The following is a 72089-nucleotide window of genomic DNA, read 5'->3' on the forward strand; positions in this document are numbered from 1 at the left end:
GTAAAGATGAAACTTTTTCTTTAGGCAACTGGTCTTTTCTGTTGATATACACCCAAGTTTATAATCTGATTTTTCCATTTTTTTCTTACTTGTAAATATAAAGATTTCCAGGAATAAGTGCTGGTCCTAATGCTCCCTTTAGGGAACCTCCTGATTGATAGCTCAGGAGATCTGAGACATCTCTACTCTCTATTAAGGCAGTTCACAGCCCCCTCACCTCCCAACAAACTGTTTACCAATTTTAAAACATGTTTATTTCATTCAGCTTATATTCTTTGCTGGTCTATCTGCTTTCTCTCAGTTATCTCTAATTTCTTTATGCTCACAATTTTACTCCCCCTCAGATGCTTGAGTGTAGTTTTGGGTACCTAGAAACACAAAACAGAATATTTCCCTGGCTTTCACACATGACCATCCAGAAAAGAAACATTGAAAAAAATATTAAAATAATCCTGTCAACAAGAAATTGCACATATCATACATAAGACTAGCCCAGGATCACATCTGAATGGTCTGATACAGGATTTATTTTCCTCAAATAAGAATGTCTTTAATTCAGCATGAACTCAGATAGCCAAGAACTACCACTAAAAACAAAACACTTCATGAAATGATGACTTGTAATAAAGTAATCTTTAAAGTAGGCTAAGCCAACTCAATTAATACAAAAATGATCTACCAGAAAAATGTGACCATATCATTTCAGACAAAGTTGTCAATGGTAAGCATTCTGAAACTCATACATGTAAAAAGACCACAGCGTTTCCAATTAGGAATAAAGATGGAACACAATTTTCACAGGATAACTTAGCTAAAATCAACAAATATTTCCAGACTATTAGTATAGAGTTTCTTCTACTACCCATGATTCTGCTTCAAATCTTTGACATTCGGAATTGATTTGTGGCTAACCATTATTAACTGTAAACAAACTTGAAAAGTGGAAGAAAATGTTTATGCTGTGTCCATCCACTTTGATGTACATATGGAGTTTTTCCCCATGATTCTGTTTCAGATCTTTGACATTCTGAATTGATTCCTGTTTAGTTGAAGTCATTCTCCTGGTGGTGATGACCTGTGATTGATATGTGGTCATCTACAAACCTCTGACAGGTTTGCAATAATCTAGGTTGCAAAAAATTTCAATTCAATGTGTGTGTGTGTGTGTGTGTGTGTGTGTGTGTGTGTGTTAACAAAATCCTTTGCTTTAATTGAATTTTCATGGCTAGGAATAATTTATCTTTGCTCATTTTATCTCTGATGAGCTTTGAAATTCAGTATAGTTAAATAAAGTCTTCATGAGCACTCACAGTGTCTCTGGATCTTTAATTGCTATGAGTTATTCCTAGATTGCTGGAACTTATAGGAAAATAGTAGGTGGGCAAACATCTACAAATTGGCTTATAATTTTGTGCTCTATTTATTTATAGGTATTAATTTACATAAATACAGAAGTGAAGTCATTACTCATGAGCTTGTTTTCACTGTAGATCTTGGAAGATAAAAATATCATAAGGAAAATAAAAAAATATATAATGCTACACATGCAATCTTCTTGAGAGATGTTCTGGAGAAAGTGACTTTATGACTATTCAGGAGATAGTGTTGCAGACATATCCCCTAACATATCTCTGTCATCTAGAATCTTGAAGTCTCATTTTTGATGTTGAAGGAAGAAATTTATGAAAATAAATACAATGACTGTGGGAAGAAATTCAGAAAGCTCCTTTTCTAATGAGTTCCTCTATGTGAGACCATGGGGAGGAAATACTGTTGAGGAAGGCATCTCATTTCTCTTTTTATAAGTCTCCTTTTTTATTAGTGCATGGTGATTGCACAGAATAGTGGGTTTCATTTCTACCAGCATATACTACATGCTCTGATAATTTCCATTTTTGATGTAGAACTTGGGATCATCCCAAATTCATTATTGGTCCTCTTCTTTGTAGGTTCTTCCACCTGAGTTTACCATCCTCAGAAGAACACATGGAAAACAGGAACAATGTGACTGAATTTATTCTTCTGGGTCTCATCCAGAATCCTGACGGGCAAAAAGTTCTGTTTGTCACATTCCTGCTCATCTACATTGTGACCATAACTGGCAACCTGCTCATCATGGTGACCATCATAGCCAGCCAGTCCCTGGGCTCCCCCATGTACTTTTTTCTCACTTATTTATCTTTTATAGACACTGTCTATTCTACTGCCATTGCTCCCAAAATGATTACAGACTTGCTTTATGAGAAAAAGACCATTTCCTTCCAGGCCTGTATGGCTCAAGTTTTCATAGATCACTTATTTGCTGGGGCTGAAGTCATTCTCCTGGTGGTGATGGCCTATGATCGATATGTGGCCATCTGCAAACCTCTTCATTACTTGACCATCATGAATCGGCGAGTGTGTGTTCTCATGCTGTTGGTAGCCTGGATTGGAGGTTTTCTCCACTCCTTAGTTCAGTTTCTCTTTATTTATCAGCTGCCTTTCTGTGGCCCCAATGTCATTGACAATTTTGTGTGTGATATGTATCCCTTACTGAACCTGGCTTGCACCAATACCTACCTCATTGGTCTTTCCATGATAGCTAATGGTGGGGCAATTTGCACTGCAACCTTCTTAATTCTCCTAGTTTCTTATGGGGTCATATTACACTCCCTAAAGACCCATGGTTTGGAGGGGAAACGCAAAGCTTTCTACACCTGTGCGTCCCACATCACTGTGGTCATTTTGTTCTTTGTCCCCTGTATCTTCCTGTATGCAAGGCCCAATTCCACATTTCCCATCGATAAATCCATGACTGTGGTTTTAACTTTCATAACTCCCATGTTGAACCCCCTAATCTACACCCTGCGGAATGCAGAAATGAAAAACGCCATGAGAAAACTTTGGAATAAAAAAGTGACAGTAGCTGGGAAAGGCCTGTATCCCTCCTGCAGAACCTGACCTCCCTTCCTTCTCAGAAGCAAAGAATACTTTCACTTTCCATGATTCCATTTTTATGACCATTCTCTTTTGGTAATTTAACCTATTTACTCTGAATCAGTCATACAAATTAATCTTTAAGTGGAATATGTTATGCCCATCAAGATCATTTGGTGGACAATATTATCTTTCTATTTCAAGTTCTTTTAATTTTCTTTCCTCTTTTTGAACTTGAAAGTTTATTTTTAATTGACATGATAATTGTATATGTTTATGGTATATAATATGGTGTTTACATCTATGTATATATCATAAAATTTCATGCAAGTTAATTAACATTCATTACCTCACTAAGTCATTCTTTTTTGATGGGAAGGCTGAAAATCTGTTCTTGGGTGTGGGTTATGATGCCTCCTTGCACACAAAAAATGTGACCCAATAGAACTTGTTCTTGATTCAAGAGAAGGACATTTTAAATGTACTTCTGATTACTGAACTGTTAGTCTAAAGGCTGGGGATATAACTCAGTGGCACAGAGCTTCTCCAGAAAGCATGAGGTCCTGAGTTCAATCCCCAACACTGAAAGCAACAACAATGAAATTCTGTCAATCTAACCATAAACACAGTTCTTGGTCATGTGGATGGATTTCACATTTCATGCCAACTCTTCAAAGCATATGAGAAACTCAAGAGAAATTAACTTAATTAACTTTTTACTGTGCAGAGGTAAGATGCTCAGGCAGCAAATGGTTGAATTTGTACCTTCTGACCTACTTTTAGAGATTCTGTTCAACATCATTGTGTATTTACAGATCAACTGGGTTCTTTGAATAAGAGCCTATTTAAATTTCTTAAACCACAGTGGAACTGCCAGACCTGCCTACATTAAATCCAACTCTTTGGGTGCACTTATTTAAGCTTTAACACATAAATGTTAAATGTTTTGGGAACAGATAGTTACATTTTACACAATGAATTCCCTTCTGACTCTCTATAAATTTTATGTTCTTGTTGACTTGAATGGTAAAACAAAGATGTTTCCATGTCTTTTCTCTGTAGTGCATTTGGAGATCTCACACTGTGTTACAAAGACCATTTTTTAAAAATGCCCTAGCATTACATGTTAGAACTTGCTGAAAAGTCAACATATAACGTAGATGATGAAAGATTGGCATTTCTTTCTTCATCCTTTTCTCAACTTGTAATGGAGTTACTTAAGGTACTTAGCAATATTAACACCTCCAGTTATTCAACACATATTGAGTAAAAAGCCAGTGTGAAATTTCATTTCTTATTTAATGGATCAAATAAAAAAGTACTCTGGTTATTTTCATGAGAAAGGAATTCAATAGAGAATGAAAAACTTTGTAATTATTGGAATTGGAGAATCTGGCACCTGGATACAGGTGTGAACACAGTTGAGTTCTAGGATCAGAGCTGTGCATGGTACAGAGTTGACAAAGCTGGACTCAGAAGAACGCTCTCATCTCTAGTTCTTGAAGTTTTTCCTTGCCATGGATTGTATATAATGTTAACTTTGTCTAAAAATTTAAAATTTTGCTTTCCAAATTTAGTCCTTATAACATTTGAATTTTCCAATACAATGTGAGATGGAAATACACTTTGCTTTCTTATAAAAGACATCAATTCTCCCAGCATGTTTACTGAGTAGACAGTTTCCCACTACCCTGAAATGCTACCTTTCTGCATAAAAGTGTATAAATCAATTTCTTCTCATTCTTAGTTTTTCTGTTTTGTTCATTTAGTTTGTGTATTTTTGATACAATACTATAGTACCTACATTAGTGTAAAATTTCAGATACTATTGCTGTGTATAAATCACCCCAACATTTCGTGTCCTACACTCACCCTGTTACTCTATCAGATGGTTTCTATGGGTCAGGAATTTGTGAGCGGCTCAGCTGGGCACTTCTGTCTACAGATATTTCAGGAGTTTCAGTCAGAAATTGGTAGGTGCTGGTTATTTAAAAGGCTCTTACAGGTAATTCTTGAACAGTGCGGGGCTCAAATAACTGGTACTCTCCTTGGGTATCTCTCTCTTTTTTAAGTGATTTTCACATGCTCTCTCGAGCATGCTAACTTCAGAGTGATGGAACTTTCCTTCTGGTGGCTCAGAGATCTAAAGGTGAGTCAAGTAGAGGCTGTATTGTTTTTTAATTTTCATTTTGTATTGGTTCTTTCTAGTTATACATAACATTGGGGTTCATTTTGACATATTTATAAAAGTGTGGAATATAATTTGCTCTACTTAGTCTCCAGTACTTCCTCTTTCCCTCCCTTCCCCTGACCCTTCCCTCTGCTCCACTGATCTTTCTGTTGTACCTACCAATGAGTTCCCCACAACACCGATGTAGAATAGTGTGGCAGACATGGGATAACCCCAGTAGATACTTATGTTGAGAAGGAAGAGGAAGCAGCATGCACACAGGGGTGACTGTTCTACAGCAATTTTGAAACCACTTAGGTGTATGTTAACATTCCTTGATTATCACCAGTCCTCCTTCTGGGAGTGATTTTCTATGACTCTGGGTTTTCCCCTTGGGCTTATGAGCATGTCCTCTGAGCTCTCCATTGTTTCCCCATAAGGCATAACATGTGTCTGTAGGTTAGTAGTTTTCTCAGTCTGCTTCTTCTCATAGAAATTTGGAGGTTCAAAGTCTTTTTGCATTTCAATAGTTCATTTTGGTCTAAACTGGGATAAACCTTGTAATTTTTTTTTTTGTGAATTTCCTGCAAGTATTGGAGTATATTATATTAGACAAATATCATTGAACTATGCTTTTCTTTTTCATAGGATCCCAGTACAGAGGCTGTGGAACACCAACTCATAGACTCTTACAAGACTTCTTATTTAGACCAAGACTCTAATGCATGTCTCCAATAGCCTTAAAGTCTCATGCCTATTAAAAATGATAAAAAACAATTTTAAATAGTTCTGTGATTTCAACCAAGTGTTTTAGAGTCTCAGCTTTGTTTTCATATTTGATTACGTATTCCCCACACAGCTCTGGACTTGATCTCTCCAGGAATCGATGTTTCCTAATTTTAGCATATTTTCTTATCTGAAGAGGCTATAAGTGAGAAGTAGCTTTATATTTTGAGTAAAAAAAGAACTGCTTCCTTAATTTTTTGTTGTTTATTCTTTAGCATGTTTCAGTCTCAGTTTCTTCTTGAATTTCACTAGAACCTGGAAACATTCTCATATTTCTACCTAGGAATCTTCTTTGATTTTGCATCAGAGATATTTTTCTGTTTTTCATGTTTCTACAGTGTAGTCTATTATTGAAGTTCTCAATTGCATTTTTATTTCATTCATTGAGTTCTTCATTTTCAAGATTTCTGTTTAGTTCTTTCCAATTATGCCTGTTTTTAAAAATTTTCTCATGTGGATCATTAATTGCTTTCCTTGCTTCATTGAGTTGACCAACTCTCCTCTTATATCATTTAAATAATTTTTAATTCCTTTTCAGGAATTTTATAATTCCCTTTATTTGGTACCTGTTACTTGAGAATTATTTTCCTCTAGAGATGTCATGTTTCCTTGCTGTGTAATATTTCTTGTGTCTCTACATTGATATTTGTGCATCTAGTGTAATAAGAAGATTCCCAATTTTATGGAGTAGCATTCTTGTTTATGGGTCATGGGCACTGGTGGAATAGTGTCCTGCTTTGGCCTTGTGTGAGTGCAGTATTATTGTCTTTGATTTTTCAGTATTAATCAACATCTGTAGTCTCAGTAAGTGCTTAAGTGGCATAAACTTTAGGTGTTTGTAGAGGCAGTTATGCATCTTTGTTAGTGGGATTCACTGATGGGCTAGTTTGAGACCTTGTGGGACATGTGTGCATAGCATGGCCACTGGTGTTGGAGGGTGGTGTTCCTTAAGTCAGGGGTCACTGAGTGGACGGTCCTCAGGCACTAGGCAGGCATGCTGAATGCTGGGGTGTGGCAGCAGCATGGTCAGTCCTCACGTCTTGAGGTCATGTGTTATGCTGAGGTGATCACCAATCATGGGGTCCAAGACACCACAATTGAAGTTCTACTGTACCACGATCCTAAGGCCCAACATGGGGATTGTTCTTTCCTTCCTGGATCTTGGTTTATTTGCATGAAAAATGAAAATAATCAATTATGTATTCCCCAAAAACCCATTCAAATCTCAGTGTCCAATATTTAAATACTTATTTACTTATAGGTCATATTCTAGCCTCAACACTCTTTTATTATTCATTTATAGGTCATATTTTGACCTCTATGGACTTGAACTCTCATAAAACTCTTGTTACCATATGATATGAAACCTGGTGTTATTACTTTGCTGAAGGCTGAAGACGAAGAAAACTCTGGAAATTTCCAGAGATTTTGGATTTTAAATAGGTCTTAAATCAGGCAGGAAACATAGTGCAAATGAAAAAGCAGAAATTAAAGCACATGTCAGTGATTCACTAGTTGCAGGATCCTGAGTAAATAAATCATTCTAAGCCTCAGCTTTTCCATCGAATTGAAATAATGTACTCATATCACAGGGGTTTTTGTAGCTGATATAAAAGTGATTTAAAAAATAATGTAAGATCCGCATAAAATTTCTTTTAATAATGAATTTAGGACAGTTAATTAATGTGCTATTATTTTACCTAGAAAAATGAGTAAATAAATAATTCTACATTGGTAATTCTAAATTCTCCTGACAGTATACATGAGACAGTCTTAAAGAATCTGAGAAGTTGATGTATTTCAAATTCCCAGGGGTTTTTAAAATTAGTTTTTAATGATTCCATTAATTAGACTGGAAAACAGTCTTCTTAAAGTTGATGTGAAGGGCGATGTTAAAGAAGGATAATGCTATTCAGGTAAGTGGTTTCATGGGAGGTATTGTGGAGCCAAGTCAAAGTGAGGGCTTGAGGCCAGGCAGACTTGAACTCTACCTTCAGATCTGCTCCTCAATAACTACAAGCCCTGAGCACAGGCTTGCCCTCTCCAGGTCTATTTTCCTATCTGTGAAACAGAAGGAGTAAACATTCTGCCACAAATAGCTCTTTTAAGAGCATATTAAATAAAATGATTTATGTTAAGTGCTTTGCACAGTGCCTTGCACACATGAAGAAGTCAAGAATATTATTTTTTGATTACCAGAAACAGTGATAATGCTTAGCCTTCACACAGAATTTTATAGTTCTCCAAATTATTCACATAACTTATGAGGAAAGTAGGCAAATTTCCTTAGTCCTTAAAATTCTCAGAAAGTGCAATATTTCTGAGATTACAAAAATGGGGGTGAGGTAGGGAGAAGATGAGAAAGAACTATTGGAGCATTCAGAAGTGTACTAAATTTCTTTAAAATCATCCTTTCTAAAACAGGAATAATATATAGTATTATAGAAGAATATTAAATACAGGTAAATACAAAGAAAGATTAAAATGTCTCTTAGTTTTACAGTAAACCATAAGGTAGTCGGGCTGTTTTGATATATTTATTTCCTAGGTTTTGCAATGTGTAATTTTATATAATTGAGTCTTTTTTTTCCAAAATAGTACAAATTTTAATAATATGGGAATGATTGTATTTCTATTAAGGAAAAATGTTTGAAGAAATTCTTTTTAATTCCTGAAGTCAAAGGAGAATGACTTAAAAAAAACTCATTGAAACAATAAAGTGTTTGCACATATTGAACGATTAGAGTTTTTCCTTCTTGACATGATGTGTAGTTTGTTTCATAATAAGAGATGTTGCTTGGAAAGCTGCTCTTGATTGTTCACTGTGTATTGCTGTGTGAGGAGGTTAGTGAAAACATCACAGTTGATGAGGATGTTGCTTCTGGCATCACTTTAGAAAGCAGTCAAATCCATGGACTTCTTTTTCCCCCAGAGTTCAGACAGTTTTACTTGATTAATCACAGAAGATGATTGTAGCCTCACTGTTTCCAAATTTTTAATCTCTTTACCTAAGAAATAATTCTCTTACCTTTCAAGAGATGGGAAACAGATAGATCTTTCAAGATTAGGCAGCAAGAACACTATTCTCTAATTTCACTGTTTTATTTTTTTTGCATTAAAAAAAAAACAACAAAAAAGACCCTAGAGGTATTTCAAGTAGATGGAGAGCAGTGGTGAAGAAGTATAGATTGTTTTTATTTGTTTGCTTGTTTTTGATTTTGTTTTGCTGTGGAGGGAGTTTGCTGAGCAGTAAGTAGAAAAAATGGGCTTAACCTTTGAAAGTAAATATGCTTATGTCAGAAAATTATATTCGACACTCACATTAGAAATGTAATCATGTGACACAAATACTGCTTCTATTGCCTAATGTCAAAATTAACTAAGATGTCTGATTGTATTTGTGTGAACGAGTGTGTGTGTGTGTGTGTGTGTGTGTGTGTGTTAAATAGCTTCTAAATAGTCATTTTGAATAATAAGAAAAAAAATGATCCATGTCAGGTGGTGGAAAGCCATGCCAGAATAATGATAAACAAGTGTGTTATTCTTTGAGAAAAGTCACTGCTTTGGGGTAGCATAAGTAGATGTACCTCATAGAAAGAACACTGTAATTTACCATCTCATGGCCACAGGTCATCCATTTTCACAGTAAGTTGTCACATCCTATGCTTCTAAAATTTCCAACACAAATTAAAATAGCTGATGTTGGCAGCTGCATACATTATACCTACTTTGTGCCAATTAGTGAACCGGTCTCCATTTCATTACGGTCACTCCAATCAGCTTCACTTTACAGAAAATATTTAAGGATCTGAGTGGTTAAACACATTGCACAGAGTTACCTTGACTATTTATTTCAATGTCAGGTTGGACTGCAGCCCATTAAACAATCATGAATAACTTCCTTCTTGTCTCTAAGACTCATTTCACATCTTAAATCAGGATAAAATGGTATCTGACTCAATGTTGAGGTAAGGATTGAACGTGTCAGGCACTTGGTGAGCCCTCGTGATATGTTGGCTCTGTGAGTTGTGGCTTCTGCACATGGAATTTCTCAATAAATGGCCTTGTTTAATTTAGGGGATATGGTCAAAAACTGGAGTAAATTTTACTCTTTTCCCCTTTTGCACCCCATTTCAAGCAAATTCTACTAGATCTACCTTCATATTATGACCTTTTCCACCACTACCAACCTGGTTCAAATCCAGTCATCTTTCAGCTGGATCACAGTGACATCCTAACTAGCCTCCCTGCATTCTTCATTCAGTTTTCACAAGGTCCCATTGACATCTAAGTCAGATCATGTGGGGCAAAACCACCCACTGCTGTGCTTGTCACTGAAAGCCATGCTCCTTACAATAACCTACAAAGCCCTGGAAGAGCTGCCCTCAGTCCCCATCCCCATGGCCCCTGGGTCACGTATACTAAGCCTGACCCCTTCTTGGGGATTTGCCCTTGCTGATGCTTCTGTAGGGAGCCATCATCTAGATGCCTTCTTGGCTCTTTCCTTATGCCCTTCCAGTCTGGTTATGTATTCCTTTTCCATGAAGCCTCCTCTGGAAATGGCTCCTCTTCTCAGACTTCATGCTTCATTGATCTTGCTTTCTTTTTCTGATAGCAGGTGTTACACTCTGACATACTCTATCATTCCTTTTTTATATTTGCCATCCTTTGTCTGTCTCAACCCACCCAACAATAGAATATATTTATATTTTTCACTGCTATATTTCTATGAGACACATAGTAATAATTTAGAAAAATGGAAATGACCATAAGAAGGAATCATTAAACAGACCTGGAAACTGGAAACCGTATTGCACTGAGGCAGCCCTTCCCCTCCACATACACACGCCTCTCTGGGGTGAGGGGTGGAGTTGGGAGGTTCACAAAAATGTTCTTTAATAGCATATTCTGTGTCCATTTGACTCAAATTAAAATAAATCTCAAATATAGTAAAACAGAAAAATCCATAGTGAAATACACAGGATAAGAATATATGGATTCATAAACATTCTTCCAGCTTTCATAAGTAATTTTAATACCTAAAGACAAAAGAATTTTTAAAAAAGCAGCAAAATCATGACTCTGATAAAAATATAAAACGTGACAAAGATCATATTTTGCTCATTCATGATGAAATTATAGATTATTATCATTAGCATAAAGAAAAGTGCAATGTATCACATATTGTTTAATCAGGGATTTGTAATGAATTCACAAATAAATGAAAATGCTTTATGTGCAATACTCAGGAAAATCATGTGAACTTCCATCAGGCAGCATTTGTAATTATTTCAATAAGAATTACTTGCATCATTAGCAGTTCTCTACAATCTAAAGAATTTGTAAAATAACTCCAGGCAGTGAAAGACAGAAATTCCACAGAATCTTAGACTCTATAAGCCTAAAGACTACTTTGGAGTGCAGATAAATTATGGACATTTTGTATTTCACAAGAAAGATGGAATGTTGCACTTCATAGTCTTTCCTGACAAAAGGTAAATTTATTTTTCAGTTACGCCACAAAAGAAGTATAAATGACTCTTGAATGAAACACGTTTGCCTGAAAGCAAAATCATTTTCTCATTTAATTGTTTGCAAACAAAAAACACAAATTTTTTTGCATCCATTGTAGTCCTTAAAACAAAATAGGATACTCAAAGGAGAAAATTAAAGAGTTTAATCAAGATTACTTACCAAGTAAAATTCCTAGAGTTAAAAGAAACCAACAAGGGATAAGTAGTGGGTAGTAATAATAGGCAATGATGAACACAACCCAAGCCTAAGAGAGTGAGGTGAAGATGACTATGGAAATCCCAAACTGGAGTTCTCATGATCTCTGCCTGAAAGAGCTGCTGTCTTGGTTAAAGTGACCCATCATTCAAACCATAGAAGGGAGTCAGGTAAATAGATCCCCTGGTGTCCTTCCCTTTCCCCCTGGCTTTTTTTGTAAAAAAAAATTTGTTTTAATTAGTTTTACAACAGTAGAATGTACTTTGATACATCATATATAATGGAGTATGATTTCTCGTTTTTCTGGTTATACGTGATGTAGAATTTCACCTGTCATATAGTTATATATATACATGGGGTAATAATGTCTGATTCATTCTACTCCCCTTCCTACCCTCAGACCCCCTTCCCTCCCTTCACTCACTTCTACCTAATCTAGCTAGCCCTGCACATTGGCCAGAAGTAAGGTCGCTGCTGAAACTGGAGGTGGAACACAGCCACCCAAGGTGGAGAAGGACGAGAGGAGATCTGGAAACCTGAAAGGAGTATAGGATCATGAGCACTCCTGTTTGGAGTCAGCAGGAAAGAAAGAAATATGAAGAAATAAATAAAGAGTCCTTCAACTTATTTGTTCATTTGATCAATATTTACTGACTACCTCTATGAGTCAGACATTGAACCAAATTCTCACAATGAAGAAGTAAACAAGTTAGAGACAGCCTTGTATCTCTGTAACTTCTTTAGGAGTTTCTAAATAGAAGGGGACTGATTAATCGGTGTTTCAAGTGTGCAGAATTAGAACAATAGATTTTGTAAAAGTTTTCTAACATTTCCTACTGGCTGAGAAGAAATCAGGTTTATTATCAGGCAGAGTCTTTATGCCTAGATGTCTTCCAGCAAAGGTCTAGTGACCATCTGTCAAAAACTGTTGTTAAAGGGGGTTTCAGCTGAATTAAGCACCTGCAAAGGCTTATTATAAGATCTTTTTATAAAATAGAAAAGGTGGTTTGTTTCTTCTCTTCCAGCATACGTGGAAGAACATAGCTGATATTCTTAAAGAGTTTTGGGGCTTGACTGAAAACTCTAATGAATATTGAGCATAACATTTGCTAATAAGAATATTGCTTTTCCAGGTTAATGCACAAACTCTGAATTCATCATCCACACTGTAAAGAAAGAAACGGAATGAATGTTACTGAATTTATCCTGCTGGGACTGATACAAAATCCTCAGATGCAGAAGGCTCTGTTTCTGGTGTTACTAGTCACCTACATTGTCACGGTCACAGGAAACCTGCTCATTGTGGTTACTATCCTCTGCAGCCAGACTTTGCACTCTCCCATGTATTTCTTCTTGGCTTTCCTGTCTTTGATAGATGCATGCTATTCCTCTTCCATAATTCCTAAAATTCTAGCTGATTTGTTTTCTGAGACCAAAGCTATCTCATTCATTGGCTGCATGTTGCAGCTTTTTCTTGAACATTTCTTAGGAGGTTCAGAGATTGTCCTTCTTGTGGTCATGGCCTATGACCGCTATGTAGCCATCTGTAGACCTCTGCACTACGTGACCATGATGAGCCACCGCATGTGCTGCCTCCTGGTGGGGCTGTGCTGGGTGGTGGGTTTTCTCCACTCTTTTGTGCAGATTCTAGTTACTTTCTGGCTTCCATTCTGTGGTCCCAACACACTGGATCACTTCATGTGTGACATTTTCCCCCTGATACAGCTTGCCTGCACGGACACTTTCCTCCTTGGTCTCTTGGTTGCTGCCAATGGAGGTGTAACCTCCATGATCACCTTTGTGATGTTATTGGTGTCCTATGTGGTCATCCTGTGCTCCTTGAGGACTCACAGCTCTGTGGGGAGGAAGAAGGCCCTCTCTACCTGTGGCTCGCACATCACAGTTGTTGTCTTGTTCTTTGTGCCGTGTATTTTTATGTACATGCGACCAGTAACTACATTTCCCATGGATAAAGCCGTAACTGTATTTTACACCCTTGTCACTCCCATGTTAAATCCTGTTATCTACACAGTGAGGAACGCAGAGGTAAAAAATGCCATTAGAATGTTACTAAACAGGATTGCGATTTCAGACAATAAATGATCTAACATGAATATTTTATTTCTGATACAACCTTTGCAATTTTATATTTTATCACAGAGTCCACATTATCATCCATGGGGGATAGATTTCAGGACTCCCAGTGGGTGCCTGAAACCAGGGGTATTACTAAATACTATAAATATACTATGTTTTTTCCTATATGTATGTATTGATGATAAAGTTCAATTTATACGTTCTGTCCCATGTTAACAACTGATAACAAAATAATAAAACAATTATAACAATACAGCATAATGAAATTTTGCAGTTTGGGACAATTATTAAGTAATATAAGGGCTACCTGAACACTTTCACTGTGGTACCTACCTTAACAAACCTTCTGATAACCTAGACACTAACTAAATGACTAATGGGTGGGGAGTGCATATAATGTGGGTCTGCTGGACAAGTGGGTGATTCATGTCCCAGGCCAGACAGGATGGGATGATGTAAAATTTCTTCATACTACTAAGAATAGTTTGCAATTTAAAATTTATGATTTATTACTGACATTTGCCATTTAATATTTTCAGAAGATGATTTACCTTGGCATAAATAAGTGAAAATTACTGTACTTTAAAAAGTCTTTCTCACATCTATCAGCTTACTCTTAGAGTACTTTTCCAAGATAGGTGTTATTATGATTATTCCTGTTTTATATATTATTATGATTATTCCTGTTTTGTAGATGAAGAAAAACGCAGTTCAAGAAGTTTCAATAAAGAGGTCAATGTGAGACACAGAACTAGTGTTCAGACCTGCATTCTTCTAGATCCAAATGCAGAATTCTCTCAAACATTTCACAGGGTAATAGAAAAAGGGCAGCATTTACATGATAACTTCTCATGTTTTGTATGTAGTGAGTTGAAAATTTTTCTGTTGTAATTTCAGAGTTGTACCATATGTTGAATATATAAGCAGTTGGTTCTCAGAAAATTACTGCTTACCTGTATCTAAGACAATGTGGAACAAAGACCCTGGACACTGAGAACTTGGAACACACTTGATATATCTTATTTTAAAATTATGTTTGACTTCTTGTTCTGTTAAGTAAATATTGTCAGTGATTATAAAAATGAATTGTTTGTAAACCTATGTAAAAATTTCAAATGTCCTCACAAGGTCACAATGAACATATACAATCGAAACCTATTGTTCTACCGTACAGAGAAAAGTTAAATAACTAAATCATACAACACACACATTCACCTCAAATCCAAACATTCTTATATGTATCCTGTGGTATTTTGCACATATAGAATTCCTTGGGCTATATTTAACTATGATTTTTCATATAAAATATTTTAACTTATATATTTTTAACTTAGAAGTGTCAATTTATTAGATTAAAATTATGAGTGATAACAAAATCCAGATTTTTTTCAAAAGCACATAATAAAATAGATCCACAAAAATATTTTACTGTTAAAATATTGTTTTTATATTTACTTCATTGAATCTGGAATTCCCTTTGAAAACTACTTTAGGAGATGGCTTATATGTATATAAAAATAAAAGTCCATAGTTGACCAAAGGAAATATTTCTCAGCTTAACAACTCAACTTACAATCTTTGTTGTAAATAACTTTTGGGTCTTTTAGAAACTGCAGTCTGTGACTACAGAATAAATATGAATGACATGCTTATACATGTGTTTATAGCTGCCACTTTGGATAGAGTTAGTCTCCCACTTCATAGCTACCACATGTTTTGTTGAAGAAACATAACAATATTTAGCCAGCATATTATGATTGCAGAAACATTCAGGAGAAGAAGAACATAGGCTTCAGCATCAGGAAGGCTGGTTCTATCTCTTACTGAGTCATTATCTCATTCCATGACCTTAAATAGCTCATCCTATTTCTACAAGCAGGTTACTTAGGTAATTTAGAAGGTGTATAAGTTCTTGATTCTGTCCATGTTAATATGTTTATTACCTTAAATATTATTTTATTCTACTTCACTAGAAGAAGTCAAACTGGAAGGCTTTTGAGAGATTATATATGATAGATAAATGATTGGCCATGTTTCTAGACTTTTTCATTTTTGTGAGCAGTATAGGAGTGTCTTCCTGGGACAAAAGGGATTTTGGATTGGACTAAGGCAATATGAGCCCTGCATGTGAGTGTTTTGTTGCCCTGAGGAGTGTTCCTCTGCCTATTCAAGGTCATGAAAATGTCTGCTAGGCTTCTACTTAGGGAGGTACCTGGTTTTTGTTGTCATGAATCTGTCAAATGCCATGCTAACACTTCAGCTGGCTTCTTACTGACTGCCATCTGATCCATATTTAATTTCTCCCATTTTTCTTTCTGGTTTGCATTATGTTTGAAATATCTGTGTTGTTGTCTCTCCAGAGTTTTTTCTACTTACTCCTTGGATTGTTTTCTGGAATCAGCCTTTCCCTTACAACTCTAGTAATTCCTCTATTTAAAAGTTCCCTTCGTGTACAATGCTCACTGATCTGGACCTAACTCCATAGACTCTGTTCTATCTCCAGTTCATATTATTTTATGCTTTGGGGCACTCAACTAGACAGCAGTGGGGAATCCAAAATACTCTCTACACATCAGTCTTTTCAGTAGAGGGTGGACGAACAGTTAATGGGTCAATATGAAAGTATTTTAATTTTTATTAGGTTGAGCGTGGCAAAGTTAAGTATGTACTTATTCTCCAGTTAGACTTTGTGCTTTCATTGCAGAGTTGAAAGGCAATTTAAGAAATATTCACATGTGATGCTTTAGCAAAATGCATATTCATTATAGTTATTTACATAGCTTCAAACCCTCATTCAATTTTCTTTGTCACCTACTATCACAAATGTAATAGCATTTAGTGCTATTATTTAGTAATAGTGATATTACACTATAATATACAATATCTGGTCAAACGAGCTTTGATCTTATAGTTTCTAAAACTAAAACTGTTTTTCTACCCTGATACACACTGCTCACAGTGACAGCATTCTCTCAAGCCAATTCAGAGGTATGTACAATTTCCTTGTCTCATTGTAGAAAATACATTTGAATCTGGATGAGAGAAAAGAGTTCTATATAGGACTATTTCTGTAATTAATTGAATTAAATTTGTTCTTAAAAATAATTTTAAATATCGCATACAAAACATATTTAAAAGGTAGTGCACTATGATCAAGTGGGGTTCATCCCTGGGATGCAAGGTTGGTTCAACATACAGAAATCAATAAACATAATACATCACACCAATCGACTTAAAAACAAGCATCACATGATTATCTCAATAAATGCAGGAAAAGCATTTGACAAAATAATGGCAGATGATGTTTTGATTCCCTAACTTAGTTTTCCATGTTATTAGGCAGGAACTTTGATGCTTTTGTTCATTACAGATGAATTGTATTACATTACATTTAAATGGTTGAAAAAATGCATTTTACAGATCTGTAACAATGAAGCGTGGGTTGATAAAGAAAATATAATAAACTTTAAGACATCAGATAATTTCCTACTCAAACATTCATATTATACCCTACCAAATATTCAAACTCCATACTAATATACTAAGTTCCTGTATTATCAAGTATCCAAATTGTGTAATGGCACTCATTTTTACTTTGTTTTCTCTTGACAGAGTGATTTGTCTTTGTGTGGACTTAAGGAAAAAGTTAATGATTAAACATGAGTGCTGTGAAAGTTCTCTAATATTTAGTTAAGGTGAAATAATTGGTTTGTGGCAAGCTCTGCTAATTGACAATGAAACACCCCTGAGGTCTCATTAGCCACAGCTAAGATAGGTCACAGAATTTGTCTGCAAACAGGATATGTGGCAGCTCCTGCTAAGGCTCCAGAGAAAGGCACCATCCAGAGGTACACTTATAAATCAACAAGGGCTCATTGTGACTCAGCTATGTGGCGTTTTTACCCTCACTTTACCTCTTGGTGAACTAGCAGTTGCTTGTGGTCCTGGCCATGGAGCTATGTCAGACAAGCTGATAGGTGAGAAATCATATAATTACAGATTCTCAGGATTTGAAGTAACTTAAAAATCATATAACAACCTCTCATCTCCACCAAAGTGAGATTTTAATCTCTTCTTCAGCATGTCAGGCACCAGGAAAAATTGAATCAACTATAATCCCACCAATTTAGAAGTAAAAGTATTTTGAATCTTTTTTCCCTATGGAAGTTAAATTAATATGTAAGTTAATCAGAATTATATATTAAATTTGCATTCTTAACTTTACCCATGTATTATTACAACATAAGAATATATTATACAAAATTTTCAAGTCTCTGTTAAAAACTACCCATTATGGATGCACTACTGCATCATAAACTTCTCTAATGTTCGATTTTATGCAGTTTCTAATTTTCCATGGGTCTTAAAAAATGCAGATATATTTTTACATAACAATTCTCCTCTTCTGAAATTATTTTCCTTTAAGGTTTTTTTCTAGAAAGTGTAGTGCAAAGTCAAAGGAAAAAGACAAAATGGTTTCCATTTCTTCATAGTTATCTCTCAGTCACTTTTATTCAAAAGGCTTTTTTTCTTGTTCCAGTCTATTGGAACTATAAATTTAATGAATGGGACTACATTAAATTATATGTAGAACATAATTTCAAATAATAAGTGCTATTAATTAACTAATATCATAATTATTTTGAAAGTCAAATTACCCAAGATCACACAATTTTGGGGAGCAATTAATATTTTCCTACTTACCCTACAAGTATGCCAAGAAATTGGACTAAAGTTTATGTTTCAGAAATTTGAGTTTTTCATAAGTAGATGGTGTAGGGAAGCAGATTGGGAAGACAAGGGTACTTGAGTTCTTGGTTTATGGCCAGGGAAATATGTGTATCCCACACATGGAAATGTAAGAAGTGAGGGAATTCACTGTGCATTTATTCATTATCTCACAGGTGCCAGATGCTGAAGACACTGTGCCAGACGCTGTACTAAGTACACCAAGGAAAGAGACGAGAACAGCATATTACTATAAGGTGCCAGAGAAGGCGAGTCTCCTGTGATTTATGTATATTTCCTATCTGCCTGCTCACTTGTCCATGTCCTTTCACAGGTAAAGCTGTGGGTTCAGATGTAAATTTTGGAAGAGGGACTAGACTTCACCAGTGTGCAGCACTTTACAGCTTACAAAATACATTTCAGAGTTATAATTTGTGAATTCACAGATGCAGAGGGGGCTCAAAGGCAGAGGGCACTTGGATTACTTAGCAGGGATCACATGGAACTGGAAACAAGAGAATTGAGATCTTGTGTGTACAGCCTAGTGTTTTTTCAGTAAAATACACAATAACCATCAATCCATGGAGGCTATTGGTGACATGTAGGTATCTGAGGAGGGGAGAGGATCATGGAGGAGAGTGAAAAAGAATAACTGAGGCAGTTACTAGGGTGGGGGATTGTGGGCAAGAACATGCTCTGCAGTAGCAATGACTGCCCCATCTCCATACGATGACACTGAGCATGCAATACATTTATAACTAGTTGACTATTTTTATCTTTTTTGCAGGTAATTCAGGCCCCAGGAAGGCATTACTTCCTGCAAGGATAACCTCATGCCTCCCAATAACGTGACTGAATTTGTTCTCCTAGGGCTCACACAGAATCCACACCTGCAGAGACTGCTCTTCATCATCTTTTTGTTGATTTTTCTCTTTACTGTGCTGGCTAATCTGTTCATCGTCATCACCATCTCCCTCAGCCCCACGCTTTCCGCTCCTATGTACTTCTTTCTCACCTACCTGTCCTTCATAGATGCCTCTTACACCTCTGTCACCACCCCTAAAATGATCATCGACCTGCTCTACCAGAGGAGAACTATCACTGTGGGTGGCTGTCTGACTCAACTTTTTGTGGAGCACTTCCTGGGAGGCTCAGAGATCATCCTCCTCATTGTCATGGCCTATGACCGCTATGTGGCCATCTGCAAGCCCCTGCACTACATGACCATCATGAGGCAGGGACTCTGCCGCCTCCTGGTGGTGGTAGCCTGGATTGGAGGGATCCTGCATGCTACTGTGCAAATTCTCTTCATGATCAGCCTGCCCTTCTGTGGTCCCAATGTCATTGACCACTTCATGTGTGATCTCTTCCCATTATTGAAACTGGCCTGCAGAGACACCTACAGGCTTGGAATGGTGGTGGCAGCCAACAGTGGAGCCATGTGCTTGCTCATTTTCTCCATGCTTCTCGTCTCCTACATCGTCATCCTGAGTTCTCTGAAATCCCAGGGCTCTGAAGGACGGCGCAAAGCACTCTCTACCTGTGGCTCCCACTTCACAGTTGTAGTTCTCTTTTTTGTGCCTTGCATATTCACCTACATGCGTCCTGTGGCCACCTACCCAGTGGACAAGTTGGTGGCTGTGTTCTTTGCAATCCTCACTCCCATGTTGAATCCTATAATTTACACAGTGAGAAACACAGAGGTGAAAAGTGCCATGAGGAGCTTGTTGAAGAAAAGAGTTATGTAGTCCATTCATTGTGCCAAGTGATGATGACCCTAAATATGGAAGATCAAACCTGCTGACACACAGTGCAAGAGGAGTAGCACATTTTACAGATCATTAGGAAAAAAGTAAAAGCTCCCCCAAACTAACATTCATCTGGTACTTAATAGTGGCTAGACCTTTTGCTCGGTGCTTTTGGTAGTGTTTAATGTGTTTTACTAAGGCTGCAATGTTCACATGTAGATCTCTGGTTTGATGATTCTGGGGTGTGCATTACTCCACAGTTTCAGTGGGACTTTAGTAAATTATTCATAAATGGGCTATTTGGGTAAAATTGGCTTTTGGCAGAACCTTGGTCTCAGAACTTTAAAAAACTGTTTGCTTGACCTTTTGTGGTGAAGGAAATCCTTAGATGAACGTATGAAGGGTTGACAGTTGCAGAGTGAAAGAACCATTGTTGATTTTCTTTATTTTGCATTTTTTTTGGCAACCTGAATATACAAACAAAGAAACATCCACAAAGGAAGAAAGAAACAATTCCGAATGTAAGAAGAAATTATTTCTGACCTATCTCTATTCCTTTTCCTGTCATAAGACTAAGTTAGAATTTTTGAAATTATTCTTAATTTCTTCTTCTTTTTTTGGATATCTTCATGGCTCACAGTTTCTCTTGAATATAAAGTTTTTTTTTTCTTACCAAAACTTTAGGAACCATTTGCAGCAACAAGTGTAAACATTCTTTTATTTAATCTCACCCAAAGGCATGAGTTTGTAAAGCCTTGGATGATACACGTCATACATAAATTCATTTTAAATAAATACATCTATTTTTAGTATATAGGACACAGTCACTTCAGTTAGGTGATTTAATCCATGTACTACACTGGTAGTTTCATTATAACTGTTCCCAATTTCCAAAGAAGCAAACTGAAGTTCAGAAAGTTTAACTTAATGTACCTTCCGCAGTTCACACATCTAAGAGTTTTACCTGTGACATTGGAATTGACTCTTCCAACACTCAGTTCTACTTTCCTCAGTGAAACACAGTTGTTTGTGGTAGGTAATTGTCTATAGATAAGAAATTCATATGTAGTCTCAAGATTCACTTTGTCCTTGGAGAACAATAATGCCAAATTTGTTGTAGCCTTTCTGACTTGTAGCAATGTATTTCAGCAGAAACGCTCCTGTATGAACTCAGAAAATATCAGGGCATTCTATGTTATTATAATATCTTTGCAAATCAAAGCTACTCTGATTATAACTGTCCAACTCCAGCTTCTTCTTATACGTGTTCCCTTTCTCAAACTCACTGGTCATCTGGAACTGTTTCTCCCATAATCTGACCATGCAGTAAAGTCAGATATATAACACCTATTTTGGGGGGTGACTGTTCTGACTTCTGCATGGATGCCTCAAATTCCTAAGGAATAGAACATTTTCCCCATAAAGTCTAGGTCTGGAAGCTGATGTAGTCAGCCCTTGATCTAGTAAAAATGATCTAGTTTTCATTGCTGGTAAAAAATAAATATTTCTACAGACTCCAGACTAAATAAGTTGTGATTCACTTTGTCTTATAATAGAGGAGATAAAGATAACCCAGGAATAAGGATGGGAGTGGTACTGAGAAATATTTTTCTAAGGTAAAGGAAAGGGTTTGAAGGGGAAACTAAGGCCAGTGATTCTGTCTTTCAGGGGTGAGAAGATCAATGAGATTATAAATTGTTAACAGCAAATTTGGAAGGTGTAGGAACTAAAGCCTGACATCCTCAGTAGACAATCTTACTGATTTGTAAATATTTTAAGGATTGTTAAGATGATCCTTGGCACCCATTATCAAGAATCTCTCAAGAAGATGGTGCATCTGATTATTTCTAGTGCCTAAAAATAAAATATACTAAAAAAATACATATATATATTTTTTTCTTATAAAAACTCTTAAGAAAAACAACATTGGAATTTTATTTATATGGTTTAATCTGTACACTTAATTCAGTAAAAATATTAGCCATTATTAAATGAGGAGTGTAAGTGACCTATAGTTAAGGCCAACTGTGAGGCACATATATTGTTAGGTCCTTTATATATCTTAACTCTCTTAAGGCACATATGGTATCTCTGAATATCATTGTTTGTTTTTTGGGGGGTGGGTACCAGGAATTGAACTCAGGGACATTCAACCACTGAGCCACATTCCCAGTCCTATTTTGTATTTTATTTAGAGATAGGATCAAACTGAGTTGCTTTGTGCTTCATCACTACTGAGACTGGCTATGAACTCAAGATCCTCCTGTTTCAGCCTCCCAAGCTGCTGGGATTAAAGGCATGTGCCGATATGCCTGGCTCTGAAAACCATTTTCTACAAGAGTAAAATGAGACTCAGCGAGGTTCCAAACTTTTGAACTCTACCCTCTGCCATTCTTGTCACAACACTTCTTGCTTGTGGCATGTAAAACATCAAAACATGGACCTGGTCCATGGCTGTGTTGTTCTCAGATTTTTCTCCTTGTTTATTTTGGGGATGACCTTCTTCCCTTACTTTGGCCTCCACTTTCGAGGTTTCCCACACTCTTCATTCCTCTTGTGTCAGGGAAATGTCATCTGGCCATCTCGTTCCGACACATGTATGAGCATCATCAAAAGTGGGATGCACTGGACTCCAGGAATGAATAGTTAGTGGTTCAGTTTCAAGGAAGTTGACACATGGGTAAGGGAGATGCTTGGAGGAAGATAAGCCATGCAGTCAGGGAGGTAACTTATGGATGTAAGGTTGGGAACTTGAAGAGATAAATGGGTTTCTGCAGGGATTTCCCCATACTCTTCCATAGCATTAATGTGGTTACTTGAAAGTGGCTCTATGGACAGTTACAATCAGGAAATTTTGACTTATTTTATTGATTTTTATTTAGTGCTTGTAGTAAGTCAGATAATTTCATGGGGTAAATATACAACATGTACCAATACAAACAAGAGTTGTATTTATACTTAAATTTCAATTGGAAATAGGAGTAAAATAAACAAATAAATATATAACAAATAACATAATTTTGTTAAAACAGTCATAAGTATGCTGAATAAAATAGCTTTAAGATTGCAATGCAGAATCTAAGAACTGGGAATAGACTTATTTTCTTCTGAAGCATACCTAGAGAATTTTAGTTAGACTCCCACCCCAAATAAACAATCACATTATTTTCTATTTCTTAAAAAATAAGTTACCTAAGGCAAGTATTTATAATAGACATGATATTTCATGTCCTTACATATATAAAAATGGCATATTGGGGGATGAAAAAAATCTTACTGATTTTCTACTTAAAGCACAGATGTACGTAACTGCTGCATACATTTCCTACCACTCCAACACTTGACATGGTTCTGCTGGAGCAGAAGATTCAATACTTGACAAGGTTCTGTTGAAAGATTATCCTCCCTCTTGAGGACCATAGGTGTGGCATGTCTCCATGTGCAGTTGCTTTTAATACTAATAATCAATATATCCTTAGATTCAGATTATAGAGAATACTGGGGAGATTTCATGGTGATGAGACACAAAATAACATTCAATAAAATTTAATATTAATACGTAGATGAAATTATAAATAAGACATTATGATTTGCTCAAATTTGTAGGGAGCCCATGATTTCTTTTAGCATACAAACTCTCCAAAAGTTATTTATAGGTATATGAGAGTGTATTCCTCTGAGCTTTGATGTAGTGTTTGGTCTTCATTGCCTTCTTAGTGTATATGATTAAGTGTAAGGATATTTTTCCCATGTAATAAAAAATAAATAGGTTAATCATAAGTACAATTGTGTCTTCCTATGTCTAGTTCTTTAAAGATTAAAATAGAGTTTTAGTCCACCATTGAGCACATGAAATAGAATAAAATTTAACTATAAGCTGATTCCTCTGTGGGGGCGTCCGGAATTCCATCCAGTGCTTGACAAAGATCCTCTGGAGGATGATTGCAAAGGCTTATCCTAAAAGGAATTGCCGGATGTTTTGCTCCGAAGCATGGTGTTTTCTCTGATAATATGTTACTCATTTCAGTCTGAATGGATTGCTTAAGGGGATGAAGGGAATACAACAAAAATTCAAGAAAATATTACCTACAATCTGAAAAACAATGGGTCTTTACCACTAACAAAATTAAAAATAATTTTGCAACCGTACAATGAGTCCCTGAAAGCCTCTGGAGAAAATAGTTGTAGATCTGCCTTTCTCTCCAACAGGCTGGTTAAATTTTAACGATGGTTTTGTTCATGTGTGGTGGTGAGGTAAAAGAATAAGGTTTCATAACATTCCTTCCTTCCTACAAAGAATATGTCACCCCTATAATAAATGTTGGCACGCAATAACCATTGGGACCGCTGCCCTCCTGTAACCCTTAACTCAGCAATTTAGATATTAACCAGAGGGACCTAATAGAAATGGTCACATGAGATTACTTGTCTATCGCTTTAACCGTGAGAATAATAAGAATAGTCTTAGGTCACATAGAGTTTAGATATTAAGGAAATAAACATTGTATTAGCTCATCAACGTAGTTAGATATTCTTAAAACAATTGTGATTAGGTAAGGATGATCTGTAAGGTTGTTGTTTTCTGCCTATGCTTTGGAAACTTCTTTAATATTAACCACAAGACTGCCATTATACCCTGAAGAAAAATGTATATAAACCCAGCCTTCCCCAGAATAAAGTGGGATTGATTGCACCAGAACTAGAGTCTGTGTCTTTCATTCTCCATCCATCGCCGACGCTGTCTTCCCGCGCCCAGTTTACCGGTGTGGAACCCATGGACTCCTGCTAAGGCTGGACCCCAGCATTCCTCTATTCTCTGTTAGTAATAACAAAAAACTTTCCACTGTTAATAGCTAACATTAGAGTTCTTGGAAAGGGTAACTTCTATAGAAACTTAATGACATATTCTTTCAGGGAAATTAAAACTAAATTAAGCGTGGTGCCCTCTACCTTGCTGGGAACTGTTTTTTTTGTTGTTGTTGTTTTGTTGTTGTTGTTGTTGTTGTTGTTTGTTTTTTTGTTCTTTTTTTTATTTAAGCTATCATACAGCAAGAACATGTTTCTTGATTAAGATCATTAATTATACTCTTAAATTTTTTTACTTAATATTTCACTGTAATAACCATGAAATGATGTAATCAATACCAAAGAAAAAACATACAAAAAGATTCTGTGAACAATAAAGATTCAGATTCAGCCTCAGAACACTTGGTGTCTCTGTGTGCTCTTTCTCCACCACACCGCCTCCCATCCACCTAGGACCCCCACTGCTGCTAGGGCTGGACTCCAGCACATAACAAGCATAACAGGTAGATAGCATGTCTGAGATATTAAAATTCCAGAAGCAGGCTAATTAGGGGAACAGAAGTCTTTAAAACTTCCTCAGGAGGTTCATAATAAAAAGATAATGTTGAAGACACCTGCTCCAATTCATGTCTAAATGGTTAGTAAGGACATGGAGTAAATTTAGAGAGTTAGTAAAGGAATCCAAATGCAGAGCTTAGCCTTTCAGCTCTGAGGGTCATATTTGATAAAATGGAATCACTTTTTTTCCCCTAGAAGACTCCTCAGGATTTATAGACAAATATGTTAAAGAACTATTAGTAATATGAGCAATATGATATGAGTACTGTATATTACTATTTTTTTACTATTGAAGTTGAAAAGAATTCAGGCTATAAGTCCAAATATTCCCACATCAAAAATGTATCATTTGAGAATGCTGCAGTGGAGTGAGAATTTTTTTTGGCTGAGGTACTTACTTTTTTTTTTTTTTAATAATGGAAACTATCCTGCAGGTAGATGTGACTCTGTTTCAATAATAGTCTGAAAAGATGGAGTAGCAGACTGACTGATAGAAAAATTTGATTCTGAAACTTGCTAGGTAGCCAAAATGAGTTATTTCTTTTTTAAAATTTTATATTATTAATCAGACATGGTGGTACATGCCTGTAATTCCAGTGGCTCTGGAGGCTGAGGCAGGAGGATCACAAGTTCAAAGCTAGTCTCAGCAACTCAGAGAGGCCCTAAGCAATTCAGTGAGATCCTGTCTCAAAATAAAATTTTTTAAAAAAGGATTGGGGATGTGGCTTAGTGGTTAAGTGCCCCTGGGTTTAATCCTTGGTATTAAAAAAAACATTATGAACTGATGGTACAGTGTGGCCATTCTATATTGAAGAGAGTTTAGTAGTGGAGCAAACAACTGAAGGGTCAATACTATGGTCTGTTTTTTGCTTGTGGAGCATCAGCTTGGCCTGGCTCTAGTGAGGCTCTGCCTCTGGGGAAAGAGCAATCACTGAAAGTGTGGATGGGAATTTACTGGTGCAGTGATTAGTTCTGTCAGTGGAGAAATAGCCACCAAGGGATGCAACTGAAAAGATACAAATATGGACATTTTGGAATTCTGTGCCACCTGAAACTGGTGCCCTGTCCTCCTTTACCCCAGGTCTGTACCCAAAGGATAACATTTGTTGATGGTGTTTCTTCTAAAATGTGGACTGGAAATTGTTTATAAATTAAGCTGAATGTGCTGGCAAATGGTAGGCACAGTGCCACCAATCATTCTGTAAGTAGATTGTTGGCTGCCCTTTTTTTTTTGTGTGTGTGTGTGTGTGTGTGTTTGGCAACTTATCCTATTTAGAGGAAATAAATTCTGTGCCAACAAAAGTGGATGTTCTTATTTAAGTCTGTGGATACTTAGAGCACTTTTAAAAATTGTTCTTTTTATTAGAAAGTCTATTCCTATTGAAACAATACCCTGTGTGTTTGTTCTCTGTGCAGGTCCTGGCTTACTTCAGATCTCTAATTTGCTGTGATTTCTAATGCTGTAGAAGAAAGTTCATGTGAGTCCATCCTGGAAGGGCTGTCTTTGGTCAAACTGATGTGATCCTAGACAATTGACTCACACAATTTTTGCCTTCTACTTACTGGGATCATAATGTACCAAACAGAACCTTGAAGGTAGTCTTGAAATTTTACTTGAGTATTAGACATGATCCTGATAATTTGAGGAAAAAGTTTGAGGTTGTGGTGATAATTGAAACCACCTGGGGTTTTCAAGATGGCTGACTAGAGGGTGGTTGCATTTCATGTTTCTCCAGGACTCAGGATTCAAAAGAGGAGATATTGGGAGACTTGGGACCAACTCAAAGCAGCCAGGTGAGTTGGGGAGGCGTCCCGGATGGAGCGGTAGTCCCGGAATGCAGGGAACTTTGTGAAGTAGAGTTGACAATGAGACACCCCTACCCCCGCTGGAGCAGTGAACTTGGACAACTGGGAGCATCGTAGAGGAGGCCGCTCAGCACAGCGCTTGGACTCAGAGAAACCACTGGGGCTCCAGGCAGCTGCCCAGAGGAGGAGCTGCTCAGCGAGCTGTTTGGACTCAGAGCAACTGCTCCTGAACACCAGGGGGGCTGCCCAGAGGAGGAGGAGGAATGCAGCCGGTTGCTTGGACCCCGAGTGACTGCACCAGAGCTACACGTGGTAGCCAGAGGAGGAGCTGCACGGCGAGCTGTTTGGACTCAGAGCAACCACCCCTGAACACCGGGGCCTACCCGGAGGAGGAGGAGGAAGAGGAGGAGGAGGAGCTTGGTGGGTCGCTTGGACTTGGAGTAACTGCACCAGAGCTACAGGCCATTGCCAGAGAAGAAGCTGTGCAGCAAGCTGTTTGGACTAAGAGTGACTGCTCCTGAACACCCGGGGGGCTGCCTGGAGGAGGAAGAGGCACAGAGAGGGTCACTTGGACGTGGAGTGACTGCCTACGGCTATGGGTGGTTGGCAGGAGGAGGAGGCGCACACTGAATTGATTGGACTTCTAGTGACCGCACCGTAACACCGGGCAGCTGTCCGGAGGAAAAGGCGTGTGGCGGGTTGCTGGGACTTGGAGTGACTGTATGGGGCTCCAGGTGGCTGCTCAGAGGAGGGGCCACATAGCCAGGCGATTAGGTGCAGAGCAGGGTTCCAGGACCTAGGAGGCTTCTTGGTGGAAGAGCCACACAGAGACACGCTTAGGGGCAGAGCGAAGGTTCCAGGACTGCGGGCAGATTCTCTGAGGGGAGGCAGCCTAAGGAGACTCGTCTGCAAAGGGTGAGGCTCCCAGGCCCAGGAGGTAGGTCCAGGCCCCTGGGAACATTGCACAGGAAGGCAGCCCAGCCCAGGCGGTAGTTGTAGATTGAGGGGAACCTCTAGGAGGGGAACTGACTAGCGAGACCTCCCCACCAGGTGAGTCTTCCCTGCCAGGTGAGGTTCCCCCACAAGGACGGTAAAACCAGAGACACAGGTGCAAACAGGCCTTGCCTCAGCCCGCAGCCTAGTTCCCCGTTGCATGACCATTGGTCAACAAGTGGAGGCACCTCTGCCCACTATCAGGGAATATACCCCACCAGAGGGTCACCACCCCTGGAGAGGCAGCTTCTTTGTGGAGTACCACATTATCAACTTCCTCCAAGACTCTAGGCTACTGAGGGCTAAGAGGAGATATACTAGAAATCTTCAGGAACATTATAAGTCAATAGAGGAAATCTGCAATATCTTAGTGGTCCACTGATACCTGAATAATATGAGAAAACAAGGAAAGAAAATGCCCCAAATAAATCTAGATGTTACATCAATAAAATCCAAAGACAGCATGGCAGAAGAAATGATAGAAAGAGAGTTCAGAATGCACATAATTAAAATGATCAAGGAAGCAAACAATGAGATGAAAGAGCAAATGCAGGCATTGAATGATGAAATGAAAGAGCAAATGCAGGCATTGAATGATCACACCAATTGACAGTTAAAAGAGCAAATACAGGAAGCAAAAGATCATTTCAATAAAGAGTTAGAGATATTGGAAAAAAACAAACAGAAATCCTTGAAATGAAAGAAACAATAAACCAAGTTAAGAACTTCATAGAGAGTATAACCAATAGGATAGAACACTGGGAAGACAGAACCTCAGATATTGAGGACAAAATTTTTAACCTTGAAAACAAAGTTGAACAAACACAGAAGATGGTAAGAAATCATGAATAGAATCTGCAAGAACTACGGGATATCATGAAAAGGCCAAATTTGAGAATTATTGGGATTGAGGAAGGCTTAGAGAAACAAACCAAAGGAATGAACAATCTATTCAATGAAACAATATCAGAAAATTTCCCGAATCTGAAGAATGAAATGGAAAATCAAGTTCAAGAGGCTTATAGGACTCCAAATACACAAAATTACAACAGACCCACACCAAGGCACATTATAATGAAAATACCAAACATACAAAATAAAGACAGAATTTTAAAGACTGTGAGAGAAAAGAACCAAATTATATTCAGGGGGAAACCGATATGGATATCAGCAGATTTTTCAATCCAGACCCTAAAAACTAGAAACTAGGGCCTGGAACAACATTTTTAAGCCCTGAAAGAAAATGGATGCTAACCAAGAGTCTTATACCCAGCAAAACTTACCTTCAAATTTAACGATGAAATAAAATCCTTCCATGATAAACAAAAGCTAAAAGAATTTACAAAAAGAAAGCCAGCATTACAGAACATTCTCAGCAAAATATTCCACAAGGAAGAGATGAAAAACAAAGAAGCAAATCAGCAAAGAGAGGAATTATCCTAAAGGAAATGTCAAATAAAGGAGGAACCAAGTTGTGTCAAAATAAATAAATAAATAAATAGAATTTAAAAAATGAACCAAAAGACTGGGAATACAAATCATATCTCAATAATAACTCTGATTGTTAATGGCCTGAATTCATCAATCAAAAGACATAGACTGGCAGATTGGATTAAACAGAAAGATCCAACCATATGTTGCCTGCAAGAGACTCACTTCACAGAAAAAGATACCCATAGACTAAAGGTGAAAGGATGTGGAAAAACATACCATGCACATGGACTCAGCAAAAAAGCTGGAGTATCCATCCTCATTTCAGATAATGTGGACTTCAAGCCAAAGGGATAAAGAAGGACATTTCATACTGCTTAAGGGAAGCATAAATCAGCAAGATATAACAATCATAAACATCTATGCCCCAAACAGTGGCTCATTCACATATGTTAAACAAATCCTTCTCAATTTTAGAAACCAAATAGACCATAACACAATAATACTAGGTGATTTTAACATGCCTCTCTCACTACTGGACAGATCTTCCAAACAAAAATTGAACAAAGAAACCATAGATCTCAATAACACAATCAATAATTTAGATTTAACAGACATTTATAGAGTATACCATCCAACCAAGAGCGAATACACTTTCTTCTCAGCAGCACATGGATCCTTCTCTAAAATAGACCATATATTATGCCACAAAGCTAATGTCAGCAAATACAAGAAGATAGAGACACTACCTTGTATTCTATCAGATCATAATGGATTGAAGTTAGAAATAAATGAAAGAGTAAAAAACAGAAACTACTCCAACACCTGGAGATTAAACAATATGCTATTATATGATGAATGGATAACGGAAGATATTAGGAAGGAAATTAAAAAATTCTTAGAAATAAATGAGAACAAAGAAACATCATATCAAAATCTCTGGGACACTATGAAAGCAACACTTAGAGAAAAATTTATTTCATGGAGCACATTTAATAAAAGAAGTAAAACTCAACAAATCAACGACCTAACACTACAGCTCAAAGCCCTAGAAAAAGAAGAACAGACCAACACCAAAAGTAGTAGAAGACAGGAAATAGTTAAACTCAGAGCTGAAATCAACGAAATTGAAACAAAAGAAACAATACAAAAAATTGACAAAATAAATAGTTGGTTCTTCAAAAAAATAAACAAAATTGATAAACCTTTAGCCACACTAACAAAGAGAAGATGAGAGAAAACCCAAATCACTAAAATTCTGAATGAACAAGGAAATATCAGAACAGACATGACTGAAATACAAAACATAATTAGAAGCTATTTTGAAAATCTATACTCCAACAAAATAGAAAATTTCGAAGACATCAACAGGTTTTCACAGACATATGAATTGCCTAAACTGAAGGAGGAGGACATACACAATTTAAATAGACCAATTTCAAGTAATGAAATAGAAGAAGTCATCAAAAACATACCAACAAAGAAAAGTCCAGGACCAGCTGGGTTCTCAGCCGAGTTCTACAAAACCTTTAAAGAAGAGCTCATTCCAATACTTCTCAAAGTATTCCATAAAATAGAAGAGGAGGGAACCCTCCCAAACTCATTCTATGAAGCCAATATTACCCTGATACCTAAACCAGACAGAGACACATCGAGGAAAGAAAATTTCAGACCAATATTCTTAATGAACATCCATGCAAAAATTCCCAACAAAATGTTAGCAAATCGCATACAAAAACATATTAAAAAGATAGTGCACCATGATTAAGTGGGTTTCATCCCAGGGATGCAAGGTTGGTTCAACATCAGGAAATCAATAAATGTCATTCACCATATCAATAGACTTAAAGTCAAGAATCACATGATTATTTCCATAGATGCAGAAAAAGCATTTGATAAAATACAGCACCCCTTCATGCTCAAAACACTAGAAAAAATAGGGATAGTGGCAACATTCCTTAACATTGTAAAGGCCATCTATGCTAAGCCCATGGCTAATATCATTCTAAATGGTGAAAAACTGAAAGCATTCCCTCTAAAAACTGGAACAAGGCAGGGATGCCTTCTTTCACCACTTCTATTCAATATCGTCCTTGAAACTCTAGCCAGAGCAATTAGACAGACCAAAGAAATTAAAGGGATACGAATAGGAAAAGAAGAACTCAAACTATCCCTATTTTCTGATGATATGATTGTATACTTAGAGGAACCAGGAAATTCCACCAGAAAACTTTTAGATCTCATAAGTGAATTCAGTAAAGTAGCAGGATATAAAATCAATGCACATAAATCTAAGGCATTTTTATACATAAGCGATGAATCTTCAGAAAGAGAAATTAGGAAAACTACCCCATTCACAATAGCATCGAAAAAATAAAATACTTGGGAATCAATCTCACAAAAAAGGTGAAAGACCTCTACAATGAGAACTACAGAACACTAAAGAAAGAAATTAAAGAAAACCTTAGAAGATGGAAAGATCTCCCATAATCTTGGATAGGAAGAATTAATATTGTCAAAATGGCCATACTACCAAAAGTGCTATACAGATTCAATGCAATTCCAATTAAAATCCCAATGATGAACCTTACAGAAATAGAGCAAGCAATTATGAAATTCATCTGGAAGAATAAAAAACCCAGAATAGCTAAAGCAATCCTTGGCAGAAAGAGTGAAGCAGGGGGTATCGCAATACCAGATCTTCAACTCTACTACAAAGCAATAGTAACAAAAACGGCATGGTATTGGTACCAAAATAGAAAGGTGGATCAATGGTACAGAATAGAGGACACGGACACAAACCCAAATAAATACAATTTTCTCATACTAGACAAAGGGGCCAAAAATATGAAATGGAGAAAAGATAGCCTCTTCAGCAAATGGTGCTGGGAGAATTGGAAATCCATATGCAACAGAATGAAACTAAACCCCTATCTCTCACCATGCACGAAACTAAACTCAAAATGGATTAATTACCTCGGAATCAGACCAGAGACCCTGCAGATTATAGAAGAAAAAGTAGGTCCAGATCTTCAACTTGTTGGCTTAGGATCAGATTTCCTCAACAGGACTCCGATAGCCGAAGAAATAAAAGCAAGAATCAATAACTGGGATAGATTCAAACTAAAAAGGTTTCTCTCAGCAAAGGATACTATCAGCAATGCGAAGAAAGAGTCTACGGAGTGGGAAAAAATCTTTGCCAATCATACTTCAGATAGTCCACTAATCTCTAGAATCTATAAAGAACTCAAAAAACTCTACACCAAGAATGTAAATAATCCAATCTACAAATGGGCTAAGGAAATGAACAGACACTTCACAGAAAAAGACCTACAAGCAATCAACAAACATATGGAAAAATGTTCAACATCTCTAGTAATAAGAGAAATGCAAATCAAAACTATACTAAGATTCCATCTCACCCCAATTATAATGGAGATTATCAAGAACACAAGCAACAACAGGTGTTGGCGAGGATGTGGGGAGAAAGATACACTCATACATTGCTGGTGGGGCTGCAAATTAGTGCAGCCACTCTGGAAAGCAGTGTGGAGATTCCTTAGAAAACTTGGAATGGAACCACCATTTGACCCAGCTATCCCACTCCTTGGCCTATACTCAAAGGACTTAAAATCAGCATACTACAGAGATACAGTCACATCAATGTCCACAGCTGCTCAGTTCACAATAGCCAGATTGTGGAACCAACCTAGATGCCCTTCAATTGATGAATGGAGAAAGAAACTATGGTGTATATATATATACACACACACACACACACACAATGGAATATTACTCAGCCATAAAGAATGATAATAGTATGGCATTTGCAGGCAAATGGATGAAATTGGAGAATATCATGCTAAGTGTGATAAGCCAATCTCAAAATACCAAAGGACAAATGATATCACTAATAAGTGGAAGATGACACATAATGGGGGGTGGGAAGGGTTAGTGTTAGGGTTAGAGTTAGGGTTAGGGAGGGGGGCAAGAATGGAGGAAGGAAGGACTGTATAGAGGGAAAAGAGAGGTGGGAGGGGTGGGGGGAAGGGACAAATAACAGAATGAATCAAACAACATTACCCTATGTAAATTTATGATTACACAAATGGTATGCCTTTACACCATGTACAAACAGAGAAACAACATGTATCCCATTTGTTTACAATAAAAAAAAATAAACCACCTAACATGTGCACAATTATGTTTGTAAAGTGTCAGTATTTCATCTCTTTGTTCTATTTATATGCACAAACTAGTCTCAGGAAAATGAGCCTTGAGTAGTCAACAATTTGCAGCTTGATTTACATTAATCTCTTTTGGCAAGTTGTCAAAAATTAATATTACAAGGAGGATTTGATGGTAGTGATTCAACACCAAATTAAGAGTTCTAGGTATGGTGCAGCTCTTGAATTTGGTTAAATCATATCTAAGAAAGGAAATGTTACAGATGAAAGATGGTAGATAGGATTTGAGTCAGGATGCCAGAAAAATAGCCATGCCCAGAAAATGACACTCTCTTTTCTGCAGGCAGGAACTGGCACCAGCCGTGCTTGGGCTGCATGGTTCAATGCCATTTTCCTCAGATGAACTCCATTTTATGGATTCAATTAAATTTAATTAAATGATGAGTATGTAATAGTGTAGCACAGTATTAGAAATATGACAAAATCATAATAAATTAGCCATCCTTAAGAATCTCCAGGGGGATCCAAGATGGTGGACTAGAGGGAGGCTGCATTCCTTGTCGTTCTGTAACTTCAGTTTCAAGCAGAGGATATCTGTTTCTTGGTGAGGCAGTTTTTGCTGCTTATGAATTCCCTGCTGTTTACCCCGTTTGTCTACTGTGATGACCTCCAGTCTGCCAGCATATAGACACGTTTTTTGAGTGCAGATTGCTCACTGTCAGGTGCCTATCATCCGCCATTTGCCTGCCTCTTGCCTGTCCATCGCCTGCCTCACACCTATCCATCACCCACTGCACGAGATTCACCTACTGATCGTCCGACGACAGTCAGCAAACTGATCGCTGACTGCCAGTGGAGCACCAGCTGCCTGATGTTGCCTGGAAGTTCACTGTCACAGTACCTACAGGTTTGATTACACGTGGCTGCCCTCATTTTGAGACAACAGCTAGGCCGTATAGGACTCCTGGCCAGACTGACTGAGCCCCATCTACAGGATCCCTCAGCCCAACCCATCACTCCCTGCCTCCGGGGCCCTCACATTGACTGACTGCATTTTGCCGCCAGTACCCCCAGATCGACTGACTGCTCCCTATCACTGGTGCCCCAGACTGACTGATTGCACCCGGCCTCCAGGATCCCATAACTACACCAAACACACTGGGCCTCCAGGACACCTGCCTGACCAACCGCATCCCGCCTCCAGAACCTCCAGCTGACCACGTCCACACCCTGAGCTGCAGCTCCCCATTTGCCAACACATTTTGAAGGCAGAGTGGCCATCTTGGATAATCCTGGAAGCCTTACCTCCGATCTTTAGGTGAGGCAAATCCCATCCTGAGACGCCTGTGGGAGATTTGAAGCTCATTGTCAGGTACCTCTCATGCATCAGGCTACTGAAGACTGGGAGGTTTGAATACTATACAACTGTTATAGTGTAGATTTTCTTTTTTCTCTTTATTGAACAATCTTAAGTTCTTATTTCTTTACATTTATTGCTCTCTTTTCCTTTTGTATACCTGTTCCCTCAGAGTCTCTTTCTCCCTTTTTGCATGCTAACATCCAATTTCTTTTGATTACACTCTCACCCTTTCTATTATCTAGAACTTCTGTATAATCTTTTCTTATCCCATTAACAGCCACATTCTACATCCCTCTGCATCCTCTTTATGCTCCACTAGAAACTGCAGACTTTATTTCAAATCTGTTTGTTATACTGAAGATAATATTTGAACTCATTCTGTTTATTATGACAATATTGTTAATGTCCTCACAGGGGCTATTTGGTCTAGGATTGCATAGTGTCTTAATTGGGCACTGCTAATATTGATTCCTCCCTTAAAGAAAAGGTTTTGGAAACCTATAGGGCCACTATAAGCCTATAGGGGGAAACCGCAATATCCCAGATCTGCACTGCTAGAGGGGAAGGTGCATGAACAACATGAAAAAAACAAAGGAAGAAAATGATCCAAACAAATCTAGATTCTATAGTACTAGAATCCAATGACAGCATGGGAGAAGAAACATCAGAAAAGGACTTCAGACTATACATGGTTAAGATGATTCACAAAGCAAAGGATGAGATAAGAGAGCAAATGCAGGCAATGAATGATAATACCAATAAGTAGTTGAAAGAGCAACTGCAGGAAGCAAAAGATCATTTCAACAAAGAGATAGAGATCCTCAAAACAAACAAACAAACAAACAGAAATCCTAAAAATGAAGTAAACAATAAACCAAATAAAAACCTCAATGGAAAGCATCACCAAAAGACTAGACTATTTGGAAGACAGAACCTCAGACAATGAAGACAAAATATTTAATCTTAAAATAAAGTTCCCAAACAGAGAAGATGGTAAGAAATCATGAACAGAATCTCCAAGAACTTTGGGACATCAAGAAAAGACCAAATTTAAGAATTATTGGGATTGAGGAAGGCACACAGAAACAAACCAAAGGAATGAACAACCTATTCAATGAAATAATAGCAGAAAATTTCCCAAACCTGAAGAATGAAATGGAAAATCAAATACAAGAGGCTTACAGAACACCAAATCCACAAAATCACAACAGATCCACACCAAGGCACATTATAATAAAAATGCCTAACATTCAAAATAAAGATAGGATTGTGAGGGCCATGAGAAAGAAACATCAGATTACATATAGGGGGAAACCAATATGAATAGCAACAGACTTCTCAACCCAGACTCTAAAGATAGAAGGGCCTGGAACAACGTATTTCAAGCTCTGAAAGAACATGGTTGCTGAACAAGAATCCTATACCTAGCAAAATTAACCTTCAGATTTGAAGATGAAATAAAATCCTTCCATGATAAACAAAAGTTAAAAGAATTTACAAATAGAAAGACTGCACTACAGAATGTTCTCAACAAAATATTCCATGAGGAGGAAATGAATAACAACAATGTAGGTCAGCAAAGGGAGGAACTACCTTAGAGAAAACCCACTCAAAGGATAAACCAAGTCAACATAAAAACCGAAAATAAGCCAAATGACTGGGAATACAAATCATACCTTAATAATAACCCTGAATGTTAATGGCCTAAACTCATCAATCAAAAGACATAGACTGGCAGAATGGATTAAAAAGAAAGACCCAACAATATGCTGCCTGCAAGAGACTCATCTCACAGAAAAAGACATCCACAGACTAAAGGTGAAAGGATGGGAAAAAACCTACCACACAAATGGACTCAGTAAAAAAGCGGGGGTTTCCATCCTTATATAAGATAAAGTGGACTTCAAGCCAAAGTTAGTCAGAAGGGATAAAGAAGGACATTTCATACTGCTTAAGGGAACCATAAATCAGGAAGACACAATGATAGTAAATATTTATGCCCCAAACAATGGTGCATCCCTGTACATCAAACAAATCCTTTTCAATTTCAGGAATCAAATAGACCACAACACAATAATTCTGGGTGACTTTAACACACCACTGTCATGACTAGATAGATCTTCCAAACAAAAACCTACCAAAGAAACCATAGAACTCAATAACACAATGAATAACCTAGACTTAATAGACATGTAGAATATTCCATCCATCAATGAGGGAATTCACTTTCATCTCACCAGCACATGGAACCTTCTCGAAAATAGACCATAAGTTATGCCACAAAGCAGCCCTTAGGAAATGCAAAAAAATAGAGATACTGCCTTGTGTTCTCTCCAATCATAATGGGCTGAGAGTAGAAATCAATGACAAAATAAAAAACAGAAATTACTCCAACACCTGGAGACTAAATAATATGTTATTGAATGAAACATGGATAACAGAAAACATCAGGGAGGAGATAAAAAAATTCTTAAATGTCAATGAGAATGATGATACAACATATCAAAATCTCTGGGACACTATGAAAGAGGTACTAAGAGGAAAATTCATTGCATGGAGTACATTCAAGAAAAGAATGAAAAGTCAACAACTAAATGACATAACATTACAGCTCAAAACCCTAGAAAAAGAAGAACAGAATAATAGCAAAAGTAGTAGAAGACAAGAAATAATTAAAATCAGAGCTGAAATAAATGAAATTGAAACAAAAGAAACAATTCAAAAAATTGACAAAACAAAAAGTTGGCTCTTTGAGAAAGTAAACAAAATAGAAAAACCCTTAGCCACACTACCAAACAGAAGGAGAGAGCAAACTCAAATTACTAAAATTTGTGATGAAAAAGGAAATATCACAATAGACACCACTGAGATACAGAACATAACAAGAACCTAATTTGAAAATCTGTTTTCCAACAAAATAGAAACTACCGAAGACATTGACAAATTTCTAGAGACATATGCTCCTCCCAAGCTGAACCAGGAGGACATACACAATTTAAACAGATCAATATCAAGCAATGAAATAGGAGAAGCCATTAAAAACCTACCATCCAAGAAAAGCACAGGACCAGACAGATTCTCAGCCGAGTTCTACAAGACCTTCAAAGAAGAACTCATTCCAATACTTCTCAAAGTATTCCAGGAAATAGAAAATGAGGGTACCCTACCAAACTCATTCTATGAAGCTAATATCACTCTCATACCCAAACCAGGAAAAGTCACATCAAGGAAGAAAATATTTAGACCAATATCCTTGATGAATATAGATGCAAAGATCCTTAACAAAATACTGGCAAATCCTATCCAAAAACATATTAAGAAAATTGTGCTCCATAATCAAGTGGGGTTCATTCCTGTAATGCAAGGATGGTTTAACATCTGTAAATCAATAAATGTAATCCATCACGTCAATAAACTTAAGGATAAGAATCATATGGTTATTTCAATGGACACAGAAAAAGCATTTAACAAAATACAACACCGCTTCATGTTCAAAACACTAGAAAAAAGAGGGATAGTAGGAACATATCTGAACATTGTAAAGGCTATTTATGCTAAGCCCATGGCCATATGACAGGCAAGCACTCTACCAACTGAGCTATCTCCCCAGCCCCCATCATCATTCTTAATGGAGAAAACCTGAAAGCATTCCCTTTAAAAGTGGGAACAAGATAGGGATATCCTCTTTCATCACTTCTATTCAACATTGTCCTCAAAACTCTAGCCAGAGTAATTAGACAGACCAAAGAAATTATAGGGATATGAATAGGAAAAGAGGAACTTAAGCTGTCAGTATTTGCTGATGACATGATTCCATATTTAGAGGATCCAAAAAACTCCTCCATAAAACTTCTAGTCCTCATCAATGAATTCAGCAAAATATCAGGCTATAAAATCAACACACATAAATCTAAAGCATTTTTATACACAAGCAATGAAATATCTGAAAGGGAAATGAAGAAAACAACTCCATTTGCAATAGCCTCAAAAAAAACCCAAAACTTGGGAATCAATCCAACCAAAGAGGTAAAACATCTGTACAATAAAAACTACAAAACACTGAAGAAAGAAATTGAGAAAGACCTTAGAAGATGGAAAGATCTCCCATGTTCTTGGATAGGCAGAATTAATATTGTCAAAATGGCCATACTACCAAAAGTGCTATACAGATTCAATGCAATTCCAATTAAAATCCCAATGATGTACCTCACAGAAATAGAGCAAGCAAACATGAAATTCATTTGGAAAAATAAGACACCCAGAATAGCTAAAGCAATCCTTAGCAGGAAGAGTGAAGCAGGGGGTATCGCAATACCAGAACTTCAACTCTACTACAAAGCAATAGTAACAAAAACGGCATGGTATTGGCACCAAAATAGACAGGTAGATCAATGGTACAGAACAGAGGTCATGGACACAAACCCAAATAAATACAATTTTCTCATACTAGACAAAGGTGCCAAAAATTATGCAATAAAGAAAAGATAGCCTCTTCAACAAATGGTGCTGGCAAAACTGGAAATCCATATGCAGCAGAATGAAATTAAACCCCTATCTCTCACCCTGTACAAAACTCAACTCAAAATGGATCAAGGACCTCAGAATCAGACCAGAGACCCTTCATCTTTAAGAAGAAAAAGTAGGTCCAAACCTTCAACATGTTGGCTTAGGATCAGACTTCCTTAACAGGACTCCCATCGCACAAGAAATAAATGCAGGAATCAATAACTGGGATAGATTCAAACTAATAGCTTTCTCTCAGCAACAGAAACTATCAGCAATGTGAAGATAGAGCCTACAGAGTGGGAGAAAATCTTGGCATTCATACTTCAGATAAAGCACTAATTTCCAGAATGTATAAGGAACTCAAAAAACTCTACATGAAGAATAAAAATAACCCAATCAACAAATGGGCTAAGGAAATGAACAGATACTTCACAGAAGAAGATCTACAAGCAATCAGCAGATATATGAAAAAATGTTCAACATCTCTAGTAATAAGAGAAATGCAAATCAAAACCACCATAAGACTCCATCTCACTCCAATTAGAATGGCGATTATCAAGAACACAAGCAACAACAGGTGTTGGCAAGGATGTGGGGAGAAAGATACACTCATACATTGCTGGTGAGGTTGCACATTAGTGCAGCCACTCTGGAAAGCAGTGTGGAGATTCCTCAGAAAGCTTGGAATGGAACCACCATTTGACCCAGCTATCCCACTCCTTGGTCTATACCCAAAGGACTTAAAATCAGCATACTACAGAGATATAACCACATCAATGTTCATACTGCTCAGTTCACAATAGCCAGATTGTGGAACCAACCTAGATGTCCTTCAATTGATGAATGGATAAAGAAACTGTGGTATATATATAAATGGAATATTACTCCACCATAAAGAATGATAAAATTATGGCATTTGTAGGCAAATGGATGAAATTGGAGAATATCATGCTAAGTGAGATAAGCTAATCTCAAAAAACCAAAGGACGAATGATCTCGCTGATAAGCGGATGATGACACATAATGGGGGGTGGGAGGGTGGAGGAAGGAGGGACTCTATAGAGGGAAAAGAGGAGTGGGAGGAGTGTGGGAGAAGGAAAAAATAACAGAATGAATCAAACATTACCCTGTGTAGATGTATGATTACACAAATGGTATGCTTTTACTTCATTTACAAACAGAAACAACATGTATCCCATTTGTTTACAATAAAAATTAAAAAAATGAATATCCATTAGGAGATGAATCCAACATGGAATTTTAATAAAAGTATGAGTCAAGAAGATAAATGAAATATTGTTGATATGATCTATAGAGGTGCATGTAATAAAGATTAGGATGACAGTGATGAAGCTGGTAGAGGGGAAGAAGTAACAGATAGAGAAGGAAAAGGAGAAGATTTGCTAACAGGGCACAGACAGAAGTAATAGAAAGCTGGGAGTTACATTGATTTTCCAACTCAGGCTGCGTATCAGGATGGTATCAGCTAGGTTGTAGATCTGCGTTTCTGTAGCAGATAAAGATGCTTAGGTCTTAAATTTCTTTATAATCTCATCTGAAAAATGATTAGAATACTTGGAAAGTTTGTTAATGGTTGTAAATCTGAGTTTTAGAATTGGAATAGATAGAGGATAGGTAGAAATACAGATGCCAAGCACTTGAAATTATTATAAGATTAAACAAGTTGGATTGTTATTAGCATTAATTTTGGAACTTGGAAAATCTGGATTAGAATTTAACCTAAGTATTTACTAGTTGTAGGAACTTGGTGTTATTATATTTCACCTTTTTAAGTCTCATTAACTAATATCTAAAAAGGAAATATTTCTTGGGATATTGAGACATAGTAGGGACTAGTTGAATATCAGAACTATACAATAATAATAATAATTTGATTTTTGAAGGGAGACATGTAGATGGAAAGAGTATAATCCATAATATATAGAGTCCTTCAGATAGGACTTATTTCAGTTCTTCAACTAGCACATTCTAAGTATTCGATATATATATGAAATAAATCAATGGATATTCATATATTTTCTAAGATCTTGGGTGAGATAAATGAAGGTCAACAACCTAGCATGATCATCCAAAAAACAGACAAACAGGAGATGAGAGAAGGGTTTGCATGCAGGTGGTTATTTTGGAAAACTGAATGGAAGCACTGGGGAGAATGAGACAGGGAAATAAAAGAATGTTAAGCTGGTTCCATTTATCCATTTATCCATTGACTCCTATCTACCCATGGTCAGTGGATTTCCCAAGGGTGTTAATGTCTCCTTGTCCACAGGAGTAGGTATGTGCAACCAGGATGAAGCAGAGTTTCTTAAGTGTCTCAGGCACAAGCTGCGGGACAGAGAGCAAGAGTGTGCCTGTGGGAGGAGGAGGTGCTGAGGGATCAGTAGGGTCAAGCTGCTGTCAGGATTTGATTATTACTGCATTCTGTGGCAGCAGCTGGAGACAAAGGCAGGTTAGGAGGGTCTGAGACAGCACCACCTAGTGGTTGTTAATTAAAAAGGATAATCCTTCTGCAGATTTTCCAGTACAGAGTGACATGCTGTCCTCAGCCCACATTCAGTGGAGAATCGAAACAACGTGACTGAATTCATCCTTTTGGGCATTACAAAGAATCCAGAGCTGAGGAAAATGCTCTCTGGTTTGTTTCTAATCATGTATGTGGTCACAGTACTGGGAAACCTGCTCATCGTGGTGACCATAAGTGCAAGTCAGAGTCTGAAGTCTCCCATGTACTTTTTCCTTGCTTCCTTGTCCCTCATGGATGTCACCTACTCTTCCGTCATTGCCCCCAAGTTGATCGTGGACTCCCTCTCTGAAAGCACTGCCATCTCCTTGGAGGGCTGCATGACCCAGCTCTTCGCAGAGCATTTCTTTGGAGGTGTGGGGATCATCCTGCTCACGGTGATGGCCTGTGACCGCTACGTGGCCATCTGCAAGCCCCTGCACTACAGCAGCATCATGAGTCCTCAAGTGTGCTGCCTGATGGTGGGAGGGGCCTGGGTGGGCGGATCCATGCACGCAGCAATACAGCTTCTCTTCATGTACAGAATACCTTTCTGTGGCCCCAATGTCATCCATCACTTTATGTGTGACTTGTTTCCACTGTTGGAGCTGGCCTGCATGGATACCCACGTCCTGGGTCTCTTGGTCATCCTCAACAGTGGGGTGATGTGTGTGACCATCTTCCTCATCCTGCTGGCCTCCTATGTGGTCATCCTCTGCTCCCTGAGGTCTTAGAGCTCTGAAGGGAGGCACAAAGCCCTCTCCACATGTATCTTCCACCTCACGGTGGTGGTGTTGTTCTTTGTGCCATGTATTTTCTTGTATGTGAGGCCTGTGGTCACCTACCCCATAGACAAGGTGATGACTGTGTCCTTTACCATTGTTGAACCATTGTTGAATCCTTTGATTTACAGCTTGAGGAATGCCGAGGTGAAGAATGCCATGAGGAAATTATGGGTGAAATGAGGGGCCCTGGTGGTCACTAGATTACATTCCAAGCAGCATATTTTCCTTAAAAATTCGATGGAGTCTTAGTCCCCAGATGACTCCAATCCATTGGACACAGGAAACCCAATGCATCATTTTATTTTAATTTATGTTATTTTATTTTATTTATTTGTTATTTTAGTTACACTTCTTAAAAAACAAGATACCACAGTGTCCTGTCTAACGGTGAGTGATATGCCTCCAGGACCTCACACAGGTACGTTTTGTACTGTCTCACCTTTCCCAAAAGCCAGCAGGCACACATTTAAATTAAATTCTATTTTTAACAACCCTAGTCCTCCCAAGTTCAGTCCCCCCCCACTTTTTTTTTCTTTTTTTGAACTGTAAACAAAGGGGGTACAACTTGTTTCTCTGGTTGTACATGAAGTAGAGGCGAACCATTTGTGTAATCATATGTTTATATAGGGTAATGATGTTTCACTCATTCTGTTATTTTTCCTTCCCCCACCCCTCCCACTCCTCTTTTCCCTCTGTATAGTCCATCTTTCCTCCATTCTTGCCTCCCTCCCACCCTGCATTATGTATCATCATCCATTTATCTGCGAGATAATTTGTCCTTTGGTTTTTGGGATTGGCTTACCACACTTAGCAAGATATTCTCCAAGTTCACCCATTGCCTGCAAATGCCATAATTTTATTCTTTTTTATGGATGAGTAATATTCCATTGTGTATATATACAACAGTTTCTTTATCCATTCATCAATTGAAGGACATCTAGCTTGGTTCCACATTCTGGCTATTGTGAATTTAGCAGCTATGAACATTGACGTGGCTACATCACTGTAGTATGCTGATTTTAAGTTCTTTGGGTATAGGCCAAGGAGTGGGATAGCTGGGTCAAATGATGGTTCCGTTCCAAGTTTTCTAAGGAATCTCCACACTGCTTTCCAGAGTAGCTGCACTAATTTGCAACCCCACCAGAAATGTATGAGTGTACCTTTTCCCCCACATCCTCGTCAACACCTATCATTGCCTGTATTCCTGATAATTACCATTGTAATTGGAGTGAGATGGAATCTTAGTGTAGTTTTGATTTGCATTTCTCTTAGTACTAGAGATATTGAACGTTTTTTCATATATCTGTTGATTGCTTGTAGATCTTCTTCTGTGAAGTGTCTTTTCATTTCCTTAGCCCATTTGTTGATTGGGTTATTTTTATTCTTCAGGTAGAGTTTTTTGAGTTATTTACAGATTCTGGAGATTAGCGCTTTATATGAATTATGTGTGGCAATGGTTTTCTCCCACTCTGTAGGCTCTATCTTCATATTGCTGATAGTTTCCTTTGCTGAGAAAAAGCTTTTTAATTTGAATCTATCCCAATTATTGATTCCTGCATTTATTTCTTGTGCTTTGGGAGTCATGTTAAGGAAGTCCGATCCTAAGACAAGAAGATGAAGATTTGGACCAACTCTTTCTTCTATAAGGTGCAGAGATGCTGGTCTGATTCTGAGGTTCTTGATTCATTTTGAGTTGAGTTTTGTGCAGGGTAAGTGATAGGGGTTTAGTTTCATTCTGCTGCATATGGATTTCCAGTTTTGCCAGCACCATTCACTGAAGAGGCTATCTTTTCTTTATTGCATAATTTTTGGCACCTTTGTCTAGTATGAGAAAACTGTATTTATTTGGGTTTGTCTCTATGTCCTCTATTCTGTACCATTGATCTACCTGTCTATTTTGGTGCCAATACCATGCCGCTTTTGTTACTATTGCTTTGTAGTAGAGTTGAAGTTCTGGTATTGCAATACCCCCTGCTTCACTCTTCCTGCTAAGGATTGCTTTAGCTATTCTGGGTGTCTTATTTTTCCAAATGAATTTCATGTTTGCTTGCTCTATTTCTGTGAGGTACATCATTGGGATTTTAATTGGAATTGCATTGAATCTGTATAGCACTTTTGGTAGTATAGCCATTTTGACAATATTAATTCTGCCTGTCCAAGAACATGGGAGATTTTTCCATCTTCTAAGGTTTTCTTTAATTTCTTTCTTTAGTGTTCTGTAGTTCTCATTGTAGAGGTCTTTCACCTCTTTTTTTTAAATTGATTCCCAATTATTTTATTTTTTTCCAGGCTATTGTGAATGGGGAGTTTTCCTAAATTCTCTTTCTGAGGATTCATCACTTATGAATAAAAATCAATTAGGTTTATGAGCATTGATTTTATATCCTGCTACTTTACTGAATTCATTTATGAGTTCTAGGAATTTTCTGGTGGAATTCCCCAGCTCCTCTAAATATAGAATCATTTCATCAGCAAATAGGGATAGTTTGAGTTCTTCTTTTCCTATTCATATCCCTTTAATTTCTTTGGTCTGTCTAATTGCTCTGACTAGAGTTTTGAGGACAATGTTGAATAGAAGTGGTGAAAGAGGGCATCCCTGCCTTGTTCCAGTTTTTAGGGGGAATGCTTTCAGTTTTTCTCCGTTTAGAATGATATCGGCCATGGGCTTAGCATAGATGGCCTTTACAATGATGAGTAATGTTCCTACTATCACTTCTTTTTCTAGTGTTTTGAGCATGAAGGAGTGCTCTATTTTATCAAATGCTTTCTCCGCATCTATCGAAATAACCTTGTGATTCTTGACTTTAAGTCTGTTGATTTGGTGAATGACATTTATTGATTTCTGGATGTTGAACCAACCTTGCATCCCTGGATAAAACCCAGTTGCTCATGGTGCACTATCTTTTGAATTCGTTTTTGTATGCAATTTGCTAAAATTTTGTTGAGAATTTTTGCATCTTTGCTTATTAGGGATATTGGTCTGAAATTTTCTTTCCTCCATGTTTTTCTGTCTGGTTTAGGTATCAGGGTGATATTAGCTTCATAGAATGAGTTTGGAAGGGTTCCCTCCTCTTCTATTTTATGGAATACTTTGAGGAGTATTGGAATGAGCTCTTCTTTAAAGGTTTTGTGGAACTCGACTGAGAATCCATCTGGTCCAAGACTTTTCATTGTTGATAGACTTTTGATGACTTCTTCTATTTCATTGCTTGAAATTGATGTATTTAAATTGGGTATGTCCTCCTGATTCAGTTTGGGTGAATCATATGTCTCTAGAAACCTGTTGATGTCTTTGAGATTTTCTATTTTCTTGGAGTATTGATTTTCAAAATACTTCTAATTATGTTTTGTATTTCAATAGTGTCTTTTTTTGTATTTCCTTTTTCATCTCATATTTTAGTAATTTGAAGTTTCTTTCTACTTCTCTTTGTTAGTGTGGCTAGGGTTTATCAACTTTGTTTATTTTTTCCAAAGAACCAACTTTTTATTTTGTCAATTTTTTCAATTGTTTCTTTTGTTTCAATTTCATTGATTTCAGCTCTGATTTTAACTATTTTCTGTCTTCTACTACTTTTGGTGTTGACTTGTTCTTTTTCTAGAACTTTGAACTGTATTACTAGGTTGTTTATTTGTTGATTTTTTTTCTTCTTTTATTGAATGCACTCCATGAAGTGAATTTTCCTCTAAGTACTGCTTTCATAGTGTCGCAGTGATTTTGATATGTTGTATATATTTTCTTGTTTACCCCTAAGAATTTTTTTATTTCCCCCTTGATATCTTCTGTTATCCATTCATCATTCAATAGCATATTATTTAAACTCCAGGTATTGGAGTAGTTTCTATTTTTTATTCTGTCATTTATTTCAAATTTTGTTCCATTATGATCTGAGAGAATACAAGGTAGTACCTCTATCTTTTTGTATTTTCTAACAGTAGCTTTGTGGCATAATATATGGTCTATTTTAGAGAAGGATCCGTGTGCTCCTGAGAAGAAAATATATTTTCTCATTGTTGAATGGTATATTCTATATATGTCCATTAGGTGTAAATTATTGACTGTGTTATTGAGATCTATGGTTTCTTTGTTCAATTTTTGTTTGGAAGATCTGTCCAGTGGTGAGAGAGGTGTGTTAAAGTCACCTAATATTATTGTGTTGTGATCTATTTGTTTCCTGGAATTGAGAAGGATTTGTTTGACGTACATGGATGAGCCACTGTTTGGGGCATAGATATTTATGATTGTTATGTCTTGCTGATTTTTGCTTCCCTTAAGCATTATGAAATGTCTGTCTTTATCCCTTCTGACTAACTTTGGCTTGAAGTCCACATTATCTGATATGAGGATGGATACTCTGGCTTTTTTGTTGAATCCATGTGCATGGTATGTTTTTTCCCATCCTTTCACCTTTAGTCTATGGGTATCTCTTTCTATGAGATGAGTCTCTTGCAGGCAACATATTGTTGGATCTTTCTTTTTAATCCAATCTGCCAGTCTGTGTCTTTTGACTGATGAGTCAGGCCATTAACATTCAGGGATATTATTGAGATATGACTTGTATTCCAAGTCATTTTGGCTTATTTTTGCTTTTTTAACATGACTTGGTTTCTCCTTTATTTGGCTGTTCATTAGGGTAGTTCCTCCCTTTGCTGTTTTACATCATTGTTTTTCATCTCTTCCTCATGGAATATTTTGCTGAGAATGTTCTGTAGTGCTGGCTTTCTATTTGTAAATTCTTTTAGCTTTTTTTTTTATCATGTAAAGTTTTTATTTCATCATCAAATCTGAAGGTAAGTTTTTCTGGGTATAAGATTCTTGGTTGGCATTCATTTTCTTTCAGAGCTTGAAAAATGCTCTTCTAGGCCCTTCTAGCTTTTACGGTCTGGGTTGAAAAATCTGCTGATATTTGTATTGGTTTCCCCCTGAATATAATTTGATTTTTTTCTCTCCCAGCCTTTAAAATTCTATCTTTGTTTTGTATGTCAGGTATTTTCATTATAATGTGCCTTGGTGTGGGTCTATTGTAATTTTGTACATTTGTTATCCTATATGCCTCTTGTATTTTATTTTCCATTTCATTCTTCAGATTTGGGAAATTTTCTGATATTATTTCATTGAATAGATTGTTCATTCCTTTGGTTTGTTTCTCTGTGCCTTCCTTAATCCCAATAATTCTTAAATTTGGCCTTTTCATGATATCCCATAATTCTTGTAGATTGCATTCATGATTTCTTACCATCTTCTCTGTTTGGTCAACTTTGTTTTCAAGATTAAATATTTTTTCTTCAATGTCTGAGGTTCTTTCTTTTAGGTGTTCTATCCTATTGGTTATGCTTACTATGGAGTTTTAATTTGGTTTATTGTTTCCTTCATTTCAAGGATTTCTTTGTTTTTTTTTTCTTCAGTATCTCTATCTCTTTATTGAAATGATCTTTTGCTTCCCGCATTTGTTCTTTTAACTGCTGATCAGTGCCATCATTCAATGCCTCCATTTGCTCTCTGATCTCATCATTTACTTCTCTGATCATTTTAATTATGTACATTCTGAATTCCCTTTCTGACATTTGTTCTGCCATGCTGTCATTGGATTTTATTGATGTAGCATCTTGGTTTGTTTGGGACTTTTTCTTTCCTGGTTTTCTCATATTGCTCAGGTATCTTCTCCTCCAGGAGTGAAAATCTGAGATATTGCAGTCTACCTCCTATTGACTATAGTGTCCCTGTAGGTTTCCAATAACTCACCACCTAGTCTTCAGTAGCCTGAAGTCTTAGAGGAACTTGATAATGCAGTGATCCACAAAGGAAGCTGCTCCTCTAGGAGTGATGGCCTCCAGTGGGGTATATCCCCTGTTAGAGGGCAGAAGTGCCTCCACATGTTGACTGATGGTCAGCTGAAGGGGCACTAGACTGCAGGCTGTGGCTCCGCTAGTCTGGGCCTGCATCTCTGGTTCTACCTCTCTGGTCGGGAATTCTCTCCCAGTAGCTCAGCTGGGAGTTCCCGGCTGTTCAGATCTAATGCCTTGGCAGGAAAGTCTCACCCAGCAGCTCTGAGCTGGTCCCGAGTTTCTCAATACCTCCTCTTCTTGAATCCTGAGTCCTGGAGTGACATGGAATGCAGTCACCCTCTAGTCTGCCATCGATCTCCACCTTTCCCCCTTTCTGACATGATCTTTCTCAACCATTTACTTGGCTGGCTCCTTGACTTTTGACTTTTTTTTTTTTTTTTAATTTTCAAATTAACTCCTGCCTGAAAAGAAAAGAGAGGTATTTCCTGATGACTTTCCTCAGTCCTTCCCTTCAGCTGTCCTGCACTGCTTCACCCAGGTTGTACTCTGAACATCCACAATAAAAGTTTTACCTTACAACACTCCTTGAGGTTTATGTCCTGTTACCCTCCTCCCCAAATCCTAATCCTTGTCAATGTAGGGAATATTTTTATTCTTTCATGCTGTAGCCCCAGTGGTTAGGGCACTCCTGGTCTCCCCGAATGTACCTAATAAATATTATTGGATGACTCCAAGTCCAAAGGAGACAAAGAACTTTAGAAATATTTGAAAATAAACATAAAGTGAGGGGAGGACAGATATCTATAAGCACTTTAGGGGTAAAACTCCCCCCCGGTGACACGCTGCCAAGTGTCCCACTTGGAATCACTTTTTATTTGTTAATGTGCTTTGAACACAAAGGTCGCTGTCTGCCAAAATTCTTAACTACCTCTTGACATTCTTCAGAGAAGCAAAACAAGTTTCACTTGTGGTCAACTCAGTTCAAACTATATTAAAATCAAGTGTCTAAGTCTTGAAGTTATATATTTTCTTTGCACTACAGTAACTGTATAGATATATTTATTTTTATATTTACTTATTAATTGATATTAGTGGTTATTTTGAGTTATGCATACTTCAACATATATATTTAACTGGGAAAATGATTTTTCTGTTATCTTCAAGATAGTATGTACAAATCCAAAGGATGTTTATTTTCTCCAAGGTTCTTCTATGAAAGAGACTAGGAAGACACTGATGCTGTTCCAAGCCACCTCCCTTGATGAGGTACATGAAAAGCCTAAGGTTCTAGCATAATTTAACAAATTGTTGCCTTATGAAAACCAATATGCATGATATATATGAGGACAATAATTTTTTCATGAGTTATGTTTTTCAATAAAGCAACATGTAAATCCAATATTTTAATTTTATAATAAAATATGTATGTGCAATAGGCATCTAGCGCTAATAATCCCCAATCATATTTATGACTTCAAGATTCATTCGTTCATTGAAAGTTGATGAGTTTGTGTAAAGTTCAGATACTTTGCTAGGAGCTGGGTTACAGCAGTGACTAAGAAAACTCACCTTCCTTGTGTCTCAGATCTTATATGTTAGTGCAGGAGACAGACAACCTATGAAAATGAAAATCAACGTCATAGAGCCATCGGGTGATCAGATCATCATAATGGAGTAGTGTGAAGATGACTCAGTGGCTCTACAGAGGTGGGGCAAGGGGGCTTTCTGAGAAGAATTTTTAAACTAAAATCTAATTGATGATAAGACCCATCCTCAAACATATCCCTTGGAAGAGAAAATGTATGCAGAGTGAAACCCGAAGTGAGGAATGTGCAGGTAATCAGTGCACTGCTGTTGGGGTGGGGCTGTGGTACCAGGGGAGAGGGGAAAGGCAGGCCAGGCCCTGGAAGACAATGCTATTGTTATTAAGCCCTAAGTTAGAACAGAGCAGTGGCATCAAAGACTCTATTAGACTACAACTAAAAATCAGATCTTACATGGATTTATAGATGAATTTAGAAAGAGCATAAAAATCTTTGCACACAGTTTTCACTTACCCTTGTGGTATCATTAGTAGAATACAATATTTACTGCAATATTTTGGAATTAAATACATAGATTCATTTTGTATTTCTTTACATTGTCAAGGAAGAAAAATGAGCTTGATACTATGATAATTGATCTATATAAAAACAGCTCATAGAGTGTTTTCTTAGTTTGATTATTAAATTAAAGTGGAAAAAGAGGTCCCTAATCTTATATTTTACCAACCACTTGAAAATTTTTAAGTGTCAAACTTAGCACCAGAATCTGTTTTTTTGTTTTTTGTTTTTTTTCCTCTCTGTTTCTTCTGGTAGTTCATGTTGAAATATTTATTTCTGGTCTTTTAGATTCCAAAAATTTCTTGTTCTCCATTTCTGTATTTCCCCCATATTAATTTACATTAAATAGTTTTACTCAGAAAATGCATTACTTAGCAGTTCAATACTTCACATTTTCCAACACGTTGACTTCTAAAATAATTCTTATTTTTTTCATAGTAACTGGCTCTTACCAACAATGGTTGTTAAACCATATGATCACCCAGGCAAGTAGTGCATGCCTGTAACCCCAGCAGCTCAGGAGACTGAGGCAGGAGGATCACAAATTCAAAGTCAGCCTAAGCAAAAGTGAAGAGCTAAGTTACTGAGTGAGACCTTGACTCTAAATAAAATACAATATAGAGCTGGGAATGTGGTTCAGTGGTCAAATGTCCCTGAGGTCCAACTCCAGTACCCCGCCACTGAAAAAACATATGATTATCTGCATATTAGACATTGAATATTTTAATAATATTTATGATATAAAGGTATCAAAAAGTAGAAATAAAAAGACACTTTCATTGGAAGAATAGGCACACATCAAACTTAATGGTAACTATTCAGTTTTGGATATGAGGCCGCCCCCAAAGCTCATATGTAAGTCAATGCAAGACCATAGAGCAGGGAAATGAGAAGATTATGAGAACAGTAACCAAATAGGAGGATTAGTCCATTGATATGGATTAACTTGGAGGCAACTGTAGGGAGGTAGGTATTAGCAGGAGAAAGTAGGTCCCTGGGGACACACCTTTGTGTTTATATCTTACCCCTGGTGTGAGGAACCATCTGCTTTCTAATTGCCATGGTCCTGAACTGCTTTCTTCCACCATGATCATTTACCATGGTGATCTGCCTTATCTCCAGCCCAGGGCTATGGAGTCAACCATGTATAGACTGAGACCTCTGAAATCATGACCCCCCCAGATAAACTTTTTATCCTCTTTGTTGTTTTTATTCACAGTGACAAAAAAAAAAAAGTTGACTAAAACAGTAACTATTAGGTGGACTTTCCTCCTATTTCACAAGAAAGCTTAAGCCATCAAAAAGAACTTCTACCCACACCACTGCTGCTTCTACTGATCTACCAGCATCTGTTCACTTAGGTCCTACCTGAAGCTGCACATGAATCATCTGTGTCCCACTTCAGAGCCAGTGAAGCCACGTGACCTGTGTACTGGACTTAGGTTTCTCCTCCTTGCTTACACAATGGCATTGATCTAACACTTGATTTAATATTTCTTCTTTCATTTACACTTCCTTTTCCAAGGGATCATTTATGGTAGAAAACAATCAATCTCTTATCTTAAAAAATCTTCCTGTGACCCCATTTTCTTCATCAGTTACTACCCTGTGTCCTCTCCTTTGCAGCAAAACTCAAGAGATCTCCATAGAGCTTGTCTCTCTCCTTCTATTTTTCTACAAGCTTTTTTCAGTCATGCTTCCTTATCTAAGGCTTTCTGAAAGTCTCTTCTGAAGAATATCAAAGGACCCCTATGTCATTTAATTTAATAGCCACTGCTAATTTCTCACCTTTCAAAATAAAATCCATTAGCAATTTTTAACCTACTTTTTCTTGACATACTATCTTAATAAGAATAAGATTCTCAAATTAATATCTGCAGCTTAGACTTGTTTCTTGATGCTGCGATGTGGAAATCCAACTTTCTCCATGACATTCTCCCTGGAACAGATAATTTCTCAAATTGAACAAGTCCGAGGCTGTCCTCGTGGTTCCACCTTTATCCCCAAGCCTATTCTACCTACGACGTTTTCTGTCAGTTGATGGCACGTGGGTGTGTCACATGAAATATCCAGTCCATCAGGAAACCCTGTGGACTCACCTTTCAACATATTTCCCCAATTCAACCTCTTCTAATGACTTTTAGAGTCATCACCTAGTTCCACGCCACCACTGATTTTCACCTGAACTGTTGCCTACTCCTTCTACTTTTGTCTCAGCTTCCCGTGCTCTTATATTTGATCCTCAACACAGCACTCAGACTTTCAAACTTATAAGTCAGGTTACACCACACTTCATGACACTTAGGATAAGAGCTCTTACGATCATTCAAGTTCTGACAGTCAAAATATGGCTAATGCTTTTCCTCTTTGAACTCCTTTCTTACAACTGATCCCTTGACAATTTCCCTGAAAACTCTGGTAAATTTCTGTTTCTCCAACTGTTAAGCCTATCCTTTCTAAAAAAAAAAAAAAAAAAAAAAAAAAAAAATGGTACTTGGGAATTATACCACTGAGTCACATCCCTGGCCCTTTTTATTTTTTATTCTGAGACATACTATTACCAAGTGCTTTAGGGCCTCGCTAAGTTCTCGCAGGTAGCCTTGAACTTGCGATCCTCCTGCTACAGTCTCCCAAGTCCCTGGGATCATAGGTGTGCAACCCTGTGAGTATATGTTCTTTTTTTTTCTTGCTGTGCTGGGGATTGAACCCAGGGCTTCTGCATGCAAGGCAAGTACTCTACCAACTGAGCTATATCCCCAGCCCATGTATATGCTCTTAAGGTAGGGCTTTCATATAGTCCAGTCTGTTGTCTGCCTACAGTACTTCCCCTGCAACTGTCTGCATGATTAACTCACATTTTAAAAGTTAATTGATTGGAAGAGACAATATTTTAGACAGTTTTTCCCTTAGACCTAGGTCAGTGGGGCTGGATTCCATATCTTGGAGTAACTTTGTTGCGATTTTCAAAGTTCCCATGAAGCGTTTGGTATTGGGCAGTGGCTTCTCATGAAGTATCTCAGCCAAGACCCAATTGCCTGCACTGCATCCTGGTTTTTACTTTTTGGGTTATGTGTTAGTCATCTTTTAATCACTGTGAGCAAAATATCAGGCAATAATAATGAAGGAAAATTTTATTTTGGCTCATGGTTTCAGTGGTTTTGGTTCATGGTTAATTAACTCCATTGTTCTGGGCCTGAGGCAATGCACAACATCATGGTGGAAAGGCATGGTGAGAAGAATGGCTCAATTTCTGGCAGCAAGAAACCAAAGAGAGGTGTGGGGGGGAGAGAGAGAGAGAGAGAGAGAGAGAGAGAGAGATACCAAGACCAGAGACAAAAAATATTTACCAAGGGCATTTCCCAATGACCGTCTTCTTCCAACCATGCCCCACTCACCTACAGTTTGCGCTTTCTCCCAGTGGTCCATTCACATAATTAAAAAGTATTAATCCACTGATGAGGTTAGAGCCTTAATAATCTGATCATTTCCCCAAAGCTCCATCTGTTGATATTGTTGTTTCAGTGACCAAGTGTCCAATACATGAACTTTTTGGGATGTTCTAGATCCAAACCATACAGAGTGTTCTCCAATATGATATACTACCCATGTGATCTACCAAATGTCTTCAGAAGCTCTTGCCACGTGTTGTGGTTTGGATATTAGGTGTTCCCCAAAAGCTCACAAGTGAGACAACGCAAGAAGGATCAGAGAGGAAATTTAAGTTACAAGAGTCTTAACCCAATCAGTGTATTAATCACCTGTTGGAATTAATTGAGTGGTAACTGAAGGTTGGTGAGGTATGACTGGAGGTGGTGAAGCATTGGAGGCATGGCTTTGGGGCATATATTTGTACCTGGCAAGTGGAGTCTCTCTCTCCTTCCTGATCATCATGCACGCTGCTTCCCTCTGACACACTTATCTGCCATGTTGTTCTGCCTCACCTGGGACCCCAAATAATGAAGCTGGATACCTGTAGACTGAGACCTATGAAAGCATGAGCCCGGAAATAAATGTTTCCTTCTTTACAATTGTTGTGGTTGGGTCTTTTAGTCACAGCAGTGAAAAAGCTGACTAAAACACCACAGTACCTATGAAGTTATGGCAGATCACATGACCAGAACCATTGCTCATAGAGATTTGATTATTTATTGATATGATTGCACTACATTGGTTGCTAGATGTCCCAGCCCGCGGGACATCAATGGGGGACGGCGAACCTAAGAGAGAAGGAATGAAAGGGACAAGAGACACAGGGAGTGACAGCAAGACAGGAATTCTGATCAAGCTGCAAATTTTTATTGTTCTCATGGGTATTTATGCTGAGGGAATGAGGGGTATGACGAGGTGCAGGCTGTTGGCTGTGTTCTTCTATTGGGCTTCTGATAGGGTGCAAGTTCGCGCTGGCGGGAAGGTGAAGTTCGAGCCGGCGGGAAGGTGAAGTCCCGGAAGAGAAGCAGGGACGGCACCATAGGCGCCATATTGTAGGAACTATCAGCCAGGAGTGGGGAGGGGCACTGCTGCTTATTGTAAAGGTAAGAATGTTCTCAGAATGAGAATTTCTTGGTATTGATATATAGATTTTGGGACATATGGGATAGTTCAAGGTTCTGGGCTACAAATAGTCACTTATTCTCTTAGCATTGGTCATATTTGTGGGTTCTCATGAAATTTAGACTGTTCCTACTTAGAATGCAATGCCAACATTTATACCATGGAAGGTGGTGGGAGTGTGGCAGGCATTATTTATCCTGTGTGTCCCTATTGTAGACACTGACGGAAGTCACCCCAGTTCTTCCATAGTCCCTATGGAAGGATCAGGCACATCTCTAGGGTTGGCTGTGCTTATCACCTTCAAGGCCTTTCAGGGTCATTGTTCTGCAATGCTGACTTGCACCTCTCTCCTCATCCCGAATTGATGTGCTATTTGGTTTCCATTGGACATGATGGTGTTATGTGTTCCTGTGTTCTTCAGTCATGGTGGTGAGGAATGTGACTTACATGAATAATACCACTTTTATTTATTTATTTATTTATTTTTCATATCAGCAGTCTGATCTTTTCCTATTAGACATGCTGGTGGCAGTGGATGGAAGGCAGGTATGTGGACAAAGTAAAAAAAAAATAATAATGCACTCTAGGAATGTGATTATGAACTAACAAATTCAAGGGAAGACAAGAACAGAAAAAGTGTAGTTCTACACTTAAATAATAAGAGTCTTTCAAATTTGGCATGACCTAGAAAGGAATTCATATTTATATTAACTTGTTACTATATTCACATCTGTAATCCTTGCCAAGATTATGTCTGTGAAGGGACTTGGAAGACGGCAACATAGAAGCAGGTTGCATGTCCCAGCTCCTCTGCAGTTTAGGATCAAAACACCCACTGAGAGAGGTGGGTGCTGGAGGGAATGTACTGATGTTTAATTTTAGTCAGAAACATGGAAAGACTCAGAGACTCTGCTTACTGGACTAAAGAGTGAGAAACTTTTAATCATGCCTGAACTGGAACATCAGTCAGTACCAGAGCAGGTCAGAGAGGAGGGGGGTCACACAAAGAAATGGAAAGATAGACATATTTGGCAAAATTATGACAAACAGTGGCAGAAAGCAAAGTCAGTCTGGATTCCACTGAACCAAGAACTGAATAATGCTGTGTGAGAAAAACTCCACTTTTCCTAATTTTTATGTGGATACCTGTGGCATGAAAAAATCCTGTTGAGGAACCCTACGTTTGCACCTTAGGAAAAATATAAATTCCTGCATCTTTATCTCCTGGAGATAACAGAAATAGTATCACGGAAGAATAATTGTTTGAGTCCATCCCATTTATTGATTCTTGCTTTGATTTCTTGTGCTTTGGGAGTCTTGTTGAGGAAGTCTGATCCTAAGCCAACAGGATGAAGATTCGAGCCTATTTGTCTTCTACTAGGTGCAGGGTCTCTGGTCTAATTCCTAAGTCCTTGATCCATTTTGAGTTGGGTTTTGTGCAGGGTGAGAGATAGAGGTTTAATTTCAATTTACTGCATATGGATTTCCATTTTTTCCAGCACCATTTGTTGAACAGGCTATCTTTTCTCCATTGCATGTTTTTGGCTTCTTTGTCTAGTATGAGGTGACTGTATTTAGGTGGGTTCATCTCTGTGTCTTCTATTCTGTACCATTGGTCTGCCTGTCTATTTTATTGCTAATACCATGCCATTTTTGTTACTATTGCTCTGTAGTATAGTTTAAGGTCTGGTATTGTGATACCTCCTGCTTCGCTTTCTCTACTCAGGATTGTTTTGGTTATTCAAGGTCTCTTGCTCTTCCAGATGAAGATCAGGATTGCTTTCTCTATTTCTATGAGGAATGTCATTTGGGATTTTAATTGGAATTGCATTGGACCTGTATAGCATCTTTGGTAGAATGACCATTTTGACAATGTTAATTCTGCCTATCCAAGAACATGGGAGATCTTTCCATCTTCTAAAGTTTTCTTCAATTTCTTTCTTTAGTGTTCAGTAGTTTTCGTTGTAGAGGTCTTTCTCCTCTTTTGTTAGATTGATTCCCAATTATTTTATTTTTTTGAGGCTATTGTGAATGGAGTGGTTTTCCTAATTTATCTTTCAGAGGATTCATTTTCTCAGCAAAGGACACAATCAAGAATGTGAAAAGACAGTCTACAGAGTGGGAGAAAATCTTTTTCACACACACTTCAGATAGAGCACTCATCTCCAAAATTTATAAAGAACTTACAGAACTTTACAACAAAAATACAAAGAACCCAATCAATAAATGGGCCAAGGAACTGGACAGACACTTTACAGAAGAGACACACAGCTGATTAATAAATATATGAAAAAAGTGTTCAACCTCTCTAGTAATTAGAGAAATGCAAATTAAAACAACTCGAAGATTTCACCTTACTTCAATTAGAATGGCTATTATCAAGAACACAAACAATAATAGATATTGGTGTGGATGTGGGGAAAAAGGCACACTTTTACAATCCTGGTGGAGTTGAAAATTGGTGCAGCCACTCTGGAAAGTAATGTGGAGAATCCTAAGAAAACTTGGAATGGACCCACATTTTGACCCAGTTATCCCACTCCTCAGTTTATATCCAAAGGACTTAAAATCAACATACTACAGTAACACATCAATGTTTATAGCAGCTCAGTTCACAATACATAGATTATGGAACCAACCTAGATGCCCTTCAATAAATGATTGGATAAAAATCCTGGTATATATACACAATGGAATATTATTCAGTCATAAAGAAGAATAATATGATGGCATTTGCAAGTAAATGGATGAAATTGGAGAATATCATGCCAAGTGAAATAAGCCAAATGCAAAAACCAAAGGCTTAATGTTTTCCTTGATAAGTAGAGAATGATATATAATGGGGGTAGGGGGTGTAGGGAGTGAGAGAAGAATGGAGGAACTTTGGATTTTGTAGAAGGAAATGAGGGGGTGTATGAAAAATGGTGGAATGAGACAGACATCATTACCCTATGTAAATGTATGATTACATGAATGGTATGAATCTACATCATGTACAACCATGGAAATGAAATGTTGTGCCCATTTGTGTACAATGAATCAAAAAAAAAAAGAGAATGTTAGCAGGATATCCGAATAATTTATACAGTGAAATCACTACAATTCTAACACAAAAAAACATGCTGCCCAAAAGAGAGAACGGAGCATGGTCCACTCTCATGCCCAGGTGCACATTGCTTTTCCTAATACCCCAAAGACTTTCAAGTGCACAGAGAGTGCCCTTCCCATGTCTGACTACGCTCAGTCTGCTATTTGGGGAATACTTTGACCCAACACCTCTGAATACGAGGGATCCCATGAGTTCCTGGTGCAGTCACTGAATTTTCAGACCCACCCGGGTGTCGTGCTCTGGTGCAAACACAAGAATGTTGGTTTTTTGATTAACCCTGAGTTCATATTAATTCTCCCTGCTCACCAAGAAATCCCTCTGAGCACACACAATTTCTGCCTGTACCAGTGAGGTCACTGCAGGTGTACAGCCATCAAAACACAATGCCCAGCAGGGGAAACAGAGAAGGGTGTTGTCCACTATCCATGTACACAGGCTAACACTCACACACTGAAGGATTCTGAGTGCACATAAAGTACCAGCAACACACACGTCAGAGAGAGTTTGGTATACAGGGGACATTGATGCAACAGCTCCTCTGGAATAACTGGGGGCCCACAGGATCCCAGGGCCAGCATGGATCCTTTGGAGCCATCTAGATCTGCACCACAGAAGGATGGAGTGAAGTTTTTTTGATCATTCCAGTTCTTGGTGCTTCTCTCTGTACACCAGGAAATGCAAGAGCAAACAAAACTTCTGCCTGTACCAGAGAGGGTTCCAGCTATAGGCTGGAAGGGCATAGGTGACCTGCTGGCTCACAGGACCACAGACAGACTTCTAGAAATGCCTGGGTAGAGCCAGATGTGAGGAAGTGGAGGAAAAATCAGAATTGCAGGTTACAGTGGCTGGACTTTGCAGTTTTTTGAAGCAAGATTCTAATCCTGGAAAAAACAAATACACAACCACCACTTCACTGTTGAGTACAGTGGTTGGGATTTTGTCTCTCCACCCCATCCTTCCACACCCAAAAGCCATTCAGAGGGTATGTAACCAAGGTTGGACATTGGTCATGCCTCTGACACCTACGTGATTTCAGGTCCAGAAGCACCTGACAGTATATATCTTAAACACTTCGGCCAAGGGAACTTTTAATATTTTTCAACATTTTTTTGATTTTGCCTATCATTTTCATACTTTTATACAATTTAAGTATTTTAAAAATTTATTCAATTCTGTTTTTTCTTCTTTCTGAATTGTAGTTTTTACAACTTTTTTCATTTCTTTATCCCTTCCATTCCATTTCCCTACCCAAAACTTTTTTCCTTTTCTTTTGTTTCTCCCTTTATTTCCCTTCCCTCCCCATATTTTACATATCAGTTTAACATTTGTTTTATTTTCCTATTATCTCATTTTATTAGATAATTTGATATAATCACTTCATCTTTCTTCTCTTTGGTTAAGGAATGGTTCAACACATTTTTATTTTATGTTGATAAATGGTTTGCTTTTGAGCTTCAGCTGTTCATGTTGGCTATCCTATCTTCTAAAATTGGAGGTGGAAATTGAACACAGCACTTTGAATACCTTGAGTGGGTGCTTTCAGGATAACATAAACTCAAGTTCCAGGGGACATCATAGAGAAAAGACATTCTCTCTCTCTCTCTGTCTCTCTCATACACACACACATACACACACACACACACACACAACCCACACATAACAGTATGAGAGAGATATTCACCCAAACAGAAGATCATATTTCAACATATAAACAAGATAACAAGTGAAAAAAGAGAACAATAAGATCCCCCCAAAAGCTCAAAACTAAGTTCAGAGATAATGAAATTAGATGAAGGATTTAAAAAGTTGATTGTTAAAATGGTCAACAAATTAAAAAATCTGAGGAATAAACTAAAGTAGGAAATACAGGGTATGAAAAATCATTTTAATAAAGAGCTCCAGAAAAATAATCAGAGAAATTCTGAAAATGAAAAATTCAATTATGCAAATAAAAACTCTGTGGAGAATCTCACCATCAGACTAGACCAAGCAGAAGAAAGACAATTAGGGATGTAAATTAGATGCAATAATTAAAACATTCAGACAACAGTAAAAAAAATAAATAAGAAACTATGAATAGAATATACATGAACTCTGGGACAATATTAGAAGGCCAAACTTCAGAATCACAGGCCTTAAGTGTTACACATTAATGACATACAACACTTATTCACTAAAATCACAGAAGAAAATTCCCCTAGTCTTGGTGGAGATGGACATACCATTACTGGAAGCATTTACAACTCCAAGGAAAACAAGAAAACAACTTCTTCATGAATATAATGTTTAAAATGCCAATAATTCATAAGAATGAAAGAATTTTAAAAGTTGTAAGAGAAAAATACCAAATCTCTTATAGAGGCAAACCTATCAGAAAATTAACAGTTTTCTCTCAGAAGAAACTCTAAAAGGCCAGGAGGGCATGGGATGATCTACTTCAAACCTCAAAAGAAAAGAACAGCCAACTTAGATCAGTAAATCAGAAAATTTGATGGAAAATAAATATAAGCATAAACTTCAGGAATTCATGAACACTAAACCAGCATTTCAGAAGATACTTCAAGAAGTTTACACAGAAAAGAAAGATAAAAATTGCCAAAACATAATGGGAAAGAATAAACTACACTGGAAAAATAGATACCTTAAAAAAAATTAGGGATAATCCAATCATTAGACATAAAACAAAATAGGGATAATCCAATCTTTAGAAATAAAACAAAATTATAATAATATAATAAAACTGAAAATGAATGGTCTTTATTAATCTATTAAATATAGACTAGCATATTAGATTAAAATATAAGACTTAAATATATGTTGTCTCCAACAAACACATTTCACAGGCAAATATATTCACAGACTCAATATGAAAAGATGTTAATGATATTCCATGTAAATTGATCTAAATGCAAGCAGGAGTAGTTGCTCTGATAACACACAAAGCACTTGAAGTCAAAACTAATCAGAAGGAACAAAACAGGTGGTTACCTATTAGTAAAGGAAATAATGCAAAGAGAAGATGCAAAGACTGCAAATACTTATGCTCCAAACATTGGGGAACACAATGCATTAAATAAACATTAAAAGACGTAAAAGAACTTATAGACCCCTAAATAATAATTTGGAGAATATCAATGTACCTGTACCACTACTAGGTTATTAAAACAGAAAATCAACAAAGCCCTATCATATTTAAGTCTTACTAAAGTGAATAGATCAGACATACATAGACTATTTAACCCACTAACAACTGAATACATTTTCCTTTCATTTACTCCTGAAACTTACTCCACAATTCATCTTATATAACATGATAAAACTAGCCTTAGCAAATGCACATATAGGGCTGGGGAGATAGCTCAGCTGGTAGAGTGCTTGCCTTACAAGCACAAGGCCCTGAGTTCAATCCCCAGTACTGCAAAAAAAAAAAAAAAAAAAAAAAAAAGCAAATGCACATATGTATATTGAAATAATCTCTTGCAGTTTTTCATAACATAGTGAAAAAAATAGAAAACAACAACAACAATAATAACTACAGGAAGTACACAAAAGCTTGGAAATTGAATAATATATTTTGGAATGATGAATGAGTCATCATTCCAAAGTAGAGGTTAAGTTTTAAAATACCAGTAATTAAACGAAGATGGAAACAAAACTTCTGGGTCTCTGGGATACAGCAAGGCAATGTTAAGAAGGAATTTTTTTGCCGTGAGAGCCTACATAGAGAAAGAGAGAGAGTGAGGGAGTGAGAGAGAGAACTCTAATAAGAAATGTTAAGGTCTTAAAAAAATTATAGCTGTCAAAAGTTAGTTCTTAGAAGACGTTCCTAGCCAAACTGAAAAGAATGAATCAAAACTAATAGGAAGCCCCAAATCAATAAAATTGGAGATAAAAAATGAGAATATTATAACAGACAGAACTAAAGTTTAGAGTATCATTGGGGAGTACTTTGAAAATGTTTATTCCAATCAATTGTAAAATCTACAAGAAATAAACAAATTTCTAGACACATATGACCTAACGAAACAGAAACAAAGGGAAATAGAAAACCTAAGAAAATCAACAACAAGTTGTTTTATTCAGCTTTTTCAGTGTTGCGACTAAAAAACCTGACAAGAACAACTTGAGAGGAGGAAAATTTTATTTGTGGGCTTACAATTTCAGAGGTCTCAGTCCATATAAAGATGATTCCATTCCTCAAGGTGAGGCAGGTCATTATGGAAAAAGAGTGTGACAGATGGAAGCAGCTAACGTAATCATTAGGAAGCAGAAGGAGGGACTCCACCAGCCAGATACAAAATACGTACCCCATGGGCACACCCCAGGGATCCACCTCCTCCAGACACATGTACCCACTTTGGTCACCACTCAGTTAATCCCATCAGAAGATTAATCCACTGGTTGGGTTAAGACTCTCATAACACAATAATTTCTCCTCTAAAGATTGTGCATTGTCTCACACATGAGCTTTTTCGGGACACTTCACATCCAAACCATGATACAGTCATGAGAAAAATTAGTAATAAAAAGCCTCTTCCCATCCCCAGAGCCACAAAGCTCAGGCCCTAATCACATCACATATTATTTAAAGACCAGATCTTTAAATAACAATAAATCCCATTGCTTCTCAAATTATTCCATGATGTTGAAAGAGAGGAAATTCTTCCAAACTCATTCTATGAAACAAATATCATCCTGATACCAGAACCAGATAAAGATATTTCGAGTAAGAAAACTAAAGACCAATAGCACTGAAGAACATAGATGAATAAAATCTACAAGAAAAAATATTAACAAATCAAATTCAACTATACAAAGATTATGCAACATGAACAAGTTCATTTAATCTCAGGGTTGAAAGATGGTTAACCATAACACAATAAATTTATTATGCTACAAAAGTAGAACCAAGAGAAAAAATTCATATGACCTTCTCAACAGACAAAAAATAACCTTTGAAAAAATTCAACGACCATTCATGATAAAAAATTTGAAGAAACTTGGGATAGAAAGAACTTAAAATCCTAAAGATTATAGATGACCAGCTCAAAGAAAACAACATACTGAATGTGGAAACCTGAAAGTATATCCATTAAAACTGGGAAGAAGAGAAGAATTCCTACTCCTATCACTCCTATTCAATATTGTATTTAATTTTTTAGCCAGAGCAATTAGGCTACAAGAAGACATAAAAGAGATATAGATAGATAGGAAGTGAAGAATTAAAATTATTCCTATTTGCAGATGATATGATTCACTCTAAAAGTGAACAAATTCAACAAAGTAACAGAATATAAAATCAACATACAAAAATCAAGAGATTTTCAATATAGCAATAAGGAACCTGCTAGAAATAAATCAGGGAAAATAATCCCATTCATAATAGGTAAAAAAAAAAACAAAAAAACAATGACACCAAAAACACCTAGGTAAAAACTTAGGAAAGAAGGTGAAAGACCTCTACAATAAAAACAAGGAAAGAAGGTGAAAGACCTCTACAATAAAAGTTGTAGAACCTTGAAGAAAAAGAACTCTAAAGGATGGAAAACCTCCCCATGTTCTTGGATAGGTAGAATTAGCACTCAAATAGCAATATTTCTAAAAGCAGCCAACAGATTCAATGCAATTGCCATCAAAATACCAATGATATTCTTCATAGAAACAGAAGAAAATACTTTAAAATATATGTGGAGTAACAAAGATCCCAAATAGTCAAAGAAATACTGAGTGAAAAGAACTATTCTACAGACATCACAATACTCCACTTCAAATTAATCTACATCCATAATAATTAAGACACCATTGTATTAGCATAATAACAAACAGGCAGATCACTGGAATAGAAGACACATATACGAACCCACACTTATACAGTCATCTGATCATGAACAAAAGTGCCAAAATATACTGTGGAGAAGATACACTTTTTTATAAGTCCTGGGAAAATTGCATGACCATGTGTTGTAGAAGGAAAGCAGATCCCTACCTCTCAATCTGTAAATGGAGGCTCAGACATGGACTTCAACTTGAAATTTTGTGATTTTCTATATGATGATAATATATATCAAATAATCACTGAGTGGAATCATGGGAAAATTTTGGGAGAACAATGCTTATTCTCTCATCCTAGTTTGTTATATCTCCTTTTCTGTGGCCCCTCAGTCTCTGAATTTGTCTTTTCTGACATGAACTAATTTTAAAAACTGCCTTCTTTTTTAACAACTGAGCAAATGTGTTTTTTACATTATGTCTTTAGTACATTTCAAAATTTATCTCACTATTATCCAGAGCCGTTCCCTTCCAGAAACAAAAAAGAAAACATTAAGCAAAGCAGGACATAGAACAGAGTGAAGGATGTTGTGTTTTTTGGGAGCCTGAACCAGGGTTCCACAATGTGTTGATGAAGCCCTGTTACTGAGTGTAAGTTTTAAAATAGCACCCTGACCAGAAGTGAGATCCATGTGAGGGAACTATTCTATATCGGGACACACATGTAAAATCTCAACTAAAAGAATACAATACTTTTAATTCTATACATGTTGGAAGTGTGTGCTTCTGTGCTTTAGCTTTTCTTATGAATCACTTCAATTCTGACTTCTTCTGTGGGGTGTGAATAGACATAAGATATGCAGAATACAATGTTCATAGACTGTGTAAAGCACCAAATCGTTGGTTATGGTCCTTCTTCACTGGGTTTGAGGAGCTAAGTCCACGTTTTTCCCCAAGCTTCATTCTCAATGCTGAGTCCTCTAACATTAAATGGATCTGTCTTATCTTATATCCAAGTAATTATTATTTTTTTTTCAAAAATATCACAGAACTATAAAAAAGCACTAAAATTTATCTGGAAGAACAAAAGACCCAGAATATCTGAAAAAATCTTGAGAAAGACCTATGCTGGAGTTGGCTACGGTGGTTTATGCCTGTAATCCCAGTAGCTCAGAGGCTGAGATAGGAGGTTCACAAATTCAAAGCCAGCCTCAGCAGCTTAGCAAGACTCTAAGCAACTTAGTGAGAAATAAAGAATGAAAAAGCACCCCTGGGCTCAATTCTGATACCCTCCTCCAATAAAGAGCAATGTTAAGGCATCATAATACCTGATATCAAATTATACTATAGAAGTGTAGGAAAAAAATTAGCATGATATTGGCAACAAAACAGACATGGTGAAAACCATGGAATAAAAGAGAAGACACAAGCAAACACATATAGACATAGCCATCTCATATAGAAGTATACGTTGGAGGAAAGAAAATCTTTTTAACCAATTATCAAGGAAAAACTGGCTATCCATATGTAGAAGAATGAAACCAGATCTCTGTCTCTCACACTGCACAAAAGTCAAATCTAAGTGGATTTCAGGAACTAGACCTGAAAATTTGCTTCTGCTAGTACAAAACATAGGTTTTATACTCCAACATATTAGGTCAGGAATTGACTTCCCAAGATCCAAAAAGTGAAGAAATAAAATAAAGAATCAATAAGTGGGATGGCATCAAATTAAAAATCTTCTGCACACACAAAAGTTTTGACAAATAGGTTGAAGATAGAGCCTACACAATGGGAGAAAATCTGCGTCAGCTATTCCTGTGACAGAAGACTGATATCCAGAATATATAAATAAATGAAAAATAGCTTAACACACACACAACCACCCACCCACCCACACACACACACACACACACACATACACACACACACACACATACACACACACATACACCACCCAATCAATAAATGGGCAAAATCACTAGAAAGACAAAAGAAGACACAGAAATGGTCAAAAAATAAATGAAAAATTGTTCAGGATCTCTAGCAATAACGGAAATACAAATCAAAACTACACTGAGATTTCATCTCACATTCCAATTAGAATAGCAAATATTAAGAATATAAATAATAATAAATTCTGGTGAAGAATGGTACACCATATTATCCACCTATCCAATTCCTTAGTATTTATTCAAAAAACTGAAATCAGCATACTATAGTGATACAGTCACATCAATGTTTATAGTAGCACAATTCACGATAGCCAAATTCTGGAACCAGCCCAGATAACTGCCAACAGATGAATGGGCAAATAAAATGGGGCATACACAATTGATTTTACTCAACCAAAAAAGAAGACTGAAGGTTTGTATTTGCTGGTAAATGGATGGAAATGGAGTATTTCATGCTAAGTGAAATAAACTAGACTCTAAAAATAAGGGTCATATGTTTTCTCTCATATGTGGAAGCTAAAGCAAAATAAGGGGAAAATTGTGGGGAAATGGATATCATAAAGATAGCAAATATCAGTGGAGTAGAGGAGACTGAGGAGCAGAAAGGAGTCAAGAGGAAGGGGAGGAAATGCAGAATGAATTTCACAAAATTGCACCATGTTCATATATAAAAATAACAGTGAATTCTACCTTTATGTATATCTATCCCCAAAATTAAAAATACATAGATGAGCGAAAAGTAGACCAGGATAGTAGAAGAGGGAGAATATTGGAAGGGAGGAGAAAGGGAAAGGAAGGCACTGGGGACTGAAATGAAATAAATTAAATTTCACTCAGGCATGATTATGTCAAAATTAACTCAACTATTATGTACAACCTTAGCATACCAGTAGAAGCAAAAAAAAAAAAAAAAAAAAAAAGAAAACAATGAAAAGTGAGAATTAATCTGTAGAATTTGTGTTTCAAATTTTAAAATCATGTAATTTCAAAACCAACTTCTGAGAGTACCTTTTGATTGACACATAAATCTTTCCATATGTATATGTGTTCTTCCTTAATAAGCACTCTTTACCACACCAGTTCCAATGCAATACCTATCATCCTATGAACTGATGCTATCCTCTTCCAGAACTCAGATCTTATATTTAATAAGTACACAGGCCTAACACAAAGGGACACTGTTCCATCCCAATATGCATAGTATTCTATTCCACAATACAGGAAATGAAAAAAAAAATCTTCAAATAGAAATATAAAGATTTTTTAAAAAGAAAATAAAAATCACTCTTCGTGTACACAAAAGATGGACAAAAATTTAAGCAAGTGTAAAATCACACAAAATTTTGTCATAGAAAATCATGCTAATGGAAAACTTCCACGTCCCATGGGCTCTTCAGAAGCAGCTGTACAGGTTTATGATCTCTTAGGGAACCTCTTCATATTCCAGGGGTAATCAAGGAGGATGTTTTGCGTCTTCATTTTTTTTCTGGAGATGTTAAAGGCAGCACCCAAGCAGTAGTGACAACACAGTCCAGTTTGACTGCTAGGGATGTTCTTCCTCTCCCCCTTAGATGCAGAAGGAAGAGCTGAAAACAACCTTCACTTTTTTTTTTTTTTTTTTTTTTTTTTTGTGGAAGGGTATAACTTCATTGAATGGACTTTACTTCATATAGAATAGGACATAATCATCACCAGGATTCTCAAAAAGATGGATATGTGGTGAGATTCTTAATTCACAGATTTACTTTTTTAGAGAGGATTTCAAACTGTGATGCAGTGCTTAAAAGTGTGGGTGTTGTGGCCAGGTACCATGTTTAATGTAATGCATGGCCAATCAAGAAATGTGTGCACTCGAGCTAGCTTGCTAAACTTTGTGGCTCTCAGTCTCCTCATCTTTATTTGGGACTTCATTTCCTAATTTTGAAATGTGCATTCAAATGAAACAATACACAAGGAGCCCACAGAACAACACGCAATCTGTAAAAGATACCAAACAAACAATAATAGCTTGCGATAGGATCTATTTTATGAGAATTAAATTTTTTCAAGGCAGGTGATGTGATTAGAAGAACCTTTTTCTTTAAAACTAATGAAATTACAACTGTATTTAGATTTTCATCTTCAAGTTAAATCCAAATTACTTAGAAATATACAAGTGCACATTTTAGCCTAGCTTTCCAACAGCATGTTCTTTGTTCTTTTTAAACACATTTTCTTTGATCCTTTATGTTCTATCGTTTTCTCCACCCTTATATTTCAGACTAATATATAGAATTTTCTGAGGTCTTATAAAGAATGCTGATGTGAGGGTATGGTAAATTCAAGTGTTACTGTACCTTTCACAGGTATTGATGTAGAAATTGGTATTTGTTATTTCCACAACCACAAACTGGCAGATGGAATGGGGAAGGACTCTAAGGTAAGAAAGAGGTACTGAAGTCACAGGTTAGAGTCTTCTGATTTAATTCTGTCCATTTAAATTTCCTTAAGTGCATTTGATGTCATGAGTAGCTGCATTAGGTTCCTGCCTGAGCATTTTTCAGTAAAGATCACAGTGGCTGGAATTCTAAACTACTTTAATGCTAGTTGCTGTTTCTTGCTCTCTCCCTTAATATGGGCTAAATCACTAACACAACAGAAAAGAAGCAGGCTCATACCTACATTGGAAAGAAAAGGTGGAAGCAAAGAGATGGATTTCTTTCTTCAAAATCAAGAAATAATAAGAGTATTAACATTGAGATATTTGGGAAAATAAACAGAGCTACATTGAAGGGAGAGAAAAGGTACTGAAATCTGAAAGGATCATATTTTCCTCATAGACATGAAGAAGGAATATGCTTAGAGACAGATGAGACCTTAACTTTTAATTGGTGAATAATAATATTGAATGACAAAATGTGGTGAATAAATTAACTTGCAGGTAGGGAAATCCCAAATAAGATTTTAAGCTATTAATTAAATTTGAAACAATATTTATTTAGAATTATGGATGCAAATGTGACTGATATACACATACACATACACATGTAAATACATCCAAACTTTACTGGTTGAATATAGTTAGAAATCACTACTGGCAATAATGAAGCTACTACTGATTCTTGTTTTAGGGTTGACCATTATATGTAGTTCAACCTGAAACAGAAATTCTGTTATTTTTAGAAGAATGGGTGGTAGAAACAGTCTCGACTAAAACGAATGAAATGAAACAGCAGGCAATGTGGGCAGTGGAGCACAGGCAGGCAAACTTCCCAAGGCCGCCTCCCCAGGAGATAGCCCAGCGCCCACAGTTCATGCTGCCAGGGAGCCCAGAGCAATCACAGGAAGCTCCAGCATGTCCAAGGGCATGGCTTTTGAGAAAAGAAAGACCATCAGATGTTCAAAGAGAAATATGAACACAAAGTAAGATGATGTGAATTTAAAATTTACATTAAAATAAATACATATAGGATGGGGAAAGTTGGGACCTGGTATAGATGTCAATAAAAGCTTAACAAAACAAAGTTCATGATATTTTAAAACTTAATATAAAATTCTTTGTAATTTTGGATTGTTAGTTTTACTTTTATAAACAAATTAGCTTCAAACTAATACCCTTTCCGAACTGTTTAATGAAGAAACTTGTGCTGTTTTAAATGTATGTGCAATTTTAAATATTCTTCTAATAGTAACAAATTTGTATTTAAATTTAAATTCCCTATCAATTTTATATATTTCCTTTACAGATTGTAAAATTATATTTAAAATATCTGTACAAATGGAAAAAATATTAGAATTTTTCTTTTGTGCTAGGCACAAAGGTACACACCTGTAATCCAGAGATTAGGGAGACTGAGGCAAGAGGACTACATGTTTAAAAATAGTGTGGGCAAGTTAGCAAGACTGCCTCAAAATAAGTGAACAAACAAACAAACAAACATGAATAAATAAAATTGGGGATGTGACTCAGTGGTAAAATGTCCCTGGGTTCAATCCCCAATAACACATACACACACACACACACACACACACACACACACACATACACAGTATACTGCAAAATGCTTCACCTTTTCAATCCTCATATTATTTATTAAAGCTTATTCATAACCTCATGTTAAATTAATGTATAATCATCTGATTTGCATAAACATCTTACTCTTTTGACTATTTTAGATACGTCACTGTTTCAAATGAGAATGCATTATCTTCCATAATAAAGCTTTTTCATGTCATTTAAATTTTAGAATAAAGTTTTAAGATTGGTTACTGGTACAAAGATTATGATTCTGTAAGTATTTACCAACATCTTATGAAAAGGATTATGTGAATGAACCGGTTTCATTGCAATTGCAATAGGTGTAACTAATTAACGGCCTGATTTTTAAGATGCATATTTTATTCTTTTGCTACTTCAGTTTCCAGGTTTTTTGTGTTTGTTGTTACTGCTTAAAAAATAATGCCAGCATTGACATTTCTTACCTTCCTTCTGATGCATGCTTAATAAAACTCTTCATAATGACTGTGCACTTGATTCTTGCAGGTCAGAAACTGGGTCAGTGGTACTACTGCTGCTGTTCAGTAGAGGAGAGAGGAGCAAGGTAGTCATTCAAGGACACTGGTCTATTAGAAGATGAAGTTAAAATTGCCAGCATTTTGGTAGCAGAAAATAAAAAGTTATTTAATTGAATTTTTATTTGGAATAAATTCAGATGAAGAGAAAACTTGCTTAGATAGTATAGAAACTTCCTGCACACCTCTCACTCAGTATATCCTAATATTATCATAGGTACATCCACCAACATGATAAAATAAATATGGATTCATTACTCTTAACTAAATACTAAATTTTATTTATATTTAAGTGATTTTTCTAGTGTTGTTATTTTTCTGCTCTAGGAGTCAATCCAGAATAACTCATTGAATTTAAGACAATTTCCTTTAGAAGATATGAAATCATGAACCATGAGCACACTATGGTCTTCATTGCCATTATTTTCGGGAGTGGGGTGGTATGGGGGATTGAACTCAGGGCATTCAACCACTGAGCCACATCCCCAGCCTTTTCTGTATTTTATTTAGAGATGGGGTCTCACTGAGTTGCTTAGAGCCTTGGTGTTTCTGAGACTAGCTATGAACTCTCAATCCTCCAACCTCAGTCTCCTGAGTTGCTGGGATTATAGGCATGCAGCACCGTGCCCAACTCCATTGCCAATATTTTAGATATTTCTTTATTGGATTAATGGATGAGTTGGTTTTTTTAGGTTCTATGCATATTTCAATTATTTCAATTCTAAAATGGTTTTGCTCCAGAACACCTCATATAAAGAAAGTGGAGACAGAAGAAATATTGATTAGATTAATATATAACATTTCCTTCTTTCCTACTTCCAACCGTCTTGGCTTTTCTCTGGACAATGAGGTCATCTGAACAGGAGTAGATGTATGTGGGTCTGAGACCACAGTAATTCAAGGTCTATTAAGTATTCAAATATTCATGGTCTATCAAGGACCTTTAAAAGTGTTACACATTTAAAAATATGTTTATCACTGTGAATACCTAAAGAAAATATATGGCCTATCATACAAGACGAACAGTAAAACAAGCCTAGAATATGGTGAGGCTGGAATTAGGAGTAAACATGGTGTCCTTTCTGCTCTGGGTCAGGGGCTGTGGCAGGTTATTCTCACAACACATCATCTCCCCACTGA

At 37.0% G+C, this 72089-nt stretch overlaps 4 protein-coding genes and 1 pseudogene across 4 annotated transcripts in view; all 5 read left to right on the forward strand.

Annotated features, from left to right (window-relative positions):
- The first annotated feature begins 1917 nt into the window (after positions 1-1917).
- On the forward strand, positions 1918-2940 carry LOC124958949 (olfactory receptor 4A15-like). Its single transcript, XM_047517559.1, has one exon. The coding sequence runs from the start codon at positions 1987-1989 to the stop codon at positions 2938-2940; it is 954 nt and encodes a 317-aa protein (XP_047373515.1). The 5' UTR covers positions 1918-1986.
- Positions 2941-12787: 9847 nt separating this feature from the next.
- Positions 12788-13705, forward strand: LOC124960713 (olfactory receptor 4C12-like). Its single transcript, XM_047519621.1, has one exon. The coding sequence runs from the start codon at positions 12788-12790 to the stop codon at positions 13703-13705; it is 918 nt and encodes a 305-aa protein (XP_047375577.1).
- Positions 13706-19257: 5552 nt separating this feature from the next.
- LOC124960167 (olfactory receptor 140-like) lies at positions 19258-20175 on the forward strand. The gene has a single exon (XM_047518738.1). The coding sequence runs from the start codon at positions 19261-19263 to the stop codon at positions 20173-20175; it is 915 nt and encodes a 304-aa protein (XP_047374694.1). The 5' UTR covers positions 19258-19260.
- Positions 20176-27940: 7765 nt separating this feature from the next.
- Positions 27941-43308, forward strand: LOC124959302 (olfactory receptor 4C6-like; annotated as a pseudogene).
- A 27399-nt stretch (positions 43309-70707) lies between these two features.
- LOC124958907 (olfactory receptor 4C15-like) overlaps positions 70708-72089 on the forward strand; it is a 3405-nt gene continuing 2023 nt past the window's right edge. Inside the window, exons 1-2 of the mRNA XM_047517488.1 lie at positions 70708-70723; positions 71462-71476. Of these exons, the coding sequence (XP_047373444.1) occupies positions 70708-70723; positions 71462-71476 (31 nt within the window). The remainder of the gene's footprint in view (positions 70724-71461; positions 71477-72089) is intronic.

Source organism: Sciurus carolinensis, chromosome 11, assembly GCF_902686445.1.
Source record: "Sciurus carolinensis chromosome 11, mSciCar1.2, whole genome shotgun sequence".
Classification (NCBI taxonomy): domain Eukaryota; kingdom Metazoa; phylum Chordata; class Mammalia; order Rodentia; family Sciuridae; genus Sciurus; species Sciurus carolinensis.

What these genes read in the sequence shown, in the direction of transcription:
- LOC124960713 (XM_047519621.1), top strand. Translation starts at nt 12,788, where the DNA reads ATGAATGTTACTGAATTTATCCTGCTGGGACTGATACAAAATCCTCAG.
- LOC124960167 (XM_047518738.1), top strand. Translation starts at nt 19,261, where the DNA reads ATGCCTCCCAATAACGTGACTGAATTTGTTCTCCTAGGGCTCACACAG.
- LOC124958949 (XM_047517559.1), top strand. Translation starts at nt 1,987, where the DNA reads ATGGAAAACAGGAACAATGTGACTGAATTTATTCTTCTGGGTCTCATC.